This window comes from Haliotis rubra, unplaced genomic scaffold (assembly GCF_003918875.1).
Source record: "Haliotis rubra isolate DU_JTF1 unplaced genomic scaffold, ASM391887v1 Scf422, whole genome shotgun sequence".
Lineage (NCBI taxonomy): Eukaryota > Metazoa > Mollusca > Gastropoda > Lepetellida > Haliotidae > Haliotis > Haliotis rubra.
In genome coordinates this window covers 1-72,089 of record NW_025767105.1, presented here as the reverse complement: position 1 = coordinate 72,089, position 72,089 = coordinate 1, and the positions used below count along the sequence as shown (strand labels likewise).

Sequence of the window (72,089 nt, the reverse complement as noted above, 5' to 3'; positions counted from 1 at the left end):
TGATGTCTCTGCTGTACTCTCCTGTGACCGTTCGACAGACACTATACCGTGCAGGATGATGTCTCTGCTGTACTCTCCTTTGACCGTTCGACAGACACTATACCGTGCAGGATGATGTATCTGCTGTACTCTCCTGTGACCGTTCGACAGACCCTATACCGTGCAGGATGATGTCTCTGCTGTACTCTCCTGTGACCGTTCGACAGACACTATACCGTGCAGGATGATGTCTCTGCTGTACTCTCCTTTGACCGTTCGACAGACACTATACCGTGCAGGATGATGTCTCTGCTGTACTCTCCTGTGACCGTTCGACAGACACTATACCGTGCAGGATGATGTCTCTGCTGTACTCTCCTGTGACCGTTCGACAGACACTATACCGTGCAGGATGATGTCTCTGCTGTACTCTCCTGTGACCGTTCGACAGACACTATACCGTGCAGGATGATGTCTCTGCTGTACTCTCCTTTGACCGTTCGACAGACACTATACCGTGCAGGATGATGTATCTGCTGTACTCTCCTGTGACCGTTCGACAGACCCTATACCGTGCAGGATGATGTCTCTGCTGTACTCTCCTGTGACCGTTCGACAGACACTATACCGTGCAGGATGATCTCTGCTGTACTCTCCTTTGACCGTTCGACAGACACTATACCGTGCAGGATGATGTCTCTGCTGTACTCTCCTGTGACCGTTCGACAGACACTATACCGTGCAGGATGATGTCTCTGCTGTACTCTCCTGTGACCGTTCGACAGACGCTATACCGTGCAGGATGATGTCTCTGCTGTACTCTCCTGTGACCGTTCGACAGACACTACACCGTGCAGGATGATGTCTCTGCTGTACTCTCCTGTGACCGTTCGACAGACGCTATACCGTGCAGGATGATGTCTCTGCTGTACTCTCCTTTGACCGTTCGACAGACACTATACCGTGCAGGATGATGTCTCTGCTGTACTCTCCTGTGACCGTTCGACAGACACTACACCGTGCAGGATGATGTCTCTGCTGTACTCTCCTGTGACCGTTCGACAGACGCTATACCGTGCAGGATGATGTCTCTGCTGTACTCTCCTTTGACCGTTCGACAGACACTATACCGTGCAGGATGATGTCTCTGCTGTACTCTCCTGTGACCGTTCGACAGACACTATACCGTGGCGTTCTGACATGTAGAGTGTTCCCAGCAGAAGATTGCTGATCACTGGGACGTTAGGTTTTGTTTTGAAACCGCTCTATCCCTGGCAGTCACTTTCAAAGCAGGTCGTTCTTCTGAAGACCGATCATAACAAGGATGTTCCATGATCCCCGATAGTTCGGAGGAGTAATAGTGTCACAGCATTTGCAATTAAATAATCAATATGTTATGGTTAGCATAAAGTATTGGGAATACTGGACAATAACACTTTCCACAATCTTAAACCTGCCAAGGGTCACATCATAATCAGGGACAAGTCTCTCTTCAGCTAACAGTCAAGGAGTAATACATTTATCTATATTTACAGCCAGACTGTCATCCACTGTTAGTAAATCACATGTGCCATCTATAAAAAGGTGATATGCAAGCTGAACAGCTAACCTAATTCATAATGAACTTTACCCATCAACAATTGTATCATCAATCCCTTTATCTAAATGTGTTTACATGATTCTGTCAAGGTCGAATACTGTACGTTAACAGCTTTATCACTAGTTTAGTTAGGCAATGATATTGAGATAAATTCACCATAACAACTTAATCGTCAGTTTAATCAGTACATACGAGTAACTAGAACAGGTGTACAATACGGACGACAGACAGTCACATGTCATTCTGTGGCTGTCTAAAAAGTCAACGTTTATTTACGCCGGCTTTGTTTGCGTGTGGGTTGGTAGTGGTGCCCATGTCCATAGAGCTGATTCCCCAATACACTCGCGTTTTGATACATGGGTGTCTGACAACTCTTTATCAGTGAAAAAAATCGTTATGCGTTGACAAGCAATAGATCACGAAGCTATTAAAACACATGTAGTGCCGAATAAGTCGTTTTCCCTCACGTATATCTAACACTGAGCGTACTGGCTGTTCCACAAGATAACGTTACGAGATAAGTGTTTTCGTCATAAAAAAACACCTAAATGGGTGATTTATTGTTCAATAAAGTCATATCGTATCGGTATCGGATCAAGTTTAAAAACCGTGTGCAAAAGATGGTCATTAGACCCCTAAGTTCGGTATTTGTCCCTGTATTGACTTCTTCTCCAACGCCGAGATGGAAACCAGACGTCTATTTACGTCTAAATGAACGTTTTGCGTTCGACAGGTGATTCTGTGTAGCAAGTGGGATGATATGGGCAGCCATATACTACACACGGAGATTTGACATGGTGGCGGTTTTGGGGAAACTGACATTACAAGGGTACATCGATTAAATTCATCAATGTCTCCATCTTCCGATCTTCAAGTGATAGAGGGAGTTATAGCATCATGCGGCAAACGCTCGTATCATGTTGCACTGACTCTGGAAATAAACGTCAGTGTATTCGCCCTGTATTCAAAATCTCCGGATCTGAGCTCCATAGACGTCAACATCAACATTCGCCCCAGACGCTTGATCAATTGATCAACGTGTGGCAATACGTGTGGAGAAGGATGCTGAGTTCATCCTTGTATCGGTAAAACTTAATGAAGTATGAAGGAGGGAGGAGAGAAAGAAAAGATAGAAAGAGGAATAATGTCCACTTGTCTTCGATTTTGAATGACAAAATGTCAAAATTCTCTCACTATTCAGTTCCAGGTTAAGTATGACAACTTAAGACTATTAACTGTCTTCGGACTTCCTGCAGTGATTCCTGATCTGCAGTAGCCTTATTCAAACTGTCCTTCCCAGGCGGAACATCACACTTATCCAACAAGTCATATCATACTAAACTACCGGGCTAAAGAAAGTTATCACTTTTAATGTAATTGTGAAAAAACAACAACACCAAAACGCTAGTAAAGGTCTAAACCCAAGGGTACGTCCATGTATGTATGTATGTATGTATGTATGTATGTATGTATGTATGTATGTATGTATGTATGTATGTATGTATGTATGTATGTATGTATGTATGTATGTATGTATGTATGTATGTATGTATGTATGTATGTATGTATGTATGTATGTATGTATGTATGTATGTATGTATGTATGTATGTATGTATGTGAGTTGAGTTGAGTTGAGTTGAGCCTTACGTCACATCCGCATTATTCCAGCCATATAGTGACGAGAACAAGTCTGCATTAATATACATTGTAAGTACAAAGTAGTTTCGTTTCAAAGACACACATTCATTATTGAACATTTTAGAACAGAGAAAGTCATAGCACTAAATTGAAAAGCAGATAAATTCGTTAGTGACATTACACAGTTACAATTTATGATATAGATCAACTTCCCTCAGGTAGTTCAGTATCAGATGAGTGCTCACGTTGGAGAACAAATCTTTCAGATTGGTTGCGTGATAATGCGAGTCCCTTGCAGATGTAAAGTCCACACAGTCAAGCAGAATATGCTTGACGGTGAAAGTCTCATCGCAGGAGAGACATATGGGGGGTCCATCCCCATCCGTTTTTAGCAGATAGTTCATGTGTAAATCGACTGTGGCCAATACGACATCGTCGTAAAATTACTTCATCACGTCTTGACTGGCAACCCAAGTAGGTATAACCGATTGTTGGCTTCAATTCATGGAGTTTGTTTCTTCCTGCTTGAGTGTCCCACCTTTTTTGCATCAGGTCCCGAGTATAGCTTCTGATAGTGGGTTTGAAATCACTGTACGGGATTAGCAGTGGAGTTAGGGGCTTTTCAAGAGCTGCTTTTGCTGCAGCATCGGCCTTAGTGTTACCTGCTATGCCAACGTGACCCGGCAACCAGCAGAGGACGATGTCTTATTGGCCAGTAGAAAGGTCGTTGTACAGTTCTAATATGTCCAGGATGATTGGGTGACTTGAAGTCACGTTTAGAAGTGCTTGAAGGCAGGATAATGAATCTGTAAAAACGATGAAGTTTTTGGAATGATTTTGCTGTTGAATGTAGGTCAAAGCTGAGAAGATAGCTTTGGCTTCAGCGGTGAAAATGGAACTGTTGTCGGGGATCCTAGAGGAGACGGTCTTGGCTCCAATGACTGTAACGCTGGCAACTTGGCCATCGTCCTTGGATCCGTCTGTGAAAATGGATCTGTGAGTGTTATACTTCGAACGTAACTGGTTGTATTCCTGTTGGAACACCAAGGGATTTGTTTCAGACTTTTTGAGTTTGGTGAGGGTAAGATCGATCGGTGGTTTCACCATTTGCCATGGTGGTGAGGACAGAAGTCGGTATGGTGCAATGATGTTGAGATCAATTTTAGCTGCAGATATGTGTGGTTTGATCCTGATTCCAAGTGGTGGAACCAGGCTTGGCAGTTTAGGAAATAAGCTTTGATAGAGCGGGTTGAAAACACAATTGTATGCTGGATTGGACTCATTTGAACGTAATTTAGTGATATACTGCAGTGAGAGTTTAATGCGGCGTTGTTCAAGGGAAGGTTCATTGGCCTCCGCATATAGACTGTCTACCGGAGAGGTCCTAAAGGGACCCATCAACGCAACTGTTCAGAACGTTAGCGAGGCTGTTAATTTTGATGCTAAAACGTGTGACAGACAGGATGCTGCCTTGGGGGACGCCCTGATCTTGGTGGAAATAGTCAGACAGTGTGGAACCCACCCGAACTTGAAATTGTCTGTTATTTAAAAACTGAGATATGAATTGAGGTAGTCTACCCCTCAATCCAAACTCGTGTAAATCTTTTAGGATACCATGTTTCCACGTTGTATCATATGCTTTTTCTTAGTCGAAAAAGATAGATACTGTATGTTGTTTGTTGACAATGGAGTTTTTGATGAATGATTCCAGACGCACCAGATGGTCAATGGTACTTCGGATTTTTCAGAAACCACATTGGAGGTCACTGAGGAGGTTATTGGTGTTCAAGTACCAGATTAATCGATTGTTGACCATGCGCTCCATGGTTTTGCAAACGCAGCTAGTTAGTGATATAGGACGGTAGTTTGAGGGATCAGTATGATCGCGACCGGGTTTTGGTATAGGGATGATAATGGCATTGTGCCACGAAGGGGGAAAGTGTCCGGATGTCCAGATGTCATCAAATATATTTAGGAGTGTTTCCAGGCCTATGTCAGGGAGGTGTTTCAGAAGCTGATAATGGATTTCATCAGCTCCTGCCGCAGTGTCGTGAGCCTGTGCTAGGGCAGTACGTAATTCATGGAGGGAAAACGTTTCGTTGTAATCCTCCCCATTATCAGAGTTAAAATTGACTGGTTTCTTTTCTTGTTGGGTTTGGCATATCTGGAACTGAGGGTTATAATTTGATGAGGAGGAGTGGTTTGCCAAAGTTTCGCCAAGTTTGTTTGCAATTTCAGATTTATTTGTTAGGAGGGAGTCACCATCTTTCAGGTGCCCCTTTGCCCTTAATCTTTTGAATCATGTTCCACACCTTGGACATGGGTGTGCGGGAGTTGATTTTTGACACATATTTCCTCCATGACCGGCGTTTAGTTTGTTTGAAGGTACGTTGTGCCCTGGCTTTTGTCATTTTAACAGCATTCAGGTTATGCACTGTAGGATGTTGTCGGAAATATTTTTCCGCCTTCTTCCTATTTTTCCTAGCTTGTTTGCAGTTTGTATCAAACCATGGTTTGCGTATGTGAGGGTTTACAGAGGACTTTGGAATAGTTTTGTCTCCGATGGCATTTAGGACGTCTGAAAATAGTTCCATGGGGTCAGGAACATTCCTGAAGTTGTCCGGCTTAAGTTTTTCTGAACATAGGGTTTTGAATAAAGGCCAATTGGCCTGAGTAAAATTCCATCTTGTTGATGGTGGTTCATCCGTGGGGTTGATAGGAGTAAGAATTGTTGGGAAGTGGTCGCTTCCACAAAGGTCGTCATGGACCGACCATTCGAACTCATTTAAAAGATTAGAATCTGTAAGTGATAGATCGAGAGCAGAGTGTGATCCAGTGGCAGGATGGAGGTAGGTGTTTGATCCATCGTTGAAGATGCATACATCATTATTTGAGAGAAACTCTTCAAGGACCTTTCCCTTACTATTTGTATCAGTACTCCCCCATAGGGGGTTATGGCCGTTGAAGTCGCCCATGATTATGCAGGGCTTCGGGAGTTGATCATATAAGTTCTGAAGATCTGATAGGCGAACAGTTGAGGTGGGAGGGAGATAGAGGGAACATAGTATAAACCCTATGTTCAGAGTCATGCGGACAGCAACAGTTTGTAGGTTGGTTTTAAGTGGAACGGGGCTATGAAGGATGCCCTGCCTCACCAGGATAGAAGTGCCTCCTGTAGCTTTTACGCCGGGAGGAGAAAAGGAGTTGTAGGAACTGTACCGACGGATGTCAAATTTATCGGTCCTTTTTAGGTAGGTTTCTTGGAGACAAAACGCGGATGATTTGAAGTCTTGAATCAATAACTATAATTCATTATAATTATTCTTAAGTCCTCTGCAATTCCATTGGATCATGTTTTGTGGATTCATGGTGCTTCCACTGGTGACATGTCACGTGAACGTGAGAAAGCGTTTGATGAACTCCTATTGGTGTCAGTAGGAGTTGTAGTTACCTCCATATCCAGAGGGCCAAAGGAGTTATGGACCTTGATGGGGACCTCTGAAGGAGAGGTGGCCTTTGGTTTTGTGTTTGGCAATTGTTCAAGTTGTTTTAGTCTCTCTAGCCTCTTTTTTTCCCTTTTTCTGCGCGCAGTTTCTGTTTCTGGTTTTGGCATTTGTTCTGGTGTTTGTGATTCAGAGGTTTTGACTTTTGGCGTTGGAGATGGAGTGGCTGAGATAGGCTGAGTTGTGTTGAGTTCAGTTGGTTGAGAAGACATGATCCATGTCAGGTCGGTCTGACATGAGATGGTTGCAGTAGTGATAGTAGGACGGGAGACAGCAGAAGAGTAGGTGATGGTTGAAGGGGCTGCAGTTAAACCTGCAACCCTCTTCTTTGCTTCGTGAAAGGAGATATTTTCTTTGTGCTTGATCTTTAGTATCTCGGATTCGCGTTGCCACACTGGACATAACTTGGAAGAGGCCATATGGTTACCACCGCAGTTTGTGCACTTCACTTTCTTGGTACAGTCGTTGCCCTCATGCTTGTCACCACAGCGGTAACAAACAGCAGAGGAACGACAGGACTTGGATCCATGTCCAAACTTTTGGCAGTTGTAGCACCGGAGTGGATTGGGGACATACACCCCCACACCAATGCTACAATAACCAGCTCTAATGGAGTCAGGAATGTTTGCTCGCGCGAACGTGAAGAGATAGATGTTCGTTGGTTGAACAACACCGTCCTTTTTGAAGGTGAATCGTTTTATGGCTGTGACGGATTGCTGAGAGAGTTCCTTGACAATTTGTTCTTCAGTCATGTCAGACAGGCATCGAGCTCTGTCCCGTACAATGCCTCTACACGAGTTAAGTGTTTTGTGTGCTGAGACAGCGACCTTGATATTGACAAATTCTTGTATTTTGAGGAGATTTAATGATTGTTGTTTCCGGGTGCATTCTATCAGGAGAGAGCCAGATCGAAGCTTTGTAACATTGGCAACCTCTCCGCAGATACCAGCGATACATTTGGAGATTGCAAAAGGATTCAATTGCAAAGGTTGCTTGTCACAAGCCTCAATGATCAGGAAGCGTGGCCGGTAGTCAGATCGGAGGGGCGTACTCTCGTCAGACGAGGATGGATGGATGGATGGATGGTTGGATGGATGGATGGATGGATGGATGGATGGATGGATGGATGGATGATGGATGATGGATGGATGATGGATGATGGATGGATGGATGGATGGATGGATGGATGGATGGATGGATGGATGGATGGATGGATGGATGGACTGAATCCCGGATGGGAAAGTACTAGAATCTGTGACTCTACTGAGAAAATCTTATCCCAAATGTAACATGTGTTAGATTTTACCACTGTCTATATGGCATTGTGGTTCAGTTCAGTGTTTCATGCACTGCCCCCGTTGTTGACGCTGTTGAAAAATGTGAAGTAACATAGATACATTTACATACCCACTTCAGTCCTCGCCCCGTACGCACACAAACACACACGTACACACGCACGCAAACACACAGACACACATATATACATACATAAATTCTCGAAGTTCTCTATATTTAATGTTGGCTGTTTTCGCTGGTCGTTGTGTCTGTGACAAGTGTGTTACATGTGACAGCCAGACTTTGACGGAGCTGAAACTCAGTCTTGATAGCAATCACATGTCCCCTAATTGATACCGCTTCTACACTTGACACTGCCACTGGATACATGCCACAATGTCATGTGATATAGGCAAGCTTTACATTGATTATATTTTTATCTTTGTCCGGATTCGTGACTGTATGTATTCGTAACATGTATATATATACACGAGTAAGTGCAACGATCACTCATTTGAATCTCACTTTACCTATAGGGTCACTGCGGGCTGAGGGGGACAAACTAAGGCAATCTTAAGGCGTGAAGAATTGTCAGGGACGGGCAACACGTTTATCCTTTACAGAAAATTTTACACTTTTCGTGAACATCTGGTTTCATCGCTGATTTGCAGTGATCGATTCACGTAACTATTATCAATAGCACGCCTTTTGTTCCTTTAGACGAATGTGTTTAAGAAGATAATCCGGACTGAGTAGTTTTGTCATTGCTGTCTGGATTTCAGCTACCGTTTTCATCAAGACGGTAAGTAACACGTTTTACTGTTTCGGGCTTGGATCTTTATTGGCCCTTTGGACGATAAGATCTCTCTCTTTCTTTCTTACACACTCACACGATAACAGCCAGACAGTCACGCACACAGATTATGTTTTTGTCAGATGTCCTTCTAGATTTAATTTCTAGAAAACTCCGAATAATTTACACGTTTAGTCATCAAAGATCGATTTTCAGATTGAATTATTTTCGTGTTTCGAGATGATGAATATGAAATTTCGTTCACCTTCATATGCAGCATTTAATTGATTATCCCCTTGGTGGTCGTACGCGTCCGCCAAAGCTAACGTTATCGGTCAGGGTTTGAATTTGGATGGCATACAATGAAATGGCTATATGTGTTGACGTTTCTGTACAACAGCTGGATTCCCACAAGGGTAGAGATTTCTTGTGCAGTCAAGTCAAGACTGTCCAGTGGCGTTATGAACAGTGATAACTGAGATCCGATCATCATGCTATCAAGTATCACTGATCTAGATGTCGCCTCTAGTGACAAGCATAGATATATAGGCTGATATATTCTAACGTAGGTCCACGTACGTGCTGTACCAAACATCAACCCAACATACTTCACACCAAGACAGCAGCCATCTCTCCAACATGGTACTGAAGGACATGCAAACACAGTGCATTAGTACAGGCTTACAATGAGGGCAGTGTCTGTGTGAAAGTGCCATCAAGGCTGATAAGTAGATACATCGTGTCGATTAACACTGCATTTGAACAAACAATGACTGATAAGGCCTTTCTTAGTCGAGATGATACGTACTATGGAGTAATCCAGAGTAATCATATAACGGTTGGTTTTTGCTGTCTAGTTTAAAGGTGTAAGGTTCGGTGGTAGTCCGCTCAGTGCCAAATCTTCAATTGAGAATGAGAATGCATGACGTCAGACCCAACACTCTCAGCACTGATACACTCTCAGCAGCACCTATGAACTGGGCACACGATATACATCGGACTCCACAAGCTAGACAAAACCCCAGTTCTTATAAATAAATAGTTGACCCAATGGTATCATACAATGTTTAATTTGGTTACATACATAATTCAGCGGATCAATGAAAACACACCTCCCACTGGCCTGTCTGAAAAACAGGAAACAATAGTCTTTTAGTAGCGAGGTATATTATTTTGGTTTATGTAAACGTCAGCTGTCAATAAATAGCTTTGATAGCCATGATGTAACCACCATCCAATTTGTGTCCCGTTTCAGTTGATGCTTGTATCAAGATGGAAATGACGAGAATATCGCTGCTGGCATTGTGTAAGTAGTAAAACTGACTTAAAACATTATTAGTTGTATTAAAATATTACATCACATGACTTATTATACAGGTCAGTCAATCTTGTAAGGATGCTACCCCATGCTTATGGAATGATTAGATGGGTCTACTCCCATTTGTGAGAACTCCCAGTTGTGAGACTCCCAGTTGTGAGACAGCGGAGTAGGCACTTAGCAAAGAAAACACACCTTACTCCCCTCTCTGATAGAATGGATTAACCCCAGCTAATTATGGATTAGCTATTTAACTGAATCTTGTGGAGGTAACTTAATGAAACTCTAAAAGATAAAGTAATTAACCTACTCAGATAAATGGCTTTAAAAAATAAACATTTTGTGTAGGTAATTTGAAAGAGAAATTAATTTACCTACTCAGATTTACGTGTTTGAAATATCTAGCAATAACTGTTGCAACTATAATTAATCCAAATGTATTTATTAACCTTTGACTGCTCTTTCCGATCACCATTATGGCAGGCTTTCAACAAGTAGAATATATCACCAGTTCACGATAATCTTTTTCAGTATTTCAGTATCTATTGAAAACAATAAATGCTCTTCAACGAACAATGTCTTCTGTGTTAATTAACTCATTAATGAACTATGCCTCCTGCGGGTACTCTTCAGCAACAGGGCTGTTCCCACTTTCATCGTAGGGATGGGGAAGCACCACATGTGTGCACTGAACCATTAATTAATGTGTCTCACAAATGGGAGTTATCACAAATGGGAGGACACCATTAGATGGGATGACTGGATATAGCGTGCATATTGACTGTAGCATGTATTTACTCCGAGTCGCCCTGGGTATAGCGTGCATATTGACTGTAGTATGTATTTACTCCGAGTCGCCCTGGATATAGCGTGCATATTGACTGTAGCATGTATTTACTCCGAGTCGCCCTGGATATAGCGTGCATATTGACTGTAGTATGTATTTACTCGAGTCGCCCTGGATATAGCGTGCATATTGACTGTAGTATGTATTTACTCCGAGTCGCCCTGGATATAGCGTGCATATTGACTGTAGTATGTATTTACTCCGAGTCGCCCTGGATATAGCGTGCATATTGACTGTAGTATGTATTTACTCCGAGTCGCCCTGGATATAGCGTGCATATTGACTGTAGTATGTATTTACTCCGAGTCGCCCTGGATATAGCGTGCATATTGACTGTAGTATGTATTTACTCCGAGTCGCCCTGGGTATAGCGTGCATATTGACTGTAGTATGTATTTACTCCGAGTCGCCCTGGGTATAGCGATGCATATTGACTGTAGCATGTATTTACTCCGAGTCGCCCTGGATATAGCGTGCATATTGACTGTAGTATGTATTTACTCCGAGTCGCCCTGGGTATAGTGCATATTGACTGTAGCATGTATTTACTCGAGTCGCCCTGGATATAGCGTGCATATTGACTGTAGTATGTATTTACTCCGAGTCGCCCTGGGTATAGCGTGCATATTGACTGTAGCATGTATTTACTCCGAGTCGCCCTGGGTATAGCGTGCATATTGACTGTAGTATGTATTTACTCCGAGTCGCCCTGGGTATAGCGTGCATATTGACTGTAGTATGTATTTACTCCGAGTCGCCCTGGGTATAGCGTGCATATTGACTGTAGCATGTATTTACTCCGAGTCGCCCTGGATATAGCGTGCATATTGACTGTAGTATGTATTTACTCCGAGTCGCCCTGGATATAGCGTGCATATTGACTGTAGCATGTATTTACTCCGAGTCGCCCTGGATATAGCGTGCATATTGACTGTAGTATGTATTTACTCCGAGTCGCCCTGGGTATAGCGTGCATATTGACTGTAGTATGTATTTACTCCGAGTCGCCCTGGGTATAGCGTGCATATTGACTGTAGCATGTATTTACTCCGAGTCGCCCTGGATATAGCGTGCATATTGACTGTAGCATGTATTTACTCCGAGTCGCCCTGGATATAGCGTGCATATTGACTGTAGTATGTATTTACTCGAGTCGCCCTGGGTTATAGCGTGCATATTGACTGTAGCATGTATTTACTCCGAGTCGCCCTGGATATAGCGCGTGCATATTGACTGTAGTATGTATTTACTCCGAGTCGCCCTGGATATAGCGTGCATATTGACTGTAGTATGTATTTACTCCGAGTCGCCCTGGATATAGCGTGCATATTGACTGTAGCATGTATTTACTCCGAGTCGCCCCTGGATATAGCGTGCATATTGACTGTAGTATGTATTTACTCGAGTCGCCCTGGGTATAGCGTGCATATTGACTGTAGCATGTATTTACTCCGAGTCGCCCTGGATATAGCGTGCATATTGACTGTAGTATGTATTTACTCCGAGTCGCCCTGGATATAGCGTGCATATTGACTGTAGTATGTATTTACTCGAGTCGCCCTGGATATAGCGTGCATATTGACTGTAGCATGTATTTACCGCAGTCGCCCTGGATATAGCGTGCATATTGACTGTAGTATGTATTTACTCCGAGTCGCCCTGGATATAGCGTGCATATTGACTGTAGTATGTATTTACTCCGAGTCGCCTGGGTATAGCGTGCATATTGACTGTAGTATGTATTTACTCCGAGTCGCCCTGGGTATAGCGTGCATATTGACTGTAGTATGTATTTACTCCGAGTCGCCCTGGGTATACCGTGCATATTGACTGTAGTATGTATTTACTCCGAGTCGCCCTGGATATAGCGTGCATATTGACTGTAGTATGTATTTACTCGAAGGTAAGCCCTGGATATAGCGTGCATATTGACTGTAGTATGTATTTACTCCGAGTCGCCCTGGATATAGCGTGCATATTGACTGTAGTATGTATTTACTCCGAGTCGCCCTGGATATAGCGTGCATATTGACTGTAGTATGTATTTACTCCGAGTCGCCCTGGGTATAGCGTGCATATTGACTGTAGTATGTATTTACTCCGAGTCGCCCTGGGTATAGCGTGCATATTGACTGTAGTATGTATTTACTCCGAGTCGCCCTGGGTATACCGTGCATATTGACTGTAGTATGTATTTACTCCGAGTCGCCCTGGATATAGCGTGCATATTGACTGTAGTATGTATTTACTCCGAGTCGCCCTGGATATAGCGTGCATATTGACTGTAGCATGTATTTACTCCGAGTCGCCTGGATATAGCGTGCATATTGACTGTAGTATGTATTTACTCGAGTCGCCCTGGGTATAGCGTGCATATTGACTGTAGTATGTATTTACTCCGAGTCGCCCTGGGTATAGCGTGCATATTGACTGTAGTATGTATTTACTCCGAGTCGCCCTGGGTATAGCGTGCATATTGACTGTAGTATGTATTTACTCCGAGTCGCCCTGGGTATAGCGTGCATATTGACTGTAGTATGTATTTACTCCGAGTCGCCCTGGGTATAGCGTGCATATTGACTGTAGTATGTATTTACTCCGAGTCGCCCTGGGTATTGCGTGCATATTGACTGTAGTATGTATTTACTCCGAGTCGCCATGAAAAGCATCGGGTATATTGATTCTATGCAAACATGTTTATGTTTTGTTACGATCTTGAAAATACGGCTTTGAATTTGAAGACTATATTATACAGATGGTTTGAACGCGAAGGCAAAGTATATATTTGGATTTAAGAAAATGTTATATTTGTGCAAGTGCAGAAAATATCTTGCTTCAATAATTAGTTTGATCCATACAGTATGTATACAGTGCAACTGCGTGACGCCTCTTCGTTGTTCATGAAAACACTTCTCTGATAACAGGCTACCGGAATTATTAGCAAAGTGATTTCCTTCATGTAGAATATATTTCTTTTCAAAGTGAAGACGCAAAAATATAACATGTTTCAGTATTCTTCACGCATCAGTCATCAGCTGAGACCCACTGTTTCTGGTCATCAGACGACGGTCGTTGTACTGACTGTCAGAGAGGCTGGTATGGGGACTACTGCAACTACAAATGTTCCGGCTACTGCGACATCGGCGGCTGTCACAGGGACACCGGGATATGTAAACAGTGTGACGCTGGCTATCGTGGCATCAACTGTACAGTAACATGTCCCCCCAACTGTAGATACAGTCACGATGACAAGCCCCACTGTAGCCGGGAGGCAGGGCACTGTCTGGAAAACTGTCAAGACGGCTGGTGGGGAAAGAAGTGTGAAAACAGATGCAGTGATGGATGTGAAGACAACTCCTGCTACTTCTGGGACGGGTCGTGTGCTAGAGGATGCAGGGATGGTTGGGCCGGTGACAGTTGTGACACCAGGTGTCCAGGGGGGTGTCATGGTGACACATGTGAGAGGTACGGCAGCCATACGTGCACACAAGGGTGTAAACACGGTGTTCACGGACTTCACTGTGACAAGCAGTGTAACAGACACTGTAGACATCAGGACTGTTTCTATGACCACGGTATGAAGTCTACAGTCTGCAGACAGGGCTGTGTGGATGGCTGGATGTCTCTCGACTGCAAGATGAGGTGTCCTGGTAACTGTGAGGCATGTTCTCAAGAGACTGGGGCATGTTCCAGATGCAAGCAAGGTTACTGGGGATCTGACTGCACTAGTCCATGTAGTGACACGTGTTTTAACAAGACATGTGACAGAGGTGATGGAAGATGCCCTGGTTGTATACCGGGTTACTATGGAAACACCTGTGACACGGGTTGTGGGGCTGACTGTATGAGATGTCTCCTGGTGGACGACGGCTGTGGATGTAGGGAGGAATGCCACACGACGTGTCTGCAGCATCATCAACAGGGAGGAGCATGTGATGCTGTACACCGAGAAGGGGAATGTAAGCAAACAAAATTTAATACTCGAGATACAGACACGTGTTGTTAAAAAATGATGCCACAAAGGCATGTGCTACTATAAAATGCATTTTTGATACATGGCACAAAATGTAAATATGAACATCACGGGGTTTTTTTCGTCGCAATTTGTAAAATATTCAAGCAGGTTTTATTTCAGATCACTGTCCTCCCACGTCTACCTGACATGCGTCATATGACTGTCTGCAACTGAATACATTTTCAAAGTAGTCTATAACACACTCACGCCTGATTGGCAATTTGTATTAGTACTTCTTGATATTTCATTTCTCTTGCAGACAATACGAACGGATCGCAGAGATGTGAAGCTGAAGACATACTGTTTACATTATCTGTAGGTCTGCTGGTTCGACATCGACTTCTTCAAGGCTTGATATAACCAACACGTGACACGTTCTGGTGACACCGGGCGGTTTGCTGATGCTCGTCACCATAGCTCATGGCAGCAATGATCCTTCGGTTACAAGCTTGTTGTTCTACAACTTCATCTTCACGAGCAGGTTTCATGGCATAATCTGCTTTATCATACTATTAGCTACGGGATAAATCGCAAAGGACAATGATGAGCTAGTCGTGGTTTATTTTACGATAAGGCATTGTCTTATTATGACGTTATAGAAAAGTAAAGATTCCCTCGCAACTCGATGACGTTGAAAAATCGTGGACGCTATTTTGGAGACGTTAATGAGTGGTTTGGCTTAGATGTAACCTGGCAAGTTGGCTAACGCAGATGAACGCTTTTTGAATTATTTACGCCATTTCAAAATTGTATGTCTTGCAGAAACATTTGTTGACAATATTTCCGATGTTGATTGGTTGCATGACTATGATATCTTTTATAGCCCAGCAATCAAACTGTCCGAGTATGGTCGACTCTCTGGTGGTGTCTGCGTAGGTGTTCATCGATCTGTCAGCAAATCGTGTAAGTTGTTGAAATCCGATTTTGACAATTTTGTATGTATAAAATTCAGTAAGTCGATATTTGCAACGGATAAAGATATTAACTTGATATGTACATATATCCCACCAGTGGGTTCATCCTACTATAAGACTCACACAAAATGTAGTCTTGATAATGTTGATCAGTTTTTACTTTCTAATTTGTCTGAGTTTAGAGATTCCCATATTGTACTTCTTTGTGGCGACATGAACGCGCGAACAGGAGAGTAACAACCCCCAAGTGACATGCGCTGTGTCGATGATAGAAACGTCACCAACATATTTGATGACGAGGGAGGATATCCTGTTGGGGATCGTAAATCACATGATAAGGTCATAAATAGATTCGGACAAATTTTGATAGACATGTGTTATGCATTTCATTTATTTATTGTCAATGGTAGAGTGTTTGGAGATGAACAAGGTGAATATACTTTTGTCGGACAGCATGGCTGTAGTGTTAATGATTATTTCATCTGTTCTAATGATCTCTTTGAATATATAAGTATGTTGAATATAGGTGATCGATTAGATTCCGATCATCTGCCTTTAGAGCTCAAATGCCGATTTCCTAAACTGAACATGATTAAAGGTAAATCAACAGCGGATATCTCCTCTAATGACAAAATTGTGTGGAATGAGTCTTTATGTAAGCCATTTTTAGGAAATCTTCAAGAGAGAACCGCAGCTGGTTTTCAGTCGGTGTTTAATAAACTTGATAGTCATATAGAAGATGCTATTGATGATTTTGTAAGTATGATGTTAGATTCTGCAAGCTGTATGAAGAAACATGTATCGATCGCACCGCCGCGAAACAATCCACCCTTAAATGCTGAGTGTAAGGCTGCACGACGGGTTGCACGAAAATCTCTGAAGACATTTAGACGAAACGTAACGATATCAATAGAAAACTATATTGTAAAGAACGAAATATATACAGAAACTGCTGTAGAAGATTTAAATCGGACCTGAGTAAACGAAATGTCGATAAATTAACAAAGGCAACAAAAAGCCCGACCTCATTTTGGAAACAAATCAGATATTTAAAAAGACGACCAACACGAAAAAATGTAATTCCGAAAGCGGAATGGTTAAATCATTTTAAAAATGTATTTCATAATGATTTTGTTTTTAATGATTCTTTTGATGATTGTCCTTTGCAGGATGATGCAACACCAGATATTTTAACTGCAGATATGTCAGACGTCGAATCACTTGTATTAGACTTACCCATAACAGATAATGAAATATCAGAAGCGTTATTGCATTTGAAAAATGGAAAATCAGCTGGTCTTGACCTCGTCGTGGTGGAAATGCTTAAAAGTTCAGAGTTTGTTATCATGCCCTTTTTGAATAAGTGTTTTAATAAATTGTTTGTAAACGGTATTTTTCCCGTTGTTGGGCGCGTTCAATTATTGTTCCTTTACATAAGAAAGGTGATGTCACCAATCCAGATAATTATAGAGAATTTCCCTTATGAGTATTTTAGGTAAAGTCTTTACATCTGTTCTAAATAACAGACTCACTAAATGGGCAAGTATGACAGATAAAATTCCCGAATCACAAGCAGGCTTTAGAAAGAAATATTCAACTTCTGATCATATCTTTACACTATTTGCACTAGCCCAGAAATGTCTATCCCGTCGTAAGCGTAAATGTTTATGTAGCTTTCGTTGATTTCCGTAAAGCATTTGATTCTGTCAATCGTTCTTAATTGTGGTATTCTTTAAGTAATGCTGGCCTGAAAGGTAGAATGTATTCAATTTTAAAAGCAATGTATACTAATGTGATAGCTTGTGTACGTTGTGGTGATGATAAGACTGATTTTTCTGACTGCCCTGTTGGCTTAAGACAAGGATGTGTTGTGAGTCCAATTCTATTTTCCTGTTTATCAACGAATTGTACTCACGATATTATCGCAAATGGTAAGCATGGCATCCAAATATTTCCAGATCTCTTAGAACTTTTTATTCTTTTATTTGCTGATGACGTAATTCTTTTATCAGAATCTGTAGTTGGACTACAAACCCAGTTAAATATTTTGGAACGGTATACTAAAACATGGGATTTATCCGTTAACCTAGATAAAACTAATATTGTTATATTTAGAAAAAGGTGGCCGGATATCTTCTAAAGAAAGATGGTCCTTTAATGACCAACCTGTAATTGTCTCTGATCATTACACTTATCTTACTTACTTGGTATTAAGTTTACATCTGCTATTAACTGGAAAACTGTTACTGAATTATCATTGAAAGCTAAGAAAGCATTGATAAGTCTTTTATCTGCCTTGTGTAAAATTGGTGTGTTGACGCCCAGTATTTACTTTAAACTATTTGATTGTCAAATTCAGCCTATTCTTTTGTATGGATCCGAGATTTGGGGATTCCAGAGATATGAATGCAACACGTCACAATTTAATTCTGGACTCACAAAAGTCCAGAAACTCTCCGCACTGTGGGCACTTTCTGACAAGGGATTTGACCAAATTAAACATGCAGTTGTTATGAATATATGCCAAGGATGAAAAAATGAAAAGATTTTTTCGAAAACTTTAAATTTAGTCTCGCTTCGCCCATGGGCAGGCCCATGGCGAACAGTGGCCCATGGGCCGGCCCATGGGCGAGAATGTTTAATTTCGACCAGAATTCATGTTTTGGAGGTTGTAAATGAATGAGTGTATGTTTATAAGTATCATGAAACAAAATTCAACTCACATTGACTTAATTCGATTAATTTAGAGCGATATTAAAAAAATCTCGCCCATGGGCGAAAAACATTTTGGCCCATGGGCGAGAATATTTACTTTTACTCAAAATATATGTTTTTCCATGTTTTGGAGGTTGTAAATGAATGAGTGTATGTTTATAAGTATCATGAAACAAAATTCAACTCACATTGACTTAATTCGACTAACTTAGAGCGATATTAAAAAATCTCGCCCATGGGCGAAAAACAATTTGGCCCATGGGCGAGAATATTTACTTTTACTCAAAATATATGTTTTTCCATGTTTTGGAGGTTGTAAATGAATGAGTGTATGTGTATAAGTATCATGAAACAAAATTCAACTCACATTGACTTAATTCGACTAACTTAGAGCGATATTAAAAAATCTCGCCCATGGGCGAAAAATAGGTTGGCCCATGGGCGAGAATATTTACTTTTACTCACAATACATGATTTTCCATGTTTGGGAGGTTGTAAATGAATGAGTGTATGTTTATAAGTATCATGAAACAAAATTCAACTCACATTGACTTAATTCGACTAATTTAGAGCGATATTAAACAATCTCGCCCATGGGCGAAAGATAGGTTGGCCCATGGGCGAGAATATTTACTTTTACTCAAAATACATGATTGTCCATGTTTTGGAGGTTGTAAATGAATGAGTGTATGTTTATAAGTACCATGAAACAAAATTCAACTCACATTGACTTAATTTGACTAACTTAGAGCGATATTAAAAAATCTCGCCCATTTTCTGATGTCATGTATTTTACTTGAATGATTACATTAATTTTATAAGTTAGGTTCAAATGTGGTAGTGCTGTTGATGATAATATTGTTATGACTTGTTAAAAAAAATACATCATCAATACTGACCCACATTTAAATGATACGATCTCTTCCCCACACTCTCGGCCACAATTTTCCGCCCGGCTTGGCTCGAGCAGTCAAAGCAACTTAAACGTAACGCACATATCTTGAATTGTGTTTAAATACATAGACTAGTATTATATCTACCTGAATATCGCTTTGTAATGTTATCAAATGCAACATGTAAAGATAACTGCTCCGTCAAAGTGAAGACCTTTTCTCTCTCCATTCACAACATAGCCTCAATCAAAAGTGTTTAGTCGCTGTTCAGCCCGGTTTCCCCCATGCTGTCAAAAACAACTTAAACCTCACACATGTATCTTCAACTGTGTTTAAATCCATAGATTAGTGTTATATCTACCTACATAGCACTTCACAGAGTCTCAAAGCGTTGTATTTGAAGCAAAAACGTTGCTCAAAGTGAAGCCCTAATTTCTATACATTGTCAACAACGACACAGTATCACAAGCTTAAGGTCCGGCTTGGCCCGGGCTCTCAAACGCACCTTATACCTCACAGATGTATCCTGAAATGTGTTTAAATCCATAGATTGGTATTATATCTACCTAAATATCACTTTCTAATGTTATCAAATGCCACATGTAAAGAAAACTGCTCCGTCAAAGTGAAGACCTTTTCTCTCTCCATTCATAACATAGCCTCAATCAAAAGTGTTTAGTCGCTGTTCAGCCCGACTTGGCCCGTGCTGTCAAAAACACCTGAATCCTCACACATGTATCTTGAAATGTGTTTATATCCATAGATTAGTGTTATACCTGCCTACATATCACTTCACAGAGTCTCAAAGCGTAGTATTCGAAGCAAAAACGTTGCTCAAAGTGAAGCCCTATTTTCTATACATTTTTAACAAAGACACAGTATAACAAGCTTTCGGTCCGGCTTGGCCCGGGCTCTCAAACGCACCTTATATCTCACAGATGTATCTTGAAATGTGTTTATATCCATAGATTGGTATTATATCTACCTAAATACCACTTTGTAATGTTATCAAATGCAACATGTAAAGATACCTGGTTCGTTAAAGTGAAGCCCTTTTCTCGCTCCATTCATAACATAGCCTCAATCAAAAGTGTTTAGTCTCTGTTCAGCCCGACTTGGCCCGAGCTCTCAAAATCACCTTAATCCTCACACATGTATCTTGAAGTGTGTTTATATCCATAGATTAGTGTTATATCTACCTACATAGCACTTCACAGAGTCTCAAAGCGTAGTAGTTGATGCAAAACGTTGCTGAAAGTGAAGCCCTATTTTCTATATATTTTTTAACAAAGACACAGTATCACAAGCTTTCGGTCCAGCTTGGCCCGGGCGCTCAAACACACCTTATACCTCACAGATGTATCCTGAAATGTGTTTAAATCCATAGATTGGTATTATATCTACCTAAATATCACTTTGTAATGTTATCAAATACAACATGTAAAGATAACTGGTTCGTTAAAGGGAAGCCCTTTTCTCTCTCCATTCTCAACATAGCCTCAATCAAAAGTGTTTAGTCTCTGTTCAGCCCGACTTGGCCCGGGCTCTCAAAATCACCTATAAGGAAGTATAGCATAGTCGGGCATGTAGGTGAATGCAGGTAAGCTGCATAATTAGCATAAGGGGATTTAATAAAGAAAGAAAAATGGGTTAAGTTGGTGGGGGATGGGGGGTGAGGAGGGAGCGAAGAAGGCTGTGGGTAAGGGGCCGTGGCTGCTTGGTGAAGATTGCAGGTAAGCTGGCGGAGGTGGGTGGCCTTGACCTTGTGTTAGAGGGGTTGGACTGCTTTGTTTACAAATTTAGTGGAGTGTGATTGGTTGGGGGTGGGCGCGGACCTCGTAGCGGATTTAGAGCACTATGGATGAATGAAATTGACTCCCAGGTCTAAATGTATAGGCATGTGCTGGTGATAGAATGATAGGTAGAAATAATTCCAATTTATGGATTTAAACACATTTCAAGATACATGTGTGAGGTATAAGGTGCGTTTGAGAGCCCGGGCCAAGCTGGACCGAAAGCTTGTTATACTGTGTCGTTGTTGAGAATGTATAGAAAATAGGGCTTCACTTTGAGCAACGTTTTTGCTTCAAATACTACGCTTTGAGACTCTGTGAAGTGCTATGTAGGGAGATATAACACTAATCTATGGATTTAAACACATTTCAAGATACATGTGTGAGGTTTAAGTTGCTTTTGACAGCATGGGGGAAACCGGGCTGAACAGCGACTAAACACTTTTGATTGGGGCTATGTTATGAATGGAGAGAGAAAAGGGTTTCGCTTTGACAGAGCAGTTTTCTTTACATGTGGCAATTTGTAACATCACACAGTGATATTTAGGTAGTTATAATACTAATCTATGGAATTAAACACAAATCAGGATACATGTGTGTGGTGAAAGTTGTTTTTGAAAGCCCGAGCTAAGGCTGGCCGAACCCTTGTGATACAGTGTCTTTGTTGAGAATATGTAGGAAAGAGAGCTTCACTTTCAGCAACGTTTTTGCTTCAAATACTACGCTTTGAGACTCTGTAAAGTGATATGTAGGTACATATATTACTAGTCTATGGATATAAACACAATTCAAGATACATGTGTGAGGTTTAGGTTGTTTTTGACAGCACGGGCCAAGTCGGGCCGAACAGAGACTAAACACTTTTGATTGCGGATTTTTGCCCTAAATCGTTGGGAATGGAGAGAGAAAGGGGCTTCACTTTTACTTTACTTTATGAAGTGGTATTTAGGTAGATATAATACCATTTTGTTTTTCATGTGTATTAGTAAATATAAGCATATGCATACGCGCTGGCTATCTGATTTGGACTGGTATTGTTTAGAATGAAAACACATAAGAATTTTTGTGTTTGTGAATGCATATTTTATTTGATCCTTTATAACATATTACAAAATGTTGTGATTTCAAATATTTCTTTTAATATACATAATCATGTCATATTTGCCCACTGACACTCTCCGATATCCACGTCTCTTTAACATAAACATCCTGTGCTCATTCAGCATGAGACAATAAAGGTTAATTAGGGAAACCCAATATCTTAATTAGGAAAGAAAAGCAGTCAAAACACTGTCACTTCCTGCCCAGGACCCCAAGATGTCACACGCTAAGAGAAGTATGCAACTTTCCCTCATAGACATATCAAGGAAAACACATAACAACAAGACGGTGTGTTTTCTACGGGAATCTCGGTATGTAGTCATTGTTGTTTTTGTGGGTTTTTTTTCACCATTAACTATACATTTTCAATCAAACTATGCATTTGTGAAGGCAGGAAGAGTATCGACCCAAATGTGCAGGTTTCGTTTTAATATTCTGCAATCCATTCTTAGTATTACCCGGTGGCCCGGCCCGGCCCGACTTTTCTTGGCCCGACTTTTAGGCCATCCCGTTAAAGCTGGATGTATGTAAAACATTATGCGTTTATTTTAAGTGTATTTTATATCTTGTTTACATACATGGGGCACTTTGATAAACTATGTCTATCTGTCTGTCTGTCTTTAAACATTCGTTAAGATAAATTCTGTTTACTATTGTGATGCGGTGTATTCGGGGATTTTTGCGTCCCCTTTTATCCACCTAGCCGAAGGTGTCAGTGACAGTTTGCTACTACTTATGATAGGAATTAATTTGACGTTTTTGTGTATCCAGTTCTTGTGTATTCTGTTATATTTTATATGTACCGGTGAGGTATTAATAAAAGCAATGTTTTGCTTGTTTACCAAACCAGATTCTCTGAGAATATAAATATGTTTAAACCATATGTTCAAAACTGAAATACAATATGAACATGCACACAAAAGCAAAATTGGAAAGCACATCTTGCCCAACAAGGTTTTCAAGAGCATATACGTATAAATGTGCACGTCTTGAGAAAGGTCAAAGTTCCTATTCCTGTCTCAGTAAACAGGGTTGTTCAATCACACATATATACACACCAATTTTGCATGACAAATAAGTTGATGCACAAAAGAGAATTTAACACCATTTCGACACCTTATAATACAATCAATTCGAGATTTCCTTAGAATGTACGATATTTGGCTGCGCGATAAGCGCAGTCAGTCTTTTAAAACCACCCTCACGAGCACCTGTACATCTCACACCTAGCCCAGAGTGATCAATGGATTGTATATATTTGGAAAGCAAAATACACTTGAAAGTCGTGGCTGTATAACTCCAATACACAAGACCAACGGATGGGACACAACGACCTTTTCGGCGCAAATTGTCGCAGGCGCTTGGCGGAAATTACGTAACTGAACGCGGAGATACACTAAACGTCATCGTTCCGCTCCGTGACCTCGTCTTTGCGAGCCACACTGAAATACTCAACTAAGGTGAAACTCAGAATGATGAAATTGGAAATGAGGAAGAAAACAGCTAAATCAACATGTGGATGACAACACAATAACTTGAAAATCTCTCATGAATTCGTATGACAATGCAATATCTGTTGAGACCATGATAATTTGAACAAAGGAGAAAGTTATATGGATATACAACTTCTTTATTATAATGTAAGCGGCGTTTCGGCGCTGTACCCCCAACAGGCAGCAGGGGTTACCTGGGATACGAGGACACATGAATGAGCGTGCAGGGCAGGTTGTTCCGTTTGTAATATGGTCCAGGATATTTTGGCTGCCCATAAAATTGACGCTATGACTTCATTCATTCATTTATGTCAATATACATATTATCATCATCATCAATCTCATCAACAGTATTATGAAATACAACCATTAGGCAATATTAGCACTACCACCATGATACAAACATACATTATTACAAAATATCACATTATACACAATATCACAAGTATACATCATTATTCATAGTCCCACAAGGTGAGACACACCGTAAGCAAGTGGAGTCTCGACATCATCTTGCAGCAGTCTAACCCTAGCCGTTCTTCAAGCTGGCGATATTTGTTTTTTTTAGGTCTCACACAACCACCACCCTGCAACTACATCAATGTTATTTCTGTGTAGTTCTGTTATGACCTTATCAGATTGATATGTCAACGAGATAAGTGACGTGTGTTCAGTTTAAACATAACACCAATCATTAATTTAATGACTCACTCGTGTTAGTGTCAGTTCAGGTGAACTCTGTTCACGAGCTCAGCGCAGTGGTAAGGTGAACCGTAATCCCATAAAACCAGTGAGGCATGAAGTTCCACATAGCCTAATGAGCGGTATCTGCCTTATTGGATAATTTTAGGCCTAAAAAGTGTATCACCTGTTGTTTCAAGAGATTAGCATGGTTCAGTGACCTGAAACCTTTAAAAAATATCTGCTGGCAAACTGGGGACAACCCGTTTCGGCGTAGCTGCTAAAACCGTTATCAAGCAACTGATGTCTACTGGGTAGACCCGTAAGTTAGACCAGAGACCATATAATAGATCTATTATATGGTCTCTGGTTAGACCTTTGGGTCGAGGTAAAAATCCTTGGATGTTTGATGTTGTGACGACGGTGTTGTTTTAAGGGAATAGGACACTAGCTTTCTACCAAATGTAAAATGTGTTAACTCAGCTCACCCTACATTTCGTGGTGAAAGACACCTTTGTGTAAATGGTTATATGTTCATAGTGGAAAAGAGGAAAAGGGAGAATGGATCTCGTGAAAATGCAAGACTGCATACAGATCAACACTCTCAACTGTCTTAACGACATAGTTTCTAAAATACCGAGACACCACATTCACGGACCTGTACATAACGAGGTCAAGGTAAATCTTTTGGCTGTTGCAAAAATATTGACAATTTTTAGAAAGGTAAAATCAGACTCAGTCTTGAATATATTGTGTATTCCTCATTGCCTAATGTAAAGACTACATATTAATACTATGGATAGTTCAATGTATGGTTTAAACATGTTTTCTTCAAGTAATCATGACGGGATTGGCAAACAAACATAAACATGCATGTCAATGCCGCTCCATAACAATAATACAATTACATAGATAGTGATGTACACTGTCTGCAAAACACAATGTGTGCAAATCATAATGGCAATCCACAAGGGCAATATTAAAAATATTGCATGCAACTTACTCTCTGGTGTCCTCCGATCAGATAGACGTCCAAGACACGTCAAATCAACATAAGTTATGGTTGGTTGCACGCAGGTACACTGCACTGTTACCTTTATTGGGTAATGGATTGATCCAAAGTTATGTGCTTAAGAATATATTAAGCCATATAATTAAAAGGGCTGTAATGATGCATAAAACTATCGATGAATTGCAATCATTCCGAAAGCAATTAATCGATGGTGGAAATGAAAAATTATCGATCCATAAATAGAATGTGTGACTATCGATAGCTTAGTGATGGTTATTTATTCTTATTAAATATTTGTGTTGTTTTGATTTTTTTAATTGTTAAGGTGCAAACCTGCAGCTTCATTGAGTTTATGTTTTAACTGTTTACTCCATCTTGGTTTCAAGTTTCTTGTCAGTTATTCATAGGGGGAGCAGAGGAAGCCCAACAGCCCGTCGTATCCACAATTGTACCGCTGGGAGTAACTCAATTAGTTACAGGGGAAATCTATAATCCTGTTTTGATCAAAGTGAACATTATGAACACAAACTGTGAGAAGCCGAAGTCAATAAACATTAGTATTCTGATCAAAGTATTTCTGCACAAAAAGTAACAAACTCATAATTAGTGTTAAAATATACCACAAACCACTGATATGAAAACATCTCGTTAGTCTATGGGACAGGTCTATTACGCCACTGGGAAAAACCAGGTTTGTAATCACAGTCACGCCTGATTGATCCAAAGTTGTCTGATAATTGGCGTGTCTGGCAAATGGGATGTCTAACTTATGAGAGCAAAAGCATACATGGAATTTGAGACCCCCTTCTTCATCTCGGTTAAATGTGTGTTTAGCAATAATAAATCCTAAATTAAAAACCCAAGTTGCTTATATATACAGGATGTACAGGAGGACTGCAACAGTCACAATGGATTGACATGAGAGTGACGATGAGAGCTATCGGGATAGGTTTGTATGTTGAGGTACACTATCTTCTTATAAGTTTTCATTACTATCAATGCATCCCACTAATATATGATAACATTCATGATAACAGCACTCCATGTCCAGCCTCGTTAAACGACACAATAAAAATACAATTATTATAATAGACTCACTCCTTAAACCTCGGGCGAAGAATAGCCGTGACGGGCAGACGGGAATTACAAAATAATTGATCACAAAATATTAAAACGAAACGTGCGAACCTGGGTAGGTACACCTCGCAAGTGTGGGGTTGCCCACGATAGAAGTTATTCAACAATGAATACTATGACGACATACCGAGTGTCACGTAGAATAAAAACACAGTTTTGATGCTTTTTTTCCTTTGTGAGGAGGTTTGACAAGGCCCTTCGCTCCCGAGTGGTGACGTGTGACGTCCTGGGCAGGAAGTGACAGTGTATTGACTTCTCTCCTTAATTTGTTCTGAAGCAGCATGGACTATTTATTTTATTTGGAAGTGGTTATTGGCAAATGTCAATAGGATTGACAAGACATATTTCAATGCAGTTACATTTTTAAGCTCTCACAATACTGTTTATGTTACAAGAATTACAAATTAACAGTAATATTTCATATTCAACAATTTCTTAATTTTGACTGTTCTGACGTGTATGTTTTGATATTATCTGTTCGTACACGCATACCATTGACGAGCCACATTTCATGGCATTACTTCTAATGTTTTAAGTGCCTAGTGACTACATATGATGATGATTATGAGTTTAACGTCGGCTTCTGGCTGTGGCCAATAACACCGACAGGGTAGGTGGGAGCTAAAGTAATAATTAATATGTTTATAATAAGGATAAACCACCATACTCCCAAAACATCGAAAACATATATTTTGAGTAAAGTAATTATTCTCGCCCATGGGCGAGATTTTTAATATCGTTCTAAGTTAGTCGAATTAAGTCATAATGAGTTGAAATTTGTGTCATGATGCATATAAACATACACTCATTCATTTACAACTTCCAAAACATGAAAAATCATGTATTTTGAGTATAAATCATGTATTTTGAGTAAAAGTCATTATTCTCGCCCATGGGCCAAAATGTTTTTCGCCCATGGGCGAGATTTTTTAATATCGCTCAAAGTTAGTCGAATTAAGTCAATGTGAGTTGAATTTTGTTTCATGATACTTATAAACATACACTCATTCATTTACAACTTCCAAAACATGGAAAAACATACATTTTGAGTAAAAGTCAATATTCTCGCCCATGGGCCAAAATGTTTTTCGCCCATGGGCGAGATTGTTTAACATCGCTCTAAATTAGTCGAATTCAGTCAATATGAGTTTAATTTTATTTCATGATGCTTATAAACATACACTCATTCATTTACAACTTCCAAAACATGGAAAATCATGTACTATGAGTAAAAGTCAATATTCTCGCCCATGGGCCAAAATGTTTTTCGCCCATGGGCGAGATTTTTAATATCGCTCTAAATTAGTCGAATTCAGTCAATATGAGTTGAATTTTGTTTCATGATACTTATAAACATACACTTATTCATTGTACAACCTCCAAAACATGAAAAACACATACTTTGAGTAAAAGTCATTATTCTCGCCCATAATAAAATGTTTTTCGCCCATGGGCGAGATTTTTAATATCGCTCTAAATTAATCGAATTAAGTCAATGTGAGTTGAATTTTGTTTCATGATACTTATAAACATACACTCATTCATTTACAACCTCCAAAACATGGAAAATCATGTATTTTGAGTAAAAGTCCAAAAAATATTCTCGCCCATGGGCCAACCTATCTTTCGCCCATGGGCGAGATTTTTAATATCGCTCTAAGTTAGTCGAATTAAGTCAATGTGAGTTGAATTTTGTTTCATGATACTTATAAACATACACTCATTCATTTACAACCTCCAAAACATGGAAAACATATATTTTGAGTAAAAGTAAATATTCTCGCCCATGGGCCAAAATGTTTTTCGCCCATGGGCGAGATTTTTTAATATCGGTCTAAATTAGTCGAATTAAGTCAAAATGAGTTGAAATTTGTGTCATGATGCTTACAAACATACACTCATTCATTTACAACCTCCAAAACATGAATTCTGGTCGAAATTAAACATTCTCGCCCATGGGCCGGCCCATGGGCCACTGTTCGCCCATGGGCCTGCCCATGGGCGAGCGAGTTTAAATTTAAAGTTTTCGAAAAAAATCTTTTTCATTTTTTCATCCTTGGCATATATTCATAACAACTGCATGTTTAATTTGGTCAAATCCCTTGTCAGAAAGTGCCCACAGTGTGGAGAGTTTCTGGACTTTGTGAGTCCAGAATTAAATTGTGACGTGTTAAACATCAAAGAAATTAAGATATCCATTTATACGTTTTAGGTTAGGGTTTGATCAACATAATGGTAAACGAAGGAAGACATTTTTATATTGAACGATGCAAGAGAATGTGCCCACTGTGTTATATAGATGTGGAAAATGAAATCCATTTTTACTTGTATGTCCTTTGTATAAAGATTTGCGTACGAAATATATATAGCTGAATATTATCTATGTAAGCCACCTACATTAGCATTTAAACTACTTCTTTCATCAACTGACCAGCATGTAATAATAAAGCTGTCGTACTATATCAATTATGCTCTTATTAAACGTAACAATCTGATAAAAGGTGTTGTAGGTCCATTGTATTTCACTACCTGTACATAATTTACTGACTGTATCATGATTTGCTGTTTGGATCACTAAGTACTACTTATTGCACCATATGTATAATGTATATGTATAACTCCAATGTATATGGGCCGGAGGCCTTTTGTACAATAAACATCTTTGACTTTGGCTTACGCAGATGAACGCATTCAATCATTTTGAATTGTGACAATATTCAGGAATATCTCAACCTGAACTCACAGTTCATATGGACTTGTCTGACACTGCCAAGATCGGATTATATTCAGGGAGTGATCATTATCTGAATAGACAACTGGCGATCCGGGTCAGAATATATAGGACATCTGCAACCCATGCTTGTCGCAAGAGGCGAGTATCGGGATCGGTTGGTCAGATTTGGTGAACTGGTCTTCTTTTGACATGGTACCCACATTGCATAGATCGATGCTTATGATATCAATCACTGGATTGTGATCCAGACTATTGTGATTGTGATTGTGATTGTGATTGTGATTTGTACAGCGCGTAACCACAGACAAGCATTATTTGTAAAATTAATAATAATTACAATGGTAAATTCTATTAAAAATCTGAATGTTGTTGCAAATATTGTTGTCTCATGTAAGAAATTAATAATTCCTTGTGTTATATTTCGGTGCATTTAAACACTACAGTGAGAATTAACCACTCCAGACCGTCGTATATTTTCATAAATAATTAGAACCATTTGTTGACATTTCGTTGATTCTTGCCTTAGAAATTTAATGGATCAAGAACCTAATTTTCATAAACTTTATACATAAAACACAGCTGTTGTAAACAAAACAAGTTAAGTGTTCAACACAGGGAACGTCAGTCACATTACATGCATTATCAAGTGGCGAGGTAGCACATTGTGATATCGCAATATTATATACAGTATTAAAACTGTTCGTAGTGTTTGCTCATATCAGACAGTTATTGGCGTATTTAAAACTCCTTATGCTATATACTTATGCCGTATAAGGTTTGTATGTGCAGTGGACGTGCAATGTTTGTTAACCACACACGCCATGTATTCCACAAGATCAAACATTCACACAATTCTTCTGTTAACCTTTGACCGATTTCGAAACTGGGAAGATGAATTAAAAAAGAGCTCGGATCACCCTAGTCTGTCATGTACATACACTGAATGATGACATCATGGTCAACGCCTTTCGAACGCCTACCACGTTGTTTCCTTTTTCCCGGTACACTCATCAACATACAAAATGGCCGTCGCGATTAAAAACAAAAGTTCCCTTTAGATACCGTTACCTCTTTCTAGCCAGTCATCCACCCTGATATATACACGATGGGCAACCTGCCTGAATGATGTTCTCCTGCTGTATTGCATTGAATACCATCCCAGTTGAGCCCATCGTCTTGGGGATAACTAGAAGGCCTGTTCGAATTAGTGTCAGCTGGAAACAAGGCTGACCTGATAGCTAACCTCATGCAATCGTCTCCTCTATTCTTGATGTTGACTATGGCCTGATTTGCTTTGTAGTACGGGGGCAAGTCTAGGTACGACCCGCCTCTGAACGGCACGTAGTGAGCTATGTCTAGATAGACATTATCGATTTTACCCACGACCCACCTGGAACCCATGTGTGTATAGCGTTCTAGGTATTCTCGTATCTGCTGAATCTTCATTGACTTTATCAGCGATTAGAGGCTTGATATCGGCGATGTCTATATTCTTATCAACATGCATGCGCCAGCCTCTCAAATAGTTACCTACAGCGCGCTCAGTGCGCATGAACTCTAGGTCAATAGCTCTGTTCTGCCGTAATAGTTCTACAAGCTGTGGCTTCCTCATACGGGAATAATCTATTAACCCCAACTCGCGGGCCTCCTGTTTGAGTTGTTTCACAGTGTGGGGCTTTGCTACAGGGTCGTTTAATAATGCAACTAACCCGGCTTTACCCAGGCGAGAATAACCCGTCAACCCTAGCTCTTTTGCTCAGCGTTTTAGTTGTTTTACCGTGGGAGGGGGTTGTATGTTAAGTAATCTCAACAGCTGAAGTTTCCTTATTCGAGAGTAACCAATTACACCTCATTGCGTTGCAATCTGCTTGAGCTCTCGAGTAGTAGACATTGTGTACACACATAACTAGATCAATCTCTAATTGGGCCGCCGGGAGGTAACTCAAAAGATTGGTTCACCAATAATAACCGTATCGATTATTGGCTCAGTGTCGTATTCCCGTTTTATTATTTCCAGAATGTCGCTGATATATGAATGTAAAATCAACTGATTCAGTCAAAATATACTCTCTGAAGACATCCTGATTTACAACAATCATCATTTGACAGTTAATGTGTCCCAATTCTTCGAGTTTGTTAATAATAAGAGGCTTCTGGCATCAGTAATAGATACATGTTCAATTCGCCAGCTATTCATTATTTTTATACTTGTAAATAATCTCTAATAACACCTCTATCCTGAGGCTTCACGTTCTTTCTGTAGTCTTTTTCTTCGTAGAGATAAGATGATGCGTGACTACGTTTGCTCCAGTGAGCTTTGCATAGAGCAGTAGTGACCTTTCACCCCGACACCACACAGAGACACGTGTAGTTGATGCTACTCTTTATGTGAAACAACAATACCCCTCAGTCCTGCATCTCCTACCACATTCGGTCTTCCCCATAAGTATGTATTGGCATCAAATGCAGGCGGGTCTCATCTTTGGTATACTTATATGAGTACTTAGTCTAATTGTTTTGACCAACGCAGAAGTCAGCTGCTAGGCCTAGCGCCGATAAAGACCAGTTCCAGTCCTTTGCCAGGGATGGTGTGTAGTACTGGCGAGCGTGTGGGCTTATGGAGTGGTTCCAGCTGTTTACCAGTTAATAGGGTAGTATTCTCTGGCTGCGTCGTCGACATCATGGAATGTTTCAGCGGCATGGTTCTCAGCCTGAGTTGTTCGTTAATGTAATCGATCCTCTGTACCGTTTCTTCCGTGCTCGGAAACTGGCTGCTTGAAATTTCTCAAAGGCCAGTCGCAAGCGGTTTCGTTCAGCTTCGTATCTCGGCTCGCGTTTTGTAGTTTCATTTTGAAAGGAAATTACTCCGAAAATGCGAGGGCGTTTACTAAAGCCCCGCCGACCATCATGGCGATCGTAGCCATCCTATATATAGTTACATTTACTTTCCGGTAGGATCCGGTAGGATCCCTTGTTTTACTAGGATGTCCTTGGTGGCCATCGCCATACACAGGTTCATTATGAGCATACCCATATCCTGCAGGTTGAAATGTAGCTTGATAGTCGGTTGTTTAAGCACCATTTTGGTCAACCGAACGTACTGGACCCTAGACTGGCGACCACGGTGGCGTGGTATGCATCGTTGACGAACGTTTTACCCTCAGACATTTTGTATATGATATAAAAATATATATTTATAACATGATATGTGGGTTGACCTCTAATTGTGGCTCCTCTCGGGGAGGTTGTTTATTATATAACAATAATGAGAGAGCCACGGTGGTAGTTGCACCTGCAATCCACAGGAGTGGAGCGTAGTTACTCTTATGTTGGTTAGACCACCTTTTTTTACCGGCAGCTACTCTCTTAGGGTTCTTCTGCCTGGTGACTGTAGGATTCACCTCCAGTTGGGGTTCCCCCAACGTTGGGGTCTCCCCCAGTTGGGGTGGATTTCCCTCGTTCACCTCGTGTGCAGCATCCATCTTGTATACTATTATTATTATTTTTCCCCTCCTTAAATTGGCAATGCTTTGCTGTGATAATCGGCGCCGTCACCGGGGCTAAAAACATACCGTATTTGTGGTACAGCACGCAGCTGATAGAGCTCAAGGCGTGTTCATTAAAAGGGTCTTTCTCAAGGTCCTCCCACAGGTAAAGTCGGCGTTCCTGGGGAATGGGAAGGAAGTACGACACTATACCAGTGTATATCTGGGTCATAGCCGATCCTATAGTCTTTGTCATCTCGGCCCCGAGTCTAGTCTCATATCTCGCGTACAGCTTATCGATTTCTTCGGCTGACATTTTGTGAATTTTATCGGCAGTGTAGTCCCTAAAGTATTGTTTGGCTTTACCACCAACAGCCAGTGCTACCAGTCTCTCAGTCTTGTCATCGTCCCCTCGCTTATCACCCTCCACCAACAGTTGTTCTAGCAGCTCATCACGTTCCATATTATAATGTAATAAGCAAGTTTTAGTTTTAATAATATAATACCCGATGCAGGTGAAACACAGCGAAATGAAGGTTAAGTTGCACACGACTAGCACTTCAAAAACAACCATCACCCTATAGAACTGTAACAATTAATTGCTAAGCTTTGCTAAGCATTTGCTAAGCATTGCTAAGCATTGCTAAGCATTGCTAAGCATTTGCTAAGCTAAAACACTCTATAGGCCACGGGTTGGTCGGTCTTGAGCACGAGCTTAGCATGTTTAGTTTCAGCGAGCTGTTTCTTCACACATTCCCTATCATGTTTGCTCATCACATCGTTCTCTCTAAAAACACTCCTCGAACGAATCCCTGTCCTTACAGTGGAATAAGGCCACCCATCGTGTTCGCTCCCTGAGGTCTTTCAACACCGAGTTGAACTTCTGCGTTAGCACCCAGACGCTATTAAGCTTTGCGTGCCGGCCGGAGAAGGCCAGGTATGATAGCATGTCTCTCCTTTTTGTTATCTCACGATTAGCGCTGCAGTCGTCCAGGATAAACAGCGTCGACTCCCCCTTGAATTTGTTGCGATAAGCCTTCAACCAGTCCTGCAGTCCCGGGTCGACTCTGTGTACGTCGGAACCGTCATCACCCAAGGTCTTTCCGTTAGTACCGTTCTATTCATGTGCAAGTAGGGCACATGATAACGCATAGTTATCGAACACATCCTAAGTAGTAAACCCTCCAACATATCCAACCTAAAACGGTCTTCCCACAACCAGTCTGCCCCGCGACACTATGGCGCAGAACGGTGGTCAGCATGGGCGATAGATGGCTTGCCGCAGCAGGCAGTGGCCTACTGCCATCAGTAGATGGCTTGCCGCGACTCTCCCATTGTCTATATTAAGTTGCGCCCATAATAACGTGAAAGATATAATTTCAACGCAGCTCAGCGGGTTGAGCCTTCTTGGTAATCTGGATTATTATCCCTCGCTGCCGCTAATGTCGGGACGTAATGACTGCGCTGCAATTTATTGTCATCCGTGGATCGCATGTCCAACCACAGCAGCGTACTTGGTGGTCAGGTATTCACCGATCTGCACGGCGGATAGGTCCAGGTCCTTGATGACGATGTTGGTGCCGGTCGGTAGTTTCATTATCTCATCCCACTGCTGGTGTGCCCTCATACCGGCGCTGAACAGCTGGTTGGGCACGCTCTCGATGGTCACTTCCACCTTTTCAATTGCGGGGTTGAAAAACTTCTCGCTGTCCCTTCGGAACGGCTCGTAATCCTCCACTGGGACGATCAGGATACCTTTCATCGATCGCGCCGGCACATTTAGGTTGATATTCCACAGCGTGTCGCTCTTATCCCGTACGATCACTCTATGCCGCAGGACCCTATCGTACAGGATGGCCACCTTCCGGAGTACTGGTTTCGAACCAGCCTTGCCAGCTCCAGGCTAGTGACCATGTCGAACTCCAGAGAGATGTTGTCGATGGTGTAACTGGCTTCATCACCGTTCAGCGTATGCACTACTTTGCTGTAGTCGTTAAACGTGAGCTCATATTCAAGCCTATCACCCAGCGCGGCCTGGTAAAACGGCGCATGTCCCGTGAGCCGACTGGCGCACGGCTCTGACGCCAAGACGCTCTCTTGATCTTCGGAAAGGATCTAGTTTCCTACCATACATTGTTATATAGATAAAATATAAAAGTTTTATATAAATAATGGCTGAAGGCGGCCATGAGGACATCCCAATGGATGATACCAGGTGGTACACCCACTGGTGGGGTCAGAGACTGGATAAAAACCACCTGAAATCACTCGCTGAAGCTCTAGCTAAACTCGCTGGTAAGGCCGCCGAAGCCCTGCCGGGCATCCTGGGTAGCATCGTCTCGTGGCTGCTTAGCACGCTGGCTAAAACTGTCACTGGCTCGGTCAAAACCTGTGGGCAGCCATAAATTAAGCCATGGTAGGGCTGGTAATGCGTGGCGGCTAAGGAATTTTAACCAAATGCAGCCCACCCAAACCACTGGCCCCCGCCAACCACCAGGGCTGTTTTACGGTCGATGTGCTGCTGATTGGACGCCTGCACGTGTTGGGGTTGGGGTTGGGGTTGTGGGGGTGTTGGTTGAACCCCTGGCTCGGGGGTGGTACGACTATGCCCGTTTCACCCGTGGGAGTGGGACCTGACTCACGTTGATGCTCACATTGACACCCAACTTCTGGTCGGCCGTGGCTATGACTATTTCATTGTTGTAACCCACCACTTTTTTTCCTCTCAATTGCATATCGCTCGAGGATCGCGTGTACAATCCCACGTTGAAGGCGTGAGTGGACTTTGACCGGTGATTCCAACATGTCTTGGTAAGCGTCCGGATAGCACTAGGAGATCAACTGGAGCATTGATAGCATCCTCGGCGTTGGACACGAACTGTTTCTGCGCGATGCGTAAGCAGTCCCCTTACCGATAATATTGAAAGCGCTTATGCTTGGCGCACCTAACAGCAAGCGCCACATGTACGGTCGAATCGAGTCGTTCAAGCGTTCGGTGCTGGCACGAGTAAACCCTTTCAACGTGTCAGGCATGAACATTTTTTCCAATCGTCCGTGGGCCCTGCTCGAACCTCCAGACTCGGTAATCCTTGCTGGTGTCTTTCCAGCCATGTAGCGGTCATCCCACTTCGTTTGTTGTGATATGATACGACTTGTAACCCCAATCTTTCACCAGCTGTTTGCTGACTCGCGATGTGCTTATTGTGAGCGATAGGGATTCCAACCCATGGTTCGAGCCCGCAAACGCCAATCCGTCTTGGTCTAGTTCGAATTCATTGCAAACAACGTTCGTAGGCCCGTCTATCATACTGGTTGTTTACTGGCGTCCCATGCTTTGTCCTGTGGGATGGAGCTGATCTCTTTGAGGATCGCCTGACCTGGTAGTACCGTGGTACGTGAACACAGACTGACTCAGTGGCCCCGCCGAGTGTCGGTTAATGTCAAGCCACACCCCGTTGTAGAAGGCACACACGGCGAAGTTGAGTTGATTCTGCCAGAACTGCATCGGGTTGTTGAACCAAAGCGTGGACTACCTTAGCGTTAGTCACTGAAAACCTATACCTGGCAAATACATCTATAAACTGGGCGCGAAATACAACCCAGCGAAGCGTCGACCACAATCTTCATGTGTGGAAATCTATGTTCAGTTTAGGGTAAAACACTCCTGGGGAGTAAAACACTCATTGGGAGGATGCTCCTCCTTGTTTGTCCATTTTTAAAGTATTATATAATGGGTATATATACTCTAACATGTACGTAACACTTCCAGGAATAACGAGCGGCGAGTCCGTTCAGTTGATACATGCAATCGATAACATCATCAGGCCTTTCGAAGTCGCGACCTGCAATATCACCTACCTACCGCTGATGTACTAACATCATCAACGCCAACAACAACAGCAAGCTGTTCAGTGGTATGCCGCAACCAGATAACTGGACGGCTACTACAGCGCTGTGCTCGCTAAGCGATAGAGGTCTTCAAACCCTTGGGGCTGAACCTCAGATGAACGACTCAAAGCGGCACAGTGGTGTTAATCAACAATGGAATAAACCCTTGAGGCTCAGCCAACCATTTGCGAGGACACTTTCGGTATGCCGCCTCGATGAGATAAAACCAACAACTACCGCCACAGGCACGAAGTTACCCGACCTGAAAGTACCGTATGCGAGAGCTGTGCATTCATCTCAGTCAGCTGAGCACAACGGACAACATTCAAGGTGGTCACCCTTCCACGATACTGAGAGCATTACCGCTGAAAACGGCGAATACAACGATGGTAGAACCGGGTCGTTTCCCACGGCAGTATAAGAGGTTAACTCGGGGTAACATCCCTGAGTTGATAATATCGGTGTTAGATATAAATCATAATCCTGTGAATATAGGATACCTCAGCATAACGCTGCACATAAAATGACTAGCGCACAAGGCCCCGGAATGAAGTTGAAAAAATGCATCAATGCGGGGATCTCTGACCTCGGGGACACACGCGGATTCGACGACCCCGGAGTAGATGGTAAATTGTACGCCTTGCAACTGAAAAACAACATTTACAAACGCGTTGAAGTCCCCTCTGGTAGAACCCTAGGTGATATAGTAGATACCACAGGAGCGACCGTCAACACTAGGTACACCCTAGTCCACACCGGTGATGATAAATGGATGGTATACCCATTGTTCAGAGGCAAACTGTTCGACATAGAAGATGTTGAGAGCACGACCGTCGCCCGAAACGAGCCATATACGCTCGTCTTCACCGACGATGACAAGTGGGTGTTGTTACCCACTAAAGTCGACTGGTTTCTCAATATTAGGCTCGGCTCCCCCTAAGCGTTCACGGAGAACAAAGACAACTACCTAAACAAAGTCGTGAACAACGGAACCCTGCTCGTGGCTTACATCCAGGCGCAGAGATGTAGCGTAATCATCAGCCCAGTAGCCAGTATGGCAGCCCACATGCTATCGAGTAAACCGGGAGTGCAAGACGGGGCATTGCAGTTGTTGTCTGAATTCGAAGGCGTGGTCAACATCCTGGCGAGCCTACCGGCGAACTCCACGCTGGTCATCAAAGTCTACCTAGGGGAACCATCGCCGGATGAAGTCGAAATCGTGAAGGGGGTCAAACTCCGGTGGGTGAAACGGCACCAGTATCAGGTTTGCACTGTTTACGTGCGGGTGGGTGTCGACTCCCACACCGGTCTGCAGACGGTCACCGTGACCGTGGAAGACACGATATCACTCACCAAGATCTTCCTTTCCGACAACATACACTTCATGGGGATAAAGTGCACCCCTGAGAAATTATCAGAAAAACAATTGGAAACTATCTCGTAACAGTAATATAGCAATGACCAGTCATCACCCCAACGTTACACTCGGGGATCTAGGGGACACGGAGGGATTCGATCTGCCCGGTGAGGAAGACACTTCGTACGTCCTGCACTTTGACGGCCACGTGTATAGGCCGATGGCTCTGGCAAGCTTAAAGGAACCCGAATGGTGGCTCAATATGACCCTCTACGCGCCTTATATCTCATTTATCGAAAATAATCGTATCTCTGAAATTAGGAATAACGGTGCCTTGCTCGGGGGTTTCATTCCGGGGCCTAATACAATGATTACAATAAGACCGATTTTTCACTCGCCCAATATGTTACAGGCATACGAGGGGGGTGAGTTAAGGTTTAACCACTACGGGCTCCAATTGGGGGTTCCGGCTGTGGTACCAGGCTCCACACTCATCATAGAAGTCTTTCTCCTGATACATTCTGTTAGTAAAGAACAACAACTTTTACCCGGGTGACAGTACACTGGAGTCCCCGGCGCAAGCCGGCCAACGTTACCGTATAATCATCACGATCGGCCCCCCTCAACGGGTTCTATAGCCCCTCAATAAGGCCCTCCTATGGGGCTCGTGTGGACAGTAGAGTTACCTATTAACCTCTCACCTATTTACCTGCATAAGGGTCTACACCTTATAAGCCTCAAGTACACATTGATCGACTATTAACTGAAGCCCAATTAGAAAATATCTCATAAGATATATTATATGCACACAGAATGGGTCTGTACCCAGTCGTAGAGGAAGTCGCGAAGACCCTGGAAACCGTAGACGGGTTCCGCTTGAGACAGTTATGTGATGTAAAACACCAACTAGAACAAGACCACGACGCGCGGAAAGCACTATATAAAAAGTACCATAGAGCTTTCAATATTGTGGACGGGACTGATACTGCCCTTATGGCAACCAGCATGGGACTAGGGGCGGCAGGTGTTGGGTTGTTAGCCACCATCGTGGCCGCACCTATAGTGCTAGGCATTGAGATAACAGCTGGGGTGGTAGGGGTGGAAGGGTTGGTGTTTAAGTTTGCATCCCGCTGACTGCATCGTAAGGCATTGAAACACAACGAGATCAGGGTTCTAGCCGAAGCAAAGCTGAACACGGTAAGTGAGCGTATTTCCACGGCACTCACTGACAGTAAGATCTCAGAGGAGGAATTTCGTTCAATCCTCTCTGAACTTGACAAGTACCTTAAGATAAAACAAGAAATCCGGTCCAAGTCTCGTAAGTCTGCTATCAGTGAAGACGAAAAAAAAAAGTACATAGAACAGGGGGTACGAAAAGCCCAGCAAGCCTTTATTACGAACACCATAGAGATCATAGGCGATTCACATTAAACTGTTTCATCGAGGTCAACGCGACATAGCGACACTATTGTGCCACGTTGGGCCGGGAAGTTAACTGGGGGTTCAAAAGTAGTAGACAATGGGGGGCGAGATCTAAGGGCCTAACAAAAGCTTTATTTGTGAAATAAAGCTTTGCAGAGGCTTTTGTGGGACTTGGTCTCGGACCGCTATTGTATCTACTACTGTCAGTGAGTAGAAACACAGGCAAGTGAAACACGTTGTTGGTCGATACTGAGTTATTGCCCATGTATTGCAGCTCAGCAGGTGGCAGCTTGTAGGGTGTCTTATGTGATGGGATCAACGCGTTTGTTTCCTTGGAGATAAATATTAACTTGAAAATGATTTTCATATTTTATTTGTGTTTGAATCATGTGTTAATGGCCGTACAATTGTTCTAGGAATACACACGAAAATGCACACACATACATACATTCCATTGCATTAGACAATGAATTACATCTGAAAACTATGAAATATTGCATAACTAGTTCAACTGAATACATTATTGCATTATCACTAATATATTCCGAAGGTCACCTTTCGTGACCATGTGAATATATTCAGGGCAAAATTTAATTCTGGATATAAATTGAATAACAAGAATATTCGTGTATTTGTGAAATATAAACAGGTCATTTATTCATTTATTCATATTCGGGATAAAAAACGGCCTTGTGTGTTTTCATTGTTTTCACCTTGTTGTTATTGTTTGTTTGTAGTTTAACACAGCGAAAACAAAACAATGGCTGATAGTGTGAACAACTATCAATATCGGAGTGAATTGATACGCATTCAACCACGTCGCATTGTGTGCCTGTTTATAAGAAGGGAACCATTTCGTGTTATAACAATCACTTACATCATGTCCGTCTGTGAAATACATGTTGTATACAACACACACATGTCACTAAGACGGCGGAGTTGTTTCCCTTTCATTACACGGAGCTATGACATGACGAGATTGCTCAGCTGATGGTGACACGAAGTAACCATAGTCCAGGAAGTATTGTCCGATTTCACAACAGTTTACTTATTCACAGCCTTGTGAAAATATATTTTGTTATTAAATATGGTCTATGCTCACAGTCATTTTAGTATTCATTTATTCATATTCGGGATAAATCTTTCTTGCACATAAATATTAAGATGTTTCAACACCAGTTATATTACAGCTTGTTAGTGACAAGGGAGGAGAGGTGAAAGTCACAACAAGGAAGACATGACCACGTTGACGAAGGCATGTAAGCATGTGGTGATATCAACCCAAGGTTCATAATACAGACTGGCTACCAGTGACCTGTTTTGACTGGAACAAGCAGATTCTATATCTTTCTGAAATAGACAGACAGAGTTTATTTCCAGTAAAAGGCCGTAGGCCCAAAATACATTCAAAAGGAATTTCAGTGTAGTCAGGGGCACAGTGATCATTCAAGTGTGTTTATAATTATCCTTTTAACATAAAATAGATACAAGGCAACATATTTTACAGTGTCTACATTAGTATTCTTGAAAAGATTTGGTAAAGAATATACAGTATAAGGCTTTTTAACACATTTTGTAATAAACCTCTCTCTTAGTTGTGAATAGGATTCACAAATGAACAGTACATGAAATTCATCTTCAATATAGGACCTTTAGATTTACATGATGTACAAAATCTTTGATTATAATCAGTGTTTTAACTTTTGATGCCCATGTTGTTCTACCACTATCATCTAATGACTTAAGTATAAGGTAGCTTTGAAAAGGTAATCTGTCATGAGGAAGTTGTAACAATCTACACCAATATTTGATTACACGGGTCATATAATTAAACTGCAAGGGCAATCTGCCACATTCACCCAGGGCCATGGAATTGCAAGATGACCTATTTATTTTAAGATACTTTTTACAAAAATCAAGCTGTACCGATTCAATACTTTTACAATAAGAAGTTCCCCATATTTCTGAGCCATAGCATAATATTGGTGTGATCAATGCATTTTGAATAAATCTTTACAGTTAATGTTTCCGAATTTCTTTTGAAAGTGATTAACTGAAAAAAATTGCCTTTCTAGCCTGAGACCAAACAAGTTTTGGTGTAAATATAATCCCAAGATATTTATAAAATGATACTGTTTCTATTTGTTCCTCATTAAAATACCACTTTTCATAAGATCTAAGAGTCCCTCCGTTTCTGAAAACAACCACTTTTGTTTTCTTAAGGTTTGCTTTCATTCCTGTTTCCTTGCAAAATAATTCAAGGGCATTTATCTTTTTTTGCAGTTGAATACAAGTGTCTGAAAGAGCCAAAACATCATCAGCAAACATAAGGGCATACACGTTATTGAAAACAGCAGTGATAAATATGCCCTTACCACCTTCACTTTGCATAATTGTGCATACATGATTAATAAATATTATAAATATCTGAGGGCTTAAAATGCATCCCTGGCGGGTACCCACATTACAAGAAAATTGTTTAGAAAGTACCTCAGGGGTTCTAACACAGGCACAAAGTGAATTATAAATACATGTGATAATATCTAAGAACTTCCCATCTAATCCAACCTTATGAAGAGAAACTATAAGTATATCATATTTAAGAGTATCGAAAGCTTTTGAAAAATCGATAAAAAGACAACAAAATCTTCCCTGTTTTTCACATGAATATTTCTGTATGACAGCCTGAAGTGTAAAAATGTGGTCTGTTGTAGAATAGTTTTCCCTGAAGCCAGCCTGATATTCACAAGTGATATTATTTAAATCACACCAGATTTTTAATCTTTTATCAAGAATTGATGTAAATAATTTACAAAGGGAATCAATGAGGGATATACCACGGTAATTATCGGGGTCGTTCTTGTCGCCAGATTTTAACAAAGGGCAAATTATGCTCTTACTCCAACTGGGAGGGAAATAGCAAGAGTCATAAATTTTGTTCAAAAGAACAGTGAGAGTAGGAACAATGAAACATCTCGACTCCTTTAGAAATTCATTAGCAATTCCGTCTGGACCAGGGGCTTTACTGTTTGGCAAAGAGAGGATTGTTGTAGATATTTCTTGTTCGGAAAATGGTTGGTTAAAAAAAGAATCAGTGTTGCTTGTAGATTGTAAAGGTGAAGGTAAACGTTCTGGTGTGTTTTGAGGAGTATTAATGCATAACAGATTTGAGAAGTGATCAGTCCACTGTTGGCATGTGATATTGGATGAAAGTTGTGGTGAAGATCTGCAATTTTTAAGTGTTTTCCAAACTAATTTAGGGTTAGTGCTTGCTGCTACTAGTTTATCTTTCTGTTTATTTTGGAAATGTAATCTTTTTTGCTTAAATGTACATTTGAAGAGTGTTCGTAACTGTCTGAAGATATCAAAGTCTGCATTGTGATCTCTATGGGCTCTGAGTGCTGCATATATGTCATGCTTTAAGTTTTCTAATTCCTGATCCCACCAAGGTGGTTGAGTTCTCATTTGTGAAGGAAATGAACCATTATATATATGGTTTTTGTGTGATCAGCTGCTTTCTGAAAAAGAATTACTAAATCGATATTGTTATGGATGAGGCCATTTAAATGAGTGTATTGATTATTAAACAATGACCTGAAGTTTGTAATGAATGCACTGTTTTCATCCTTGTACCACATGTATTTTGTCCATTTATCCTGTTTACCCTCATGTGCATTACTGTTAGAGGTGAGCATGGTAGAATGAGCAGTGGAGGAGAGCTTACTGTTATGTGTGTTGATATTGAGTGTACATGACAGTGGAAAGTGACATGAGTTATCTAGTGTTCCGACGTTAAACTGCGTGATGAAAGGAAATAATGATGAAGAAGCTTGCATGTAGTCAACTACACTGCACCCGTTATAAGTAAAGCATGTGAACTGACCACATAAATCATTTGCTAATCTACCATTTAAGGCATGAATGCCAAAAGTGAAACATAATTCAGCAAGTTTTCAACATTATCATCTGGATATAACCGAAGAAGTCCTTCATTCTAGCATTCAGGTCACCCCCTAAGAACAGATGTTTGTCAGGGTGATCTGCAGTGATTGTGCACAAATAATCTTCAAGTACTGACATGCCATGAGTGTCACTACCCTTATATATGGGAGAGTTCTCTGGCGACAGAAATGGGAATATCAAAATAGTGTCTATTTCCCATCCATAACTACTTGTGCAGAACAGAAGTACAACACAATTTTCAAAATTAGTGTAGATACGGCTAATGAAATCGTTGGAAAATAAGTGGTCCTTAATTAAAACAGTAATGCCGCCGCTATATCGGCCAAGCCGATGCATTTTTTCACGTACACAGTTTATTGTTGTATAGCCGACGAGAAAATCGCTGAACTGATTGTCTTTGCGTACAAACGACTCACAGAAAATAATAATGTCAAACTTGGCGCAATATTCTTTAATAGGGGATAACAGATTGTCGTATTTATGCAAACCTTCAATGTTCCAGACAAGAATATTTATTCCATGTTTGTTTACATCAGGGCCTTGGCCACGTCCTCATTCGTTCGGATTGAGAGTGGCCTCCGTTGATCTGCTTCCGGGGGTGTGTCGATCAGCTGATGGTGTAAACAGATCCGCGTGGTGTAGCTGAAGCTGCGTCGCTGTATGAGATGGGTTGGCTGGTAGAATGAGGGAAGGGGGAAGTTCTTCCAGCAACCTGAACAATGTCTTTCTTGCTTCTATCGTACACAAAGGAAGCTTCGTTGTCTTTCAGTGGCATTTAGAAGTTGTACAGTGATGTCCAAGATATTTTATGGATTAAACTTCTTTTTAATTTCTCTCACAACGTTTCGAGACCATTCCAGGTCCCTTCATCAGGTGAACTGGCAGTTAGGACTATGACGTCGTCACTATGACGTCATTACTGAGTTATGACGTCACAATGCAAGTGACATCACAGTACACTAGGGAGAGTACTGTATAAGTGAGTTAGTTACATAATGATGAAATTCATGCTAAATAATAGAGTTGAAAGTTGAATTGTCAATACACAACAACTGCTAATTACACAAAGGTTACTTGATAGCAGGCTTTCCAAAAAGAATAGTAGACTCGTTTTTTCTTGTATCTAAAGTTCATCAAAAGTTCATCAAAAGTTAATCAAGAGGTCCCACGCACTTGGCAGGTATACACCTTGATCACGATTAATTGCTGGTTTATGTCTCCTTATCTCGACAGCTTCCTGTAGTTTTCTCCGACGCCAGTCATTGTTATTTCTCGAAATCACCCTAATATCATTCCACATGATTACATGACTTGGGTTATTTGCCTTGTGCTCCGATATAGCTGACTTATCATTTTGTTTGCATACTGATGACTTGTGTTCAGCAACCCGGGTGTTAATGGGCCTGAGAGTCTCGCCAATATATTGATCGCCACAGCTGCATGGTATTTGGTATACACATCCTCTAGGGTTGGGGCTTCCATTGCAAGATCCTCTACCATTTGCCCGGAGGAGTGTCTTAATTGCTGTACCGCTAGAGAAAGTTATATCAAAGCCCGCTTTGCTCTTGATTAGTCGGGCTATTTGATGGCTGACTGGTCCCACGTAGGGTATTGTGATCCTGATCGGGGATGGTTCAGGCTTGAGGCGCGGTTCTGATACTTCAAGCGTTTTGGTGATAGTCCTGGAGACAAGACGGGCTGGGTAGCCATTGAGGACGGTAAAGGTTCTCTTGAGGTAATCAATTTCACTGTTTAAATTATCTGGGTGACAGATCGACTTGGCTCTTCTAGTGAGAGTAGCAATAATTGCTTGTTTGATCTGTGGGTGGTGACAGGAGTTGTAATTGATATACTGATCCGTGTGAGTTGGCTTCCTGTACACAGAAGTGACGAGACCTTTGTCTGTAGATTGGAGGGCAACATCTAGGAAAGGAAGTTGCCGGTTCTGCTCAGTCTCCATTGTAAACTTTATCCTCGGATGCTGGTTGTTGAGGTGCTGCAGTAGCTGTGCTGGGTCATCTTGCTTGTCTATGGTTGTGAACGTATCATCTACTTTGCGATACCAGCACAAAGGTTGAAAGGGTGCTGTGGAGAGAGCAGATTCTTCAAAGGAGGTCATATATATTTCAGTGATAAGCGGTGACAATGGTGAGCCCATAGGCAGGCCATGTATCTGTCTATATATCTTGTCATTAAATGTGAAATAAGAGAAATCAAAACAGGTTGTAGCGAGGTTAATGATGCTATTTATCGTGAGACTGGTGTCAAGTTCTTTGATTCGAGTCTGGAGCTTGTTCCGGAGAATTTCCAGGGCTTCTGGCAAAGGGATGTTAGTGAATAGGTCAACTACATCATAGCTGACCATGGTACCGGAAAGTTGATCTTCTTTCAACTTGCTTATAAAGGCCGATGAATCGCTGATGAATGCCTTCCCATCTTTACCTAAGGGTGCCAGGATGCGTGAGAGGTGCTGCGCAGTGCTGTAAAAGACGGATCCTCGTGAACAGACAAGTACCCTGGCTTTTGGTGGGTTCTTGTGTATTTTTATGGTTGCTCTACCATATGGAGCTTGAGAGTTGATAGGATTGAGCTTATTAAAGACACTATCGTTTATCTCTCTGTTTTCGTGAAGCTCCTTAAGGGTCTTCTTATGCTCACGCTCAAGTTTTGCAGTGGGGTCTTTTGTGATGATGAGATAGGTTGAGGTATCAGAAAGGCTGTTGTTTATGAGCTGTTCGAAGTCTTGTGTATCCATGATAACAGCTGCTTTACCTTTATCGGCTTCAGTGATGGTGATAGCTTTATCTTGTCTGAGTTCAGCAATTGCTTGTCGTTCTTGCACAGAGAGGTTGTTCCGTGGCCTGGGCGCCTTCTTGATGGTGTCTATAATCTGGTGACGTAGGTAATCCACGTTGCCATTCGGTGCAAGTTGTTGGAGACCACTCTCTATGCTTGTGATGAAAGCATCAGTGTTTATCTTAGCACTCACAGGTACATACTTTAATCCTTTGGCAAGGAGCGAGGTCTGGGCTTCTGCTACTCTCACTAGAAGAGCCAAGTCGATCTGTCACCCAGATAATTTAAACAGTGAAATTGATTACCTCAAGAGAACCTTTACCGTCCTCAATGGCTACCCAGCCCGGCTTGTCTCCAGGACTATCACCAAAACGCTTGAAATATCAGAACCGCTCCTCAAGCCTGAACCATCCCCGATCAGAATCACAATACCCTACGTCGGACCAGTCAGTCATCAAATAGCCCGACTAATCAAGAGCAAAGCGGGCTTTGATATAACTTTCTCTAGCGGTACAGCAATTAAGACACTCCTCCGGGCAAATGGTAGAGGATCTTGCAATGGAAGCCCCAACCCTAGAGGATGTGTATACCAAATACCATGCAGCTGTGGCGATCAATATATTGGCGAGACTCTCAGGCCCATTAACACCCGGGTTGCTGAACACAAGTCATCAGTATGCAAACAAAATGATAAGTCAGCTATATCGGAGCACAAGGCAAATAACCCAAGTCATGTAATCATGTGGAATGATATTAGGGTGATTTCGAGAAATAACAATGACTGGCGTCGGAGAAAACTACAGGAAGCTGTCGAGATAAGGAGACATAAACCAGCAATTAATCGTGATCAGGGGTGTATACCTGCCAAGTGCGTGGGACCTCTTGATTAACTTTTGATGAACTTTTGATGAACTTTAGATACAAGAAAAAACGAGTCTACTATTCTTTTTGGAAAGCCTGCTATCAAGTAACCTTTGTGTAATTAGCAGTTGTTGTGTATTGACAATTCAACTTTCTACTCTATAATTAAGCATGAATTTCATCATTATGTAACTAACTCACTTATACAGTACTCTCCCTAGTGTACTGTGATGTCACTTGCATTGTGACGTCATAACTCAGTAATGACGTCATAGTGACGACGCCATAGTCCTAACTGCCAGTTTACCTGATGAAGGGACCTGGAATGGTCTCGAAACGTTGTGAGAGAAATTAAAAAAGAAGTTTAATCCATAAAATATCTTGGACAAGAATGTCAAAGTTTTTATTATTGTCACCTTTCATTTCAGTCAGTATCGTGATGATTTCATTAGGTTCCCTTCCACCTGCGGCAATGCCCAGTGAACCTTCCCGATCGCCTGTTAGGGTTTGTTGTCGGGTCTGGGGTCCCGGTCCTGGGTTAGCTTCCACCAAGCCACATGTCACCAGCAGAGTACTAAAAAGTACTAGAAGCCTCAGGGACATCACGATGACAGATTATTTGGTTTAAAGTCCATGGATCGACGTTTTGCGTTTGTCAGGTTGATTAAACGTGCCGATTTTTGCTCGATATTAGTTCAAACAGATGCCCATTGTGTGAGCTGTTCAAAACAGGGAGTCACTTACGTTGCTTTGCTTAAATTTTAGAGGGGGTCATTCACGTTGTAAACAACAACAACAACAACAACAACACAACAACCCCCCCGCCATAAATTATGAACAGTCCCTAAATGAGGTCAAATATACTAGTTCTCTGAACTTTATATTTTTCATATCGTAGAGTAGTTCGTGTAGAACGTGATATTGTCGTGAAAAGTATTGGTTAAATGGACATTAATTAGATGGTTCACAAGACTCCGTACTCAACTTAATTACCTTGTAATGACTTATAATTCCTGCTGACACTTGCAATCAACAGCACTGTTATTTGTTTAGTCAGTCCTGCAGCAACTTCCAAACACCCTTCGTTGTATCTCAGGGACAAGTGGCTCGACGGTAGTCTCAGGGGGTTTCCCTTCTTGGAAAACAACACGGAAGCTTTGGGTTGATTACAACTGATAAGTTATAAGGTTACTTCATGACACAATCTTTGACATAGAGTCATAGTACCTATATACATAAGATCTCCCATGCAAAGTTTACGCTTACAGAGGAGATGAATCACAATAGCTAATTTTAGCGTTGTGTGTACTTGGGACGAAGTGGTGATTTCCCTTGATCTCTTTCTCACTGCCTCTATATTGGACAGACCAATTCAAATCAACGAAAAAGGAAGGCAAGGTAATTGCAGAAATGTGTTCTTAAAATTCAATTAATATGGGAGATGATGATGTTGATGATGATGATGATCCTTTTTTTCATTCTAGGACGAAATGACCTTGATCATATCAACAGTAACTCTTCTACTACAGCTGCTATGTTCAGGTAAGAACTTATATAGTATGACCAGCAATTATTGAGAATTTTAGGAATATGTTTAATTGGATTTCTAGTATAAACAACCTTGGCCAGCTATCAAGTGCTTGGTTTCATTCAAGAGAGACAACTCCGTTAATCCTTTTTCATTAGTTTGTGAAGAGGTATCCCCCTTTGTTTACTTGCTAGCAGACGACATACTGAGTGATCCTCAGTATGGATGATTTAGAGAAGAGGAAGTTGATTTTAGAGTATTATAACAAGGACATCAGATCAGCTAAAGGGATTTCAAGTCAACAGGCATCCCTTTGTCCACTGTTTATCGTGTTTTGAAAAATATTGCAAATGGATATGGCATTGAGCATCAGGGAGGCGCAGGTAGGCCCAGAAAATTGACTGTCAGTGACAGGAGGCGGCTTGGTATTCTTGTTTCTAAAAACAAACGAAGGAGTTTAGAAAACTTAAGGCTGGATATGATTGATAGAGGAACTGTGGCTGTCTGTAAGGAGACAATTAGAACTGAGCTGCATGCAATGGGTTGGCAGAAAAGTCGAGGAATTCAATCACCGATCATGAAACCTGAACAAAAGGAGCGAAGGTTGAAGTGGAGCTTACAGCATAGAAATGTTAACTGGGACAATGTGATTTTGTCAGATGAAAGTTCTGTGTGACTGTTTCCTAATGCACTGAAACTCTGGACCAAACAAACTGAAAAACCTTTGTATCAGCGCCCAAAGTACAGCCCGAAATTTAACGTGTGGGGTGGCATATCTGTGTTAGGGGAAACGCACCTCTGTGTATTTGAAGGGAATATGAACAGTGAAGAGTATATATATCCACAGATATTCTCGAGGGACATTTACTTCCATCTGCTCACGTGTTCTATGGAAAGGTTTGGATTTTCCAGCAGGACAACGACCCAAAACATCGTTCAAAGCATTCACAGGCCTAGTTTCGGACCCAAAATATGACATTATTAGATTGGCCAAGCTATAGTCCTGGCCTAAATCCAATAGAAAATGTTTAGGGGCTTTTGAAGGAAAGTGTCAATAAGAAAAATCTGACAAAAATTGCTGCAATGAAAGAAGAGGTGGTCCGATATTGGGACAGCATGGACCATGACTTTCCAACTTCTTTGATCAGTAGTATGCCCCGCCGCATTGAAGCCTGCATTGCTGCCCATGGTGACTTCACAAAATACTAACTGTTCACCTGTCTTTGAATCTGGAGTTATGTTCTGCTAATATTCACATTTAATACGTGAGTAATGAGTGAAAAAAATCAAAAAAATCACAATCTTTAAATTCTCAATAATTTCTGGTTGTATCCTTTTAAGGATATATCTAGTATATATCTACATATCTATTTGTATCTATATATCTATATCTATTGAACACTTTACAGTTTCAGGTATACCTGGAGCGTCTCATTGCCTCTGGCCGTCTGTGTCAAACCCCTGCCCTGCCTGCGAGATAGGATGGTATGGTGATGCCTGTAAGTTCAGCTGTTCCTTCTGCGACAGCGGCGGCTGTCACAGGGACACCGGGATATGTAAACAGTGCCGAGCCGGCTACTTCTCTCACACCTGTAACGTGACATGTCCCCCCAGCTGTAGATACAGTCACGGTGACAAGCCCCACTGTAGTCAGGAGGCAGGGCACTGTCTGGAAAACTGTCAAGACGGCTGGTGGGGAGACTGGTGTGAGAGGAAGTGCAGTGGTGGATGTGAAGACAACTCCTGCTACTTCTGGGACGGGTCGTGTGCTAGAGGATGCAGGGATGGTTGGGCCGGTGACAGTTGTGACACCAGGTGTCCAGTGGGGTGTCACGGTGACACATGTGAGAGGTACGGCAGCCATAAGTGCACACAAGGATGTAAACACGGTGTTCACGGACATCGCTGTGACAAGCAGTGTAACAGACACTGTAGACATCAGGACTGTTTCTATGACCACGGTATGAAGTCTACAGTCTGCAGACAGGGCTGTGTGGATGGCTGGATGTCCCTCGACTGCAAGATGAGGTGTCCTGGTAACTGTGAGGCATGTTCTCAAGAGACTGGGGAATGTACCAGATGCAAGCCAGGCTACTCGGGATCTGACTGCACTAGACCATGTAGTGACACGTGTTTAAATAGGACATGCGGACCAGATGGTCGATGCAGTAGATGTCAGCTCGGTTACCATGGGGACAGGTGTGGAACATATTGTGATGCTGACTGTATCGGGTGCCTGGAGGCCAAGGGAGGATGTAGATGTAGGAGGGCGTGCACTCAATCCTGTCTGCATCACATGCTACCCGACACGACATGTCTTCATGTAACTCAGAAGGAAAGTCACACAGGTACGAAGCCTTACCTTCAGCACTCCTTGTGTAACCGTGCCCAATCAGATCAGGTGACGATTGTTACTGAATAGCACTCTAAGTCCAGAAGTCTTGACATTTGACTTGATATGTACTTAAAGATGAGCCTCTCACCATGGCTACATGACTACATATTAACAATAGTTTTATATATTATACCTTGGACAGGTAGAACATGTATTTGAGGTCTCCACATTCTTTCCCCTGGTAGTTCATGGGATCAGTTATTGTTGATATCATTGCTGCTGTTGGCGGGTTTTCCGCCCATGGGCGAGATATTTTAATATCGCTCTAAATTAGCCGAATTAAGCCAAAATGAGTTGAAATTTGTGTCATGATGCTTATAAACATACACTCATACAGTTACAACCTCCAAAAACATGAATTCTGCGCGAAAGTAAACATTCTTCAATTTTGAGGTTTCGAAAACAATTTTTAAATTTGTTTCATCCTTAGCATATATTCATAACAACTGCATGTTTAATTTTGTCGAATCCGTTGTCCGAAAGTGTCCACGGTGCGGAGAGTTTCTGGACTTTTGTGAGTCCAGAATTAAATTGTGACGTGTTTATTGTATCTGTACTGATGGAGAACAAATTATGCTTTCAGATGACAACATCCACGAAATGACATCGAGGAATGGATCCAGCTTTTGTGGATTTACCTTATCAGTCTTCATATATGTTATAATCGTGTTGACTTTTTCACCCACCGCTGATGTCATCTATTCATTCATTGTACTGTAAATATTCATATGTTATTGATACTGTTGTGTATGGAAGAACTAGTGTTATATGGCGTGTGTTTCCTAATCTGTATCTCGTCAAACAATTTGAACCTATTACACTCGCAGGATTAGCTAACAATACACCCATATAAATATGACAAAGATATGAAAATGGCGAAAAATGGAGAATTATTTTGTTGTACTGTGTTTGTACTCGAGACAAATAGGAAGGGAGTTGGTCAGTTTAAGGTAAAGGTCACCTCTGCAGCACCTCAGCTGTATAGCGAGGGACATAACGCGTAATAGATAATGTTTGCAGTACTCAATCGTTGTCTCATCTGCAACTACCTTCCCCGTTTTAGTGTCGCTCAGTGTGTGTGTGTGTGTTTGTGTGTGTGTGTGTGTGTGCGTGTGCGTGTGTCTTGTATTGAAAGTACACCGGTATATGTACAGATATATGACAAGAATATACTACAATAAAGGAAAAAGAAATCCCGTGACATTAAAGACGTTCAGAGCATTATTAAATTCCTTTAATTGCTCAGGCCTTGTTTTATGTGTGGGTTGGAAGAAAGCTGATTCCCAATATACTGGCGTTTTAATACATCCTAGGTTTCCGACAACTCGCTATCAGTGAAAGAATTACGATATGCGTGGACAAGCAATAAATTATGAAGCTACTAAAACAAAGGTAGAGCCGAATACGTCGGTTATAGTGATAGAAAAAGTGCTAGATCTACTTGAGGGGAACCTCGAGGGGAACCTCAAGTAGATCTAGCACTATCACTTCACGGTTACAGATTTCACCTGCACTGATTTATGGCGGCATATGTTGTGGCTTACAGTCAGTTGGAAAGCCAGCATAATTAAGGGGTTATAAAAGTAAAACTCGAGCTGGACATACTGGCTATGTACAAAAATACGCTAAGAGATGAGTGTTTTCGTCATTAAAACATCATCTAAATGGGTAATATATTGTATAATCAGGTCATATCGTATGTTATATAGACATGTTCAGATATGGGATCAACCCAAGATTGTCCGAGAAGTGGTGGTTAAAGAGTGCTACATGCTACTGCTGATGCCTGGTTTGAGGAGAGTATCGGACCAAACTTGCAAGAGGTGGACATTAGACCCATAAGTTCGGTATTTGTCCCTGTATTGACTTCTTCTCCAACGCCGAGATGGAACGTTCTGCGTTCGACAAATAATTTGTTGGAGAATGTGGAGAAAGTGGGATGATGTGGGCAGCCATATCCTACACAGGGGAATTTGACATGGTGGTGGTGGTTCAGGGGAAACTGATATCAAAAAGGGTAAACGAGCACGTTATCAGCGTCTCCATCTTCCGATCTTCAAGTGATAGAGGGAGCTATAGTAGCATGACACAAATACACACCACACACAGCTCGTATCTTGTTGACTTGACTCATGACACAAATACACACCACACACAGCTCGTATTTTGTTGACTTGACTCATGACACAAATACACACCACACACAGCTCGTATCTTGTTGACTTGACTCATGACATAACCGGCAATGTCTGGCCACGGTATTCAAGATCTCTGGATCTGAAACCGACAGAGCTTCCTTTGAATGAAATCCACAGACGTGTACGTCAACGTCAACATTCGCCACAGACTGTTAAACAATAACCCAACTCGAGGCAGGAAGTATGGAGAAGGTGCTCAACATGTTGAGTTCATCCTGGTATCAGTGAAAATACAAATGAAATATGAACGGTACATATAAAATAATCAGTTTTGCTAGTTGCAAGGAATATCTTAGTTATGCCAAAGGAAGACATATGTCCACTAATGAATTTAAATGGAATATATATGTTTAATATGTCACCACACACATATACACATCTATTTTCTGTGATATGACTCAGTGCCATTATAGGCGAAACAAATTGTTTGAAAACGACCTTTGAAAACATCACAGATATCGCTTCTTTTGGCATAATTATTACCAAGTTACCATTCACTCCGTTGTTTTCGGCTTTTTTTCGAAGAATGCAATCACATATTATTAAAATTCAACGGTAAGCGTCGCCAATGGTAAAAGTAAACTTCGCCATAGCGTAGAATCGTTTTAGAATCTTTCAAAATACCTAAACATGAGGTGAATGTTCCCTCATAGTGGGCTCTGTTTACAATATACACTTATATGTCAGCTATGCTTGCCATGTTACATCTCATTTATTTCAAACCCAACTGTAATACTTACATCTGTAATTTCTCACACATTTTAGAATTTACGCAATACAAACTAAACGATACGCTATTTACAGACTTATGATTTGATTAAAAACTTACTGTAATACAACTGGCCAACGTTCGCCCTGTTCCGTCTTCCATACACGCCTACAGACAAAATTATGGTAATTTATAACAATTGGCTATATAAAACCTCAATAGAAGCAAGGTCCAGTTTTGCATGCTGCAAAGGGTTAACATAAGGATACATTTTGGACTGACTGATCAAGCGAGCGAGGTAGGGGCTGAGGCGAAGTTGGGGTGACTCACCCTTACTCACTCCATGTCGTTAACAGTTTTCAGTTTACATGCCGGTCGGTAATGACAACACTACATATTAGTCAGTGAGTAGAAATGCAGGCAAGTGAAACAGAGTTATTTCCCTTGTATTGCAGCTCAGAACTTTTGAAGGTATATGTACCTCGTGTCGGTAATTGACAACACTACATATTAGTCAGTGAGTAGAAATACAGGCAAGTGAAACAGAGTTATTTCCCTTGTATTGCAGCTCAGAACTTTAAGGTATATGTACCTCGTGTCGGTAAATGACAACACTACATATTAGTCAGTGAGTAGAAATACAGGCAAGTGAAACAGAGTTATTTCCCTTGTATTGCAGCTCAGAACTTTAGGTATATGTACCTCGTGTCGGTAATTGACAACACTACATATTAGTCAGTGAGTAGAAATACAGGCAAGTGAAACAGAGTTATTTCCCTTGTATTGCAGCTCAGAACTTTAAGGTATATGTACCTCGTGTCGGTAATTGACAACACTACATATTAGTCAGTGAGTAGAAATACAGGCAAGTGAAACACGTTAGTGGTCGTCACTGAGTTATTTCCCTTGTATTTCAAGTTAATATGTGTCTTTGATCCGAGGCGATATGATAACAAATTGGGTGTTTCTTTTGTGATGGGATAAACGTGTTTGTAAAACTTTCACGCCTCAGACGTAGCAGATTTAACGAACTGTAAATACAAGACAATATCATGACGTACCCATGGAAGAAATACTCGTCCCCATTATAAACCCATATGTTGGTGCCAAACTGGTCCATACATTTGTAATGGTGTCAAGTACGAACAGAATCCTTAAACGGTGACAGGTTTTATGGAGGCATGGTTTGTCAGTGACCAGTATAATGAATATATGTAGGTGTGTTTCACGCCGGATAACCTGACTCTAGGTGACCAGTTGTAGTCATTTATGATGCTTCTACAACAAATAATAACAATGAATAAACATATGGAAATCAAATCAATCCATAAAAGTGCTCATTTGAAACATTTTAAAATTGCGAGGATATATTTTGTGTTGGTTAAAAAGAACACAAAACACAAGGTAACAATGTTATGCAATGAATGTCCCTGCGTGTTTTGCACCTAGTTGTTAATGGTTTTTTGTAGTTTAACAATATTTTCATCAAAATGTTTTCTACTGTAGCGGAGTCATGAACAACGATAACCCGAACAACTATCAACATCGGAGTGAAATGATAGAAGGGAACCATTTCGTTATATAACAATCATTCATATCATGTCCGTCTGTGAAATACATGTTGTATACAACACACACATGTCACTAAGACGTTGGAGTTGTTTCCCCTTCATTACACGGAGCTATGAAATGACGAGATTGCTCAGCTGATGGTGACACGAAGTAACGCATAGTCCAGGAAGTATTGTCCGATTTCACAACAGTTTACACAGCCTTGTGTTTAAGTGGTATCGTCAATACTCATTGTGAAAATATATTTTGTAATTAAATTTGGACTATGCTCACAGTCATTTTAGTATTCATTTATTCATATTCGGGATAAAATCCTTCTTGCACATTAATATTAAGATGTTTCAACACCAGTTATATTACAACGTGTTAGTGACAGAGGGGAGGAGAGGTGAAAGTCTCAACAAGGAACACATGACCACGTTGACGAAAGCATGTGGTGATATCAACCCAAGGTTTATAATACAGACTGGCTACCAGTGACCCGTTTTGACTGGAACAAGCAGATTCTATGTCTTTCTGAAATACGTCGCTATGATTCCACTAGATGCGAAGAAATGACCTGCGAGATGAAGTTATCACGAACGTTAAGACGGTGTAGAACATACTGTCCACTTGGGGATTTGAACGCACCATCACAGGTACATGATGCGTATTAGTCAAATACATAACTACATGTATTTGTTACGAGCTTTTTTGGTATATTTGTGAGATAGGTAAGGTACTTTTGTAACCCTAATACTACACTAGTAACATACACTTACGACAGTCGTAGAGCTAGAGGTATTTCGACAAGGACACCCAGGACTGTTTCTATGACAGTGTGAAGTCTATAGTCTGCAGACATGGTTGTGTGGATGGACGTCTGTCGACTATAAGCAGATATGCCTGGTAACTGTGTGACAAGTTCAGGATAATAGTCGAATGTTGAGAACAACCTCATAATTGTGTACAGTGTTCAACGTCAGTACAGACAACATGTCATCAAATGAATGTCATTCAACAGTATTTGTATTTATTTAAATAGGCAGTAGGATATAGACGGAAGCATTAGTCTTAGTGACGCACTATTTATACTTATATGTATTACTCTATACTATACTACCCATCAAAAGTTTAGACTCGCTTAAATCAATCACTATAAGTTATGTATGTACATATGGTTACAACGAAGATGAATTTCTCCACTAACTTGGGGGAAACATCTGCAAACCTTATGCAGATTAATTGCACGAGGATCATGCATCAAATTGCTGAAAAGCATGTGCAAATATCGTTCATGTGAACAGCTGCGTTTTGGTGTAAAGTTTTGATAAAAAATCGCCATTTTTCACCGAGTTTCATCATTTACTGAACAGATGACAATAAACTTTTCAACGTCACGAATTTGTTTTACAATACACCAGCTCATTTATAAACAGTACCTTTAAACTGTATGGATTATTTTACAAAATCTAGTTCAGAACAGTTGACTGAAGTAAGTGGCTACGTTTACACTGGTGAGTCAAAACTATTGATGGGGAGTATATTTGAGACCGCTTCTTAGCGTCCTCGACCCGTGAAGATCCGGGTTAGAATTGATCTTCAGCAACCCATGTTTGTCGTAAGAGGCGACTAATGGGATCGGGTGGTCAGGCTCGCTGACTTGGTTGACACATGTCGTCGTATCCTAATTGTATAGATCGATGCTCATGCTGTTAATCACAGGCTTGTCCGATCCAGACTCGATTATTTACAGACTACTTCCATATAGCTGGAATATTGTTGAGTGTGGTTTTAAACAATAAGCGGACCAAATCGTTGCGTCACCTCTGATATGACTTGAACATCCTTTAAACACACGCACATATTTGTACAACATATTGGAAACGTAACATACGTGTACTGTATTTCCTAAAATATCTGCAATGAATACCTACTTCCTGATTGATATTGCAATTCGTTGGAAACCAAATATATTACGTTTGCACATCTACCTCATACACTGTGAATATCCTGGGTGAATAATCCCAGATATTGATTGCTACACGAACAAATTAAACTTACAAAGATTCATGTCACTGACGAAGCTACGATTACTTATATGCATGCCCCCTATGTTGTCGTTTCTTTGCGTAACATGCACGATACAAGCCTTAAGTAAACAGTGTTATCAAGCTCTATCCACTTATCGATCTTTGTGAGGACATACCTGGGGCCACTTGCACAAAGTTAGCGCTATGACCATCTTAGATCTATTTTACAGTATGTGAGTTTCGAGCGTTGTAGCACTAAGATTGCTTTGTGCAAGTGAGTCCTGGTCTGTTTTGTAGATACAGGTGAGATAACAGTGTAACAGATATAGACACCAAGCAAATGTCTGCTCTGACAAGCTTGAGGTCAGAAGGGCTAAAGTCCCTGTTGCATACCTTGATTGCATTAATCTACACCATCAACAAAACGTGACATAATCTTTTAGAAACCTTTGTTTCATAAATGAGGGCAAATATACTTGGTCGTTTGACGGAATATTTTCTATATCATGAACGAAAATATATCTCAGTAGAGAGGATCGTGTAGAATGTAATTGTTTTCGTGAAAAGTATTGATACATGGACAACACAACATTAATTCGATCGTTAACTGACCCCATACTCAGCTTAATTACCTTGTAATGACTAAGCTTATAATTCCTGCTGACACTTGCAGTCAACAGCACTGTTATTTGTTTAGTCAGTGCTACATCAACTTCCAAACACCCTTCGTTGTATCTCCGGGGCACTTGGATTGACGTGCGTCTCAGGGGATTACCCTTCTCCTCGGAAAACAACACGGAAGCTTTGAGTTGATTACAGCTGATAAGTTATAAGGACACTATCATTGACATAGTAACTATATACAAGAGATCTCCCATGCAAAGTTGACGCTTCCAGGGAATATGAATCACAACAGATAATTTAGCATTGTGGGTACTTGGGACGAAGTGGTGATTTCCCTTGATCTTTGTCTCACTGCCTATATATTGGACGGACCAATTCTAATCAACGAAAAAGGAAGGCAAGGTAATTGCAGAAATGTGTTCTTAAAATTCAAGTAATATAGGAGATGATGATGATGATGATGATGATGATGATGATGATGATGATGATCTTTTTTTCATTCTAGGACGAAATGACCTTGATCATGTCAACAGTAACTCTTCTACTACAGCTGCTATGTTCAGGTAAGAACTTTTATACTTTTAAGGATATATCTAGTATATATCTACATATCTATTTCTGTTTGTATCTATATATCTATATCCATTGAACACTTTACAGTTTCAGGTATACGTGGAGCGTCCCATTGCCTCTGGCCGTCTGTGTCAAACCCCTGCCCTGCCTGCGAGATAGGATGGTATGGTGATGTCTGTAACTTCAACTGTTCCTTCTGCGACAGCGGCGGCTGTCACAGGGACACCGGGATATGTAAACAGTGCCGAGCCGGCTACTTCTCTCACACCTGTAACGTGACATGTCCCCCCCAACTGTAGATACAGTCAGGGTGACAAGCCCCACTGTAGTCGGGAGGCAGGGCACTGTCTGGAAAACTGTCAAGACGGCTGGTGGGGAGACTGGTGTGAGAGGAAGTGCAGTGGTGGATGTGAAGACAACTCCTGCTACTTCTGGGACGGGTCGTGTGCTAGAGGATGCAGGGATGGTTGGGCCGGTGACAGTTGTGACACCAGGTGTCCAGGGGGGTGTCATGGTGACACATGTGAGAGGTACGGCAGCCATAACTGCACACAAGGATGTAAACCCGGTGTTCACGGACATCACTGTGACAAGCAGTGTAATAGACACTGTAGACATCAGGACTGTTTCTATGACCACGGTATGAAGTCTACAGTCTGCAGACAGGGCTGTGTGGATGGCTGGATGTCCCTCGACTGCAAGATGAGGTGTCCTGGTAACTGTGAGGCATGTTCTCAAGAGACTGGGGAATGAACCAGATGCAATCCAGGCTACTGGGGATCTGACTGCACTGGACCATGTAGTGACACGTGTTTAAATAGGACATGCGGACCAGATGGTCGCTGCAGTAGATGTCAGCTCGGTTACCATGGGGACAGGTGTGGAACATATTGTGATGCTGACTGTATCGGGTGCCTGGAGGCCAAGGGAGGATGTAGATGTAGGAGGGTGTGCACTCAATCCTGTCTGCATCACAAGCTACCCGACACGACATGTCTCCATGTAACTCAGAAGGAAAGTCACACAGGTACGAAGCCTTACTTTCAGCATTCCTTGTGTAACGGTGCCCATTCAGATCAGGTGACGATGGTTGTTGAATAGGACTCTAAGTCCAGAATATGTCTTGACATTTGACTTGATATGTACTTAAAGATGAGCCTCTCATCATGGCTACATGACAATGTATTTTTATATTTTATACCTTGGACAGGTACAGCATGTAAGGTCTCCACATTCTTTTCCCCTGGTAGTTCAGTTGTTGATATCATTGCTGCCTTTGGCGAACGTTGAATATGTTTCATATCTGTTTTCAAACGTACAAAGAGAATGCAGTGGAAAATGTATGTGTGTTGTATCTGTACTGATGGAGAACAAATTATGCTTTCAGATGCCAACATCCACGAAATGACATCGAGGAATGGATCCAGCTTGTGTAGATTTACCTTATCACCCTTCATATATCTAGCCATCGTGTTGACGTTGTCACCCACCTCTGATGTTATCTGTTCATTCATTGCACTGTAAATATTTATATGTCATTGGTGCTGTTGTGTATGGAAGGACTACTGTTATATGACGTGTGTTTCCTAATCTGTAGCTCATCAAACAATTTGAACCTATTACACTCGCAGCATAAGTTAACAATACAACCATATAAATGTGACAAAGATATGAACATGGAGAAATTATACCCAGATAAATTAGATTTTCTTATTGATAATCACTGCCATTATTACTTTCCTTCACAGTATTTATTGTTTTGTACTAAACGTTTTAATTGTTTTGTTGTACTGTGTTTGTACTAAGGACAAGTAACAAGGGAGTGAGTCAGTTCGGCTTGCGGTCACCTCTGCAGCTGTATAGCGAGGGACAAACACGTAATAGATACGTAATAGATAATGTTTGCACAACTCCTTCCGCGTTGTAGTGTCGCTCAGTGTATGTGTGTGTTTGTGTTTGTGTTTGTGTGTATCTTGTATTGAATGTACACCGATGTATATATAAATATATATGACAAGAATATAAAATAATAATCACATATAGTTCACAGGAATTGTCAACTACAACAAAGGGAAAAAAAAGTCCCGTTACATTAAAGACGTTCTGAGCATTATAAGAAGTAGCATAATAAGCCTCCCTTGGACCTGGTAAGTCTGTGAAGGTATCCTCGCTTGTCAGTCAAGGCAACGTGTGTGTTGAATCTGGGATGATCTTATATTTGTGTTGCTGAGCGGTGACTGCAGTCGGAAGTCATAACTAATGAGATTTCACATAATGTGAACTAAATGTACAGGTTACACTCGAGGTAACGTCCTCTGAAAGTACATGTGTTGTCAGTTAACAAGTGTTTGAGAGAGGGCTAGGACATGAACATGTATGTTTCAGTTTGAATACTGTTGTGGATACTGTGGAATATACTGCTCACAAAAAGTAGGGGATATTGAAAAGTTGAGACAAATAAAAGCAAACGTATGTTTAATTGTCATTTGAAAACAATGTTCATGTGGAAATAGGGATGTCTAGCACCAGTTGTCAACAAATTAACTTTGATAACAATGCCGATGTTCTTTGTGGATATTGCGAAGTTCATCAGGGGTGATAACCCAAATGTCACAAACCGGTTAATAACGGGCGGGCCCACCATTAGTTGCCAAACAAGCATGGCATCGACGTCTCATACTCCTAATGAGGTGACCAATGTCAACTTGAGGAATCCTCTGCCATTCCTCTTGAAGTGCCACGCCCAGTTCTGCCAAATCTCGACATGAGGGTGCCGCCCCTCCACTCGTCGTACGAGCATATCCCACAGATGTTCAATGGGTGAGAGATCGGGGGACATCGCTGGCCATGGAAGAGTTTGGATTTGGTTCTGCCAGAGATGATCAATGACAACGCGAGCACGGTGAGCCCTGGCGTTATCATCCTGGAAAATAAAACCTTGCCCGTGGCGGGGTGCACACGGCAGGACGTGTGGCGTGATGATGTGGTCACGGTAGTAGACAGCGGTGACTCTCCCTTGGCAGATGTGGAGATCAGTCCTGCCCGTCATCGTGATTCCATCCCACACCATAACAGACCCCCTTCCATATCGATCATGAGGAATCATGGCGACTGCCTGGTGGCGTTCACCAGGGCGTCTGCCAGACACGATGACGGCCGTCACTGAAGTCCAAGGTGAACCTTGACTCATCGACGAACATCACATGGGACCACCGGGCATTGTTCCACCGCTGGCAACGGGATGAAACGTCGCCTTGCTCGAAGGTGTGCAGCATGGAGACGGTTCCGTATAGAGATGCGGCTCCCAGTGGCCTGTCTGTGTACTTGCTGCAGCTGTGTCGCATTTTTCGTCGATCACGGAGGGCTCCAGTGATGATCCGCCGGTCATCGCGTCTTGTGGTACATCCTGGGCGACCACTTCGAGGCCTATCCTGGACTCTTCCAGTGGCTGTGTAACGTGCCCACGACCTGCTGACTACAGACTGCGAGACACCCGGTTGTGCTGCTGTGTGGGCTTGTGTTCTTCCGGCCTGGAGCATCCCTATGGCTCTCAATCTTTCGTCTTCTCGTAATCTTCGCATGGTGGAAAGTGGTGAAATGGTGGATGGCCATGGTCTTAACCCCACATGTATAGCAAACCTTGCATTTTGCCACTTGCACGTGTGAAACATGGTGTGATGTTTCATACCCACCCCCTGGTGCGTTTGAGTTCAATGTTTTCGGATCTATGGACACCTGGTGGTCACCGTGCAACATGCTAAGGTGGACCAATGGTTATACTCAAACATACTTAAAGTACTCGGAGGAATCTATATTCCTGTGTCTTTGCCCCTGTGTTTAACTTCAGTACCCGCTACTTTTTGTGAGCAGTATATGAATGCTGAAAAGTCCGGAATATGATGTGATGTGATGTGATATCATATCATATCATATCAATATCACGATGGGAGAGACCAGAAATAGATTTTATACATTGTACTCATGTGGAGAATCGAACCTGGGTCTTCTTCGTGACGAGCGAACGTTTCAGTCATCAGGCTAACCAACCGCCCAGTAGAATATAAAAAAGAGCTGAATGAACTATATGTGGATGTATTTAATCTAACTACAGCTGTAGAGCTGTGTCTTATTGATTATTCAGAAACATCTCAGGACTCAAATCAAATACTGTTTAGGGACTTACGAAAATGAAAGATCAAACTGAAAATGATCTCGATACTTAAATTTGTTTCCGCCTAGATTACTCATGTGACTCCCCATATTTGGCAGTTAGAGGTCCCAGTGTTAATGTCACTATCTAACCCAGGTGGCGTTACACGCACGTTGATGTTGTGGCGCGTGCAACTGAACCTACATCTATCCAGACACAGTACAGGCCAGTGGAGGACCAGTCGCAGTTCGAGTTACGTCCCTTTATCACAGAATCACATATTTAACCATCCTTGGTTTACAAATACGGTCACTGTGGTGGACATCTTAGACATGCATAATCTAGGAATTTCCTCAAACATTACACATTGGACACTCATACATTATGCAGTTCAGTGGAGACTAACACCAGTAATTTGACGATCCATTACAGTTCAGAATGAGCACCTGTTAAATGTTGCTGATGCCCTGATGCCCTGATGCCCTGATGCCAGACAGGACGCCAAGTAGCACATCATCCTGCATGATCTGAGCTTTAGGTTGGTTTGAAACATAAGTTTTGGTAGCGTGTAACAATACAAGTATGTGTTTCAACCGGCACCAATTTACTCAACTGAATGAATATACATTTTACATCAGTTCATAAACACCAATTGTTAATATCATAATATTTTAGATGAATACGTTGCTCAAGTCCCAAGTCTGAAATTGATACATTTCATTTTCTGATCACAAGAGACCATTATTTATTTACCACCTCCATCACATCATCAATATTACTACTGCTATCAGACATTATACAAGTGCAAATGTGTTCAAATTATTGAGAAATGTTTACTTATTGCATTAGAAAATATCACCCCAATTACTTCCTTTGACGATCATATTGAGTACTCCTTGCCACCCGGTAACATTTCTTTAACTGTCACGTGGTATTTTATAGCATACATAGTGCTCAATGTGTGCATTAGTGACAAGAACTGTGGAGGTGTCTCTGGTAAGTACGGCAATCCGCCTGTTTCTACATCATACACTTGGAGGTAATAACGATACCTATGTACAACTGAGTAATTGTCCGCATAGTGTTAGGATAAGTTTGTATATTCGTAGTTTTTGTTTGAGGCACGAGTTGTCCAATCGTTTAGTGCACCGCTGTCGGTATTGCTGGGTCCCATATTCCTGCTTTGGTAAAACAAATCCTAGATTCACAACTACCGATTTTGCTTCTCAGTCATCAGTACCATGTTATTGAGCTTTATCAAATGGGAAAACTTCCAAGACTTGTATCACTTTGGGGTTTCGGAACACATTGTGCCAACACACCTCCAAATAACTGAAATAATGGTCAACGTTAAACTCAACTCACTCACAGACACTACGTTGTTTCAGTTGTGACATCGACGATCTAGGAATGGACATGACGTATATGTTGGTGGCGTTCTTCTGTGTGTCAGGCCTACGAGGAGGTACGTCCATTTTGATTTAAAATGGGTTATCGCGAGAAAAACAGAACACAAAAATAGAAAATTAATAGAAATGTTGTACAACTGGAGCATTATGAAAACGTACTTTTTTGTATGTCCAAAAGCAGTTATTTGTTACATAAACAATAAAGCTCTTTTTAGAAAAATAATCAATAAAACAAAATACGTGTCAACATGTTTCACTTATTACATATTCATAAGGAAATATAATAATACTAGCTTCACTGCATAGTTTCTGTGGTGGCACAGTATTATTCAGACAACACTCTGTGGTATAATGTCACTACTTCCAGTGCTCCTGGCTCCATGCTGTGACCACTGTGAGGGCCAACCTACAGACGCTGACTGTCAAATATGCAGGAATAGAACCAGGACCTGTTCTGAACCTTCGCAGGTTGGTACAGTTTAACGTTCGATTTCTGTTTCCTTACGATAGAGATGACTGCTAAACATCATTGTAGCAAAACAGGACATGTGTGTTGCAGTACAAGGCTTATTGGAGAACATGTATTTCCCTTGCCGTTGAGCCAATCATATCTTACATGTAAAATATTTTTGCTTACAGCATTCGACTAATTTGTAAAAGGTTCTTTCTGTTCTTTACGAAATATTTAGTGTTTGACAAATTAGGAAACAAAATCGTGAAACCCAATTTTCAGTAACCATTACCATAGTCAAGAGTGACTAATGCCATAGCTGCATCAATCATTCACTCACAGGCCTACAGATCTCTGAGTGAGTGACATAGCTGCATCAATGACATAGCTGCATCAAGCATTCACTTCACACAGGCCTACAGATCTCTGAGTGAGTGACATAGCTGCTGCATGACATAGCTCTGCATCAATCAGATCTCTGAGTGAGTGACTAATGCCATAGCTGCATCAATCATTCACTCACAGGCCTACAGATCTCTGAGTGAGTGACTAATGACATAGCTGCATCAATCATTCACTCACAGGCCTACAGATCTCTGAGTGAGTGACTAATGACATAGCTGCATCAATCATTCACTCACAGGCCTACAGATCTCTGAAACATATTCGGATTGATGTAAACATAGCAAAAGCCCTCCAATTAAACTACATTTTCATCTGGATGTTCTTGTAAAACGAGTGTAAACAAGTTCATACCAAAATGTACACATTGAGCTACGAGCACAACAATGTCTTTTCACCGAACCAAAATCTTTATTCATATATGGAGAGACTGTTGCCTCGTTTTTTATATTTTACGTATTTTCATCCTCAAGTTTTGAAAAAATGTATTTCTCTTCCTCTTACAACAGACAACCCCGGGTGAAATGGTACAGCCTTACTTGTGTCCAGATCCGCGTTTCATTGGCACAGATTGTGACAAGAACTGTTCAGATGCATGCGTGAACTCCCGCTGTGAACTACAGGAAACAACCCTGGTCTGTACAGACGGATGTATTGACGGTAAGAAGGGAATATACTGCCAGGAAGATTGTCTGTCGACATGCTCCAAGTGCGAACGCTACGGTAGTGTTTGTCTACAGTGTCGGGAGGCACTTAGCTATGGAAAGAAGTGTGACAAACGTTGTCCTCCAAACTGCAAAGGTGGATGCGCCAAAGAGACTGGTATTTGCACAACGTGTGCATCGGGATTTAAAGGAACCAAATGTGAAACACCTTGCAGGCCAGGTTGTGAGGTATGTCCTCGTTACACGGACGGATGTTTCACGTGTTTGTCTGATCGCTATTACGGCAAGGACTGCAGGTTTCCTTGTCCACAGAACTGTCTTCAATGCAAGAAAGACACGGGAGACTGTACTGAGTGTGTGCATGGATACAGCGGGAAACAGTGTAAGGGTTACTTTATACATCCCTGTTTACTGCATGTACTCTATTCTATTGGGATTTCAACATTTGTGTAGAAACTGGAATTTAGAACAGCTTCCTCGTGTGATGGATTTTTGATACTGATGAAGTTGTACATTGTGGGTGTTTTCATACTAAATTTCATGAATTGAATACATATTACAAACAGTAGTTGTACATTTGATTTTTATCTAATTTTGGTTTGTGATGCATACATAGTTTAAGTTATACAATGAACTGACAAGGAAATATTGTAATTTATAATATGAATAATCCTGCTAATGAGAGACTAAGGAATAGAATGAATGCACCAGGCAATAAATAAATACACACGTGAGCAAATACGAACTCATAATGATAAAAAAGAAACTAAAACACAGTAGGTTGATATTCAAATGTGCAGAATATAGTAATTGAAATGTACTGGCAGTCATCGCTTTCCTCGTGTCGTTTGTCACTACACGTATGTGAACAACTATTTACATGAATATTTCATTTGTATTTAGGCACCGAACATGTACAGAAACTGGACCCTAATACCGTCCTCATCACGTGTTCGGTCCTGGGAGTTGTCTTGTTTGGAGGAGTCTTGTTGTTCCTCCACAGACTGTGCACTAACAGACACCAGAGGAGGTAAGTTATCGTTACTGAACATCTGTGTACTGAAATAAACGGCAGACACTTTTGACTCAAACAAATGTAAGCGGTTAAATCAATGACATACGGATATGTATGCAATAATCTTAACCTTATATTTCAGACCGGAGACAAATCCACCAACTGGCAATCAGAATACGTCAACCATGGACGTGAGGGCGAGACATGGAATGCTGAATCATGAATCCAGAGATTATGATGTCCCTCATAAATACTGGGAGATCCATGATACTGACCTAGACACAGTTACACAGTCAACTGCATCTGTACAAACTGGAGACATGGGTGGAGCATCTAATACAATGAGGTATCACCCCAAACCAGATATCCCAAAGAAACGATGTGAAGATGGTTGGTTTCATCCAGGTAAAGAGTCCAACAGAACGAGCTGCTTCAGGAGATGCAGATAATCATCCTATGGCTGCCCATTTTGGCAACAGCAAGATGGATGGAGATGCATGGCCTTCTGATTTGAACAGTTTGTCTGAAGATCGTGCGATTTCCAATTCAAATGGTGGTTTGCAACTGTCAAGGTGGATTCAAACAATACATGTGGACATGGACAGCTGTGAAAATTCTAGAAGTGTGCCAATACCTGTAGATAAATACTTAACAGCAATAGGTTCAGACATCTCCCATGTTGAGAAAAGCGTTGATGTGGAACATGTGTATGAACTGGGATTGTCCACGGTGTGAACACTGAACACTTGTTCTATTTTGATGATTTTGTGTTGTGAACTGCTTGCTTAAGCCGGACAAACTAAAAATGAATCAAATTGAAGGACGCCGCATTTTGTACAAATGTACAATGTACAAAATGGCTTTTAGTTAGCTTGTAAGAAGTTACTATTACAAGACTTATAATAGATTTGTTATTATATCACAACTTCGTAAAGTACAAACCCTGGACATTATCGTGGTGGTTATATTACTTATGCAAGTTAGACAGACACCTGATGAAAACCCCTCTAGATTCTTGGCGTGAATGACTACCCGCGGAGGTTTGCTGCTTCAACTCTGTCGACCCGCTAGATCAGCTAATATTACAGTCTCTCGAGAAATGTTTCCCGACCCGGACATGCAGTCGTGTGTACGGGGGCGACGCTTCCCTTTTCGCTGTCCAAGCTGTCTAGCACACAGGTATGGTGGCTGATTTGGGCCATCGCTTTCTCGCCTTAAAATTCGGAGGCGAGAAAGCGATATCACGAAACGAGAAAGCGATATTACGAGACGAGAAAGCGATAACACGAGACGAGAAAGCGATAACGCGAGACGAGAAAGCGATAGCACGAGACCGAGAAAGCGATATCATTGCGCGAGAAAGCGATAGAGCAAGAAAGCGATAAAGCGAGAAAGCGATAGAGCGAGAAAACGATATTACCCACAGTTCAGACCTGTCTGCGCATGATCGACTACAAACGGGAGCTCAATCGCCATTCGTAGTTTCTGAATAGTATTAAATGTTTTTCAGTAATGTTCTTGCCCATGAATGGCGTTGTAGGACTTGACGTTTAGAGAATATCTAATACTGATGTAGACTTTCCTTTGGCATGCTATTTGCACGTAGTCATATCATGCAATAGTCATATCGTGAAATAACGGAAACATTCATATTGTGAAGTGACTAAGGGAATTACATATTTTATGCCAATGAGTGGATTCGAATTGTCTTACCAACTTAATGACACCAACCAATTAAATCATGATATTGTGTGACCAATGTGTCGGAAGTGTCAGATGAAAGGGCGGGGCCTATGACAAATAAGGCATTGTGATAAGTATCCTTTCATGGTGAGTGGCCAGCACTAAGACAAGCTAACACCGTACATTTAACAAAATCCAAACCATCATCATAATCAAATCACTGTAACACATTAAGTGAGTTGCGATTTATGCCACTTTTAGCAATATTCCAACAAACTGGAACTTGAGTTTCTTTTGCAGCTCAGTGTATTACATATACATCACATTCAGAGAGTTCAGAAGTATGTGACACTATAAATGAGCCGTATGTAGACAATTCTATAATAATTATCTGTTCTCTGTCTGGTTATAGGTGGAGGAATTAGAAATGAGTTATGGGAACTTAACCATTTATGTTTATGTCACTTAATTGTATTTCAGGGTGATAAAAAATACAGCTGTAGTTTCTTTGAATAAATAAAGATGATGAAATGTATTAACTGACGATCTTCACCTACATGAACCCAAATCGCTCCTACCCAAGGATAGAGGAGACGCACATGACAGTAAAACACCTTGGTACCTCAATGTAGAAACAGTACCATTCCACAGTCAATGGTCTTATCTAAGCAAATAAAAGTATGCAGTCAAACGTTCGTCTAATCAAAGCTGAAAATAGTACGCAGTTAAACACTGGTCTAGCCATATATAGTGAACTTCTTTGGATGGCATTTAGAAGTTGGTGTGCTGAACAACGGGGAAAGTTCTATGGATATACAACTTCTTTATAATAATGTAAGCGACGTTTTGGTGTAGCTGCTAACGCCGTTATCAAGCAAGTGATGTACAATACTGAGTAAAGTTGCAAGTGTCCATGTCATATCACTCCGTAAATAACAACCGTTTGCTCTGTATCATGTTTATCTCATATCATACATAACATCAATAAAAGCATGTTATAAATATATTATTGAGACAGTTTCACTGACATATGTATGCAGAAAGTTGATGTGTAAAGCATTCCGTTTGTGATATGAGGACTGCCATCGTAACATATAATACTGATTTACCTATCTCTAAACGTTGCATTTATATACAGAATATATACACCTCAAAGTTCCAAAAGTTCAAAAGTTCCATTATATATTTCGCTATCCTGCTTTTCATGAATCTAGAAGAAAATTTACACCAACCAAATTGCTCAAACACTCAAACATTGTATCTTATAGAATTGTGTTTACTACCTCAGATTTTACTGTTTTAAAAAACCTACCAAAGTTTATAAATATTATCTTTTCTACTATAACAAAAGTTAGATAATAGACATGTTATACCAACAACTGATTTTCTACAATATATTGTTATACTCCGCCGCCATTTTGACTGTATGTAATAATTGATGTGTGTGATATGTACTCTTATACCACCATTGGTGGTCTGTTCGAGAATAAAAGTAAAGTAAAGGCTACAGCTGGACGTGGTGGCATAGGTTTTGATAAGCTGATTGGTGACACGTGTATCCAATTCACCTTTCGTAACATTTTCGTTTCCAGAGGAGGACTTGAAACTCGTTCAATATATGGAATTATCTACCTGTATTATCTTGTTTATAATTTGGTCAACTCATGTCAAAACGATTCAAATCGAATGAGAGCAATAGGTGACATTCACTGGGATGCAGACAAATAAACCCTCCTACACATCTACAAAACATTTATCATGTACACACTGGAGTGAGTCGCTCCCGTCCTTCTCTATCCCCTACCAAATATGATAAACTAAACTCCTTACAATATAAAGTCCCCCCACACACACACACAAAAAAAAAACAGAAAAGAAAAGAAAAGAAAAAAGAAAAAAAAAAGTCATAGGTGCAAAGACTAGTACCTATCTACCTAGTAGTTACTAGAAGAAACCAAATTACCCTAAACTACCAGACTGGGTCTGAAAACAAAATATCAAAACACCAAACAAAAAACCCCCTTTAAAACATCTCTATCCAACCACATTACAGTGTAAACTAAAGCACGAGACGAGAAAGCGATATCATTGCGCAAGAAAGTGATAGAGCGAGAAAGTGATATTACCAACAATTCAGACCTGTCTGCGCATGATCGACTACAAACGGGAGCTCAATCGCCATTCGTAGTTTCTGAATAGTATTAAATGTTTTTCAGTAATGTTCTTGCCCATGAATGGCCTTGTATGACTTGACGTTTAGAGAATATCTAATTTAGGTGTAGACTTTCCTTTGGCATGCTATTTGCACGTAGTCATATCATGCAATAGTCATATCGTGAAATAACGGAAACATTCATTTTTTGAAGTGACATATTTTATGCCAGTGACTGGATCGAATTTTATGCCATGACTGATTCATGAATTGTCTTAACCAACTTAATTGCCAACACCAACCAATTAAATCATGATAGTTTGGTTTTGTGTGACCAACGTGTCGGGGACAAGTGCTTCACTCAGATGTGAAACCCGGGGGCGTGGATCCAACGCCTATGACAAATGACAAAAAAGGCATTGTGATAAGTATCCTTTCATGGTGAGTGGCCAGCACTAAGACAAGCTAACACCGCACATTTCACAAAATCCAAACCATCATCATAGAATACAATCACTGCAACACCCTACCACATTAAGTGAGTTGCGATTTATGCCCCTTTTAGCAATATTGCAACAAATTGGAACTTGCGTTTCTTTTGCAGCTCAGTGTATTACATATACATCACATTCAGAGAGATTAGAAGTATGTGACACTATAAATGAGCCGTATGTAGACAATTCTATAATAATTATCTGTTCTCTGTTCTCTGTCTGGTTATAGGTGGAGGAATTAGAAATGAGGTATGGGAACTTAACCATTTATGTTTATGTCACTTGATTGTATTTCAGGGTGATAAAAAATACAGCTGTAGTTTCTTTGAATAAATAAAGATGATGAAATTTATTAACTGACGATCTTCACCTACATGAACCCAAATCGCTCCTGCCCAAGGATAGAGGATACGCACATGACAGTAAAACACCTTGGTACCTCAATGTAGCAACAGAACCATTCCACAGTCAATGGTCTTATCTAAGCAAATAAAAGGATGCAGTCAAACGTTCGTGTAATCAAAGCTGAAAATAGTACGCAGTTAAACACTGGTCTAGCCATATATAGTGAATTTCTTTCAGTGTGCTGAACAACGGGGAAAGTTCTATGGATATACAACTTCTATATTCTAATGTAAGCGACCTTTTGGTGTAGCTGCTAACGCCGTTATCAAGCATGTGAAGTACAATACTGCAGGAAAGGTTTATATATACATGAGTAAAGTTTGCAAGTGTCCATGTCATATCACTCCGAAAATAACAACCGTTTGCTCTGTATCATGTTTATCTCATATCATACATAACATCAATTAAGCATGTTATAAATATATTATTGAGACAGTT

General features: G+C 41.1%; 5 protein-coding genes and 2 long non-coding RNA genes across 7 annotated transcripts; 5 read left to right on the top strand and 2 right to left on the bottom strand.

Annotated features, from left to right (window-relative positions):
- The first annotated feature begins 8,782 nt into the window (after positions 1-8,782).
- LOC124288663 (scavenger receptor class F member 2-like) lies at positions 8,783-15,514 on the top strand. Its single transcript, XM_046725233.1, has 4 exons — positions 8,783-8,798; positions 10,045-10,095; positions 13,966-14,913; positions 15,229-15,514. Exons 2-4 carry the CDS (start codon positions 10,062-10,064, stop codon positions 15,327-15,329), a joined length of 1,083 nt encoding a protein of 360 aa, XP_046581189.1. The 5' UTR covers positions 8,783-8,798; positions 10,045-10,061; the 3' UTR covers positions 15,330-15,514.
- Positions 15,515-44,084: 28,570 nt separating this feature from the next.
- LOC124288670 lies at positions 44,085-47,817 on the bottom strand. The gene is made up of 3 exons (XM_046725238.1): positions 47,631-47,817; positions 45,454-46,602; positions 44,085-44,269 (listed from the first exon to the last, which is right to left on the bottom strand). Exons 1-3 carry the CDS (start codon positions 47,815-47,817, stop codon positions 44,085-44,087), a joined length of 1,521 nt encoding a protein of 506 aa, XP_046581194.1.
- A 599-nt stretch (positions 47,818-48,416) lies between these two features.
- LOC124288662 (scavenger receptor class F member 2-like) lies at positions 48,417-52,380 on the top strand. Its single transcript, XM_046725232.1, has 4 exons — positions 48,417-48,612; positions 48,699-48,756; positions 50,152-51,090; positions 51,721-52,380. Exons 2-4 carry the CDS (start codon positions 48,705-48,707, stop codon positions 51,855-51,857), a joined length of 1,128 nt encoding a protein of 375 aa, XP_046581188.1. The 5' UTR covers positions 48,417-48,612; positions 48,699-48,704; the 3' UTR covers positions 51,858-52,380.
- A 6,103-nt stretch (positions 52,381-58,483) lies between these two features.
- On the top strand, positions 58,484-59,107 carry LOC124288667. The gene is made up of 3 exons (XR_006901505.1): positions 58,484-58,654; positions 58,758-58,815; positions 58,913-59,107. It is a non-coding gene; the product is annotated as an uncharacterized LOC124288667 (long non-coding RNA).
- Positions 59,108-59,121: 14 nt separating this feature from the next.
- On the top strand, positions 59,122-60,607 carry LOC124288665. The gene is made up of 2 exons (XR_006901504.1): positions 59,122-59,852; positions 60,213-60,607. It is a non-coding gene; the product is annotated as an uncharacterized LOC124288665 (long non-coding RNA).
- Positions 60,608-61,499: 892 nt separating this feature from the next.
- LOC124288669 lies at positions 61,500-61,874 on the bottom strand. Its single transcript, XM_046725236.1, has one exon. The coding sequence runs from the start codon at positions 61,872-61,874 to the stop codon at positions 61,500-61,502; it is 375 nt and encodes a 124-aa protein (XP_046581192.1).
- Positions 61,875-63,546: 1,672 nt separating this feature from the next.
- On the top strand, positions 63,547-67,322 carry LOC124288690 (cell death abnormality protein 1-like; the record flags this gene model as incomplete). The annotated part of the gene is made up of 5 exons (XM_046725259.1): positions 63,547-64,440; positions 64,752-64,852; positions 65,747-66,284; positions 66,806-66,932; positions 67,060-67,322. Coding segments are annotated over exons 1-5 (1,084 nt in total), but the record flags the coding sequence as incomplete, so codon positions are not given.
- Between the last annotated feature and the right edge of the window lie 4,767 nt (positions 67,323-72,089).

Excerpts from the sequence above, each read along its gene's own strand:
- LOC124288663 (XM_046725233.1), top strand. The coding sequence starts at position 10,062 with ATGGAAATGACGAGAATATCGCTGCTGGCATTGT. Across the intron at positions 10,096-13,965 it reads AATATCGCTGCTGGCATTGT|TATTCTTCACGCATCAGTCA; the intron begins GTAAGTAGTAAA and ends AACATGTTTCAG. Across the intron at positions 14,914-15,228 it reads TGTACACCGAGAAGGGGAAT|ACAATACGAACGGATCGCAG; the intron begins GTAAGCAAACAA and ends TTTCTCTTGCAG.
- LOC124288662 (XM_046725232.1), top strand. The coding sequence starts at position 48,705 with ATGACCTTGATCATATCAACAGTAACTCTTCTACTACAGCTGCTATGT. Across the intron at positions 48,757-50,151 it reads ACTACAGCTGCTATGTTCAG|TTTCAGGTATACCTGGAGCG; the intron begins GTAAGAACTTAT and ends AACACTTTACAG. Across the intron at positions 51,091-51,720 it reads TCAGAAGGAAAGTCACACAG|ATGACAACATCCACGAAATG; the intron begins GTACGAAGCCTT and ends TTATGCTTTCAG.
- LOC124288670 (XM_046725238.1), bottom strand. The coding sequence starts at position 47,817 with ATGTCCCTGAGGCTTCTAGTACTTTTTAGTACTCTGCTGGTGACATGT. Across the intron at positions 46,603-47,630 it reads GATACTGACTGAAATGAAAG|TGAGAGTAGCAGAAGCCCAG; the intron begins GTGACAATAATA and ends TGGCTCTTCTAG. Across the intron at positions 44,270-45,453 it reads CCTCCAATCTACAGACAAAG|GTTGCTGGAAGAACTTCCCC; the intron begins GTCTCGTCACTT and ends GACATTGTTCAG.
- LOC124288669 (XM_046725236.1), bottom strand. The coding sequence starts at position 61,874 with ATGACGGGCAGGACTGATCTCCACATCTGCCAAGGGAGAGTCACCGCT.